This window comes from Ochotona princeps, chromosome X, assembly GCF_030435755.1.
Source record: "Ochotona princeps isolate mOchPri1 chromosome X, mOchPri1.hap1, whole genome shotgun sequence".
NCBI classification, from domain to species: domain Eukaryota; kingdom Metazoa; phylum Chordata; class Mammalia; order Lagomorpha; family Ochotonidae; genus Ochotona; species Ochotona princeps.
The window spans coordinates 68,171,585-68,243,448 of NC_080865.1; the positions used below are offsets into that span (position 1 = coordinate 68,171,585).

Here is a 71,864-nt window from a genome sequence, read left to right on the forward strand (position 1 = left end):
TTAAGTCCATCCCTTTCCCTGAATCTCCTGTTTATTCAACGCATACACCAATGAGAAATGTTTGGTAATCACTTGTTATAAATATGTAGAAGTATTTGACTATGAAAATATCTTGCAAATTCTTTAATTGCTTTAACTTGTCTTGATTGGTAGAAACATTCCAGGACATTTAGTGGTTAAGAGCAAAGAAAGAGTTAAGGGCCGGCACATTGGCTCAATTAGTTTATCCTCAATCTTCAAGTACTGGCATAAGGATGTGTCCTGGCTGTTTCATGACCAATCCAGCTTCCTGCCTGTAGCTTGAGAAAGTAGCAGAGGATAGCTCAAGTCCTTGGGACACTGTACCCATATGGGAGATTTGGAAGAAATTCCAGGATTGTGGCTTCAGACTGGCCCAGTTTTGGCCATTGTAGCATTTGGGGAGTAAACCAATGGGTGGAAGATATCTCTCTCTGTGTCTCTCCTTCTCTATAAATATGCCTTTCAAATAAAAAAAATAAATCAGTAAATCTTAAAAAAAGAAAAATTAAACATATTTCCATACAAGTACCTGTACATAAATGTTTCATAGAATTATTTCTGGGACTAGCGTGGTAGCCTAGTAACTAAAGTCCTTGCCTTGAATGTGCTGGGATCCCATATGGCTGCTGGTTCTAATCCCAACGGCCCTGCTTCCCATCCAGCTCCCTGCTTGTGGCCTGGGAAAGCAGTTGAGGACGGCCCAGGGCTTTGGGACCCTGCACTTTCGTGGGAGACCTGGAAGAGGGTCCTGGCTCCTGGCTTCGGATTGGAGCAGCTCTGACTGTTGCGGCCACTTGGAGAGTGAATCAACGGATGGAAGATATTTGTCTCTCCTCCTCTTTATATATCTGACTTTCCAATAAAATAAAATACATCTTTAAAAAATTATTCCTGATAGATCTAGAAAGATGAACACAACCCCCATGTTAATTAGCTGAAAGGTAAATGAAATTTGATCTATTCATATAAGAGAATAATTATCTAATTGTGAAATGGAAGGAAATACTGATTTATGTCATAATATGAGTGAAACTGGAAAACACAAGGTTAAGTGTGAGAAAATAATCACAAAGGATAATGTATGTTAGAATGTCATCAATATGCGATATCCAAGATCGGCCTATTCATACAGTCAGGAAACAGACTGTGGTTTTCATGAATTGGGGAGGGCAGCTGCGAGAAATGGCAGTGGCTGCTAGTGCATACAGGGATATTCTTTTTGGAGTGGTGAAATATTTTAATATTTGTTATGATAATCTTTGAACAACTGAAAAATACACTTTTCAGAGTGAATTGAATTTTGTGATTCTATGTGTGTTTGTGTGTATATATATGTGTGTATATATAAAATAGTTGCTTCAAAAAATATTTATTTTACTTGAAAGTCAGAGTTACACAGAGAGGGTGAGACACACAGAGAGAGCTTTCATCTACTGGTTCACTCCCCAAAGGCCACAACAGCCAGAGCTGAGCGGATCTGAAGTTAGGGTCCATGAGCTTCCTTTGAATCTGCCACATGGGTATAGGGACCCAAGCACTTGGGCTGTTCTCCACAGCCTTCCCAAGTCATTATCAGCGAGCGGGATCAGAAGTGGAACAGCCAGGACTCAAACCAGCACCCATATGGGATGCTGGTGCTGCAGGCAGAGGATTAGCTTTTTGTGCTGGTTTATTACTGTTTCTTAAAGCCTAATATGATGTTCTAATGGTCAAAACAGGTCCTGTGGCTGAGCCCAAAATTAGGGACTGGAAAATTAAACTTGCCCTTTACTGGGAGAAACTGTAAGTCACAAGGTAAAGGACACGGATGTGAGGTAACATGAAAAAAAATGGTATCAATAATTTAATCTGAAGCTAGTATATCTTTATTCTACCTATTCATATTCTAGGTCTCAAAGAACTTATCCCAACTGGCTGTGGTGGCCACTGTTTTATGGTGCTCGACAATTATACCTGAAAACAACCCTTAGATGACTTTGCTGTTTCTCCATCTTACATTTAGACAGTGAATCCCTAAAAGCTCCTTCAAAGTTTCATTTTGTGTGTTATTCCCCCTCACTTGAATTTCCTCAAAAAATGATTAAAATAAGTTAACATTTCACTTCTTTAACGGACCAGTTTCTTTTTTATGTAAGTGTTTACTTTTGATGTTGTTTACATAGTTGACAAGGATAAATGCCTATGAGGACCACTGAGTAGGATAGGGAGGGTTGAGGCATGGGTGAAGGTGGTTAGGACAAATGCCTCCAATTTTTTCTTCCCTTTCTCCTGTATCCAGTGGAGGGGAAGGTGAGGGTGTGGAGGGGAGGGGGCACTCATATCTGCCAAACTACATCAGTACCCAGGAATTGGGGATGTCTACTTGATGTCATCTTAGTAACCATCATGTGAAGAAGAATGTTCTAAGGGTATTGCTTGAGTAGTTTTGATAGTTTTGATACACTGTTGATTTTGCTGCTCCAAGGTTGAGAAAATCCTTCCAAGGTCTACTGGCTGATAGAGTCCACCCCAGTGCATCCACACACCCAGACACTTGCTTCTAAAGTTCAACTAGAAAGTTGTCTAATCCATTCTGTTCTCCATCTTCTGACATGGCACTAACTACCCTCTGCATGCCCAAATGAGCTGGCCATCTTGTCTCCCTTATGTACTCAAGCATGTTATCCATTGCACAGGTATCAGCAACTGATGATACATTGGCCTGGTCTGGATTGGACCTTCCCTAAACCCAACTCGCATGCAGACTGATGGTTGTTGTAGCACTGCCCAGCCCAGACCACCTCCAGTCTTAGTTCTCACACTCCATAGCGGGAGCAGTGGCCTAGCAGGTGTCAGGGGGTGAGGGGTGGGTGTGAAGGGAAACATTCAACCACCTCATCAGGCTCAATCCTGGCCTGAGGTCTTGCATGTACTGGTGTGGGTGCTGTGGGCCAGTCTGGCATGGCCCATCTCACATCGGCATTTGCTGATGGGTGCTACAGCTTGGCTCTGCCTGGCCCATCTCCAGTCTCAGCTCATGCTGGGGGGCGGGGGTGCTGCAGTCTAGCCCAATTCAAACAGCCCCCAGTCTCAACCCTAATGTGAACTGGCCAGTGTTCCGTCCTAACCACGCCTGGTCTGCACCCCATTCTGACTACTACATCTGTCAGCAGGTGTTCTGTCCTAACTCAGCCTGGCCCACCCCTAGACCTGACTTATAGGTATGCCAACGGGTACTGAAAGGGTACTGTAGTCTGGCCTGGCCTGGCCTGGCCTGCCCCCAGCCTCGATTCTTGTGCTCACCAGCAGGGGCCGCATCTTAACAGGGGATTTCCCCAAGTTGCTCTATCAGACCTGCTTCTAGTCCCAGATCTCACATACACTGGTGGGTGTTTGGTTCAGGCTGACTTGGGACACCTCCAGTCCCAACCTTTCCCTTCTGGCACTGTGGCCTTGCAAGACCAGCCCACACCTGTTCTCGCTCTCTCCAGTAGGTACTACAGCCTAACCTTGCCTGGCCCACTCCCACACCTGGCTCTCATGTGGATCAGTGGGTGCCACGACACATGTCCCACACCCACTCTGGTTTTCATGAGCACTAACAGCTATTGGAGCCTAGCCCTGTCTTGCACATCCCCAGATTCAGCCCACACACCTGCAGAGGGTTGTTGTAGCCATGTTCATCCAGGTCTGCCCCATTCTTACCTCTCATATGCACCAATGTGAACTGCAGCCCAGCAGGGATGTCCCCTTAGCTCCTATACCAGGTATGCCCACACCCACAAATCTTGCCACCAACCAGAGATCTTACACTTGCCAGTGGTTGCTTTGATCCAGCCTGGCATGCCCTAACCCCCATCTTAGCCCTTGACATTGGATGCTGCTTACCGGTCCAGCCTGGCCCTCCCCTAGTCCCAGCTCAGTCTGGTGAGTGCTGCAGCCTAGCCCTGCCCAGTCTGCACCCATCCTCATCTTCCATGAAAGCCAGTAGCTGTGACAGGCTACCCAGCATGCTCCACACCCCCAATCTTGGGTCCTGTGCATGCCAGTGTATTATGGTTTGGCCTGACCCTGTCTGGTCTGCCTTCCCAAGCCTAGAGCCCTCATGTACCCAGGACACAAGTGTATGGATGTGTGGATCCCACAAATGTATGCATGGATCCCTAGAGCTGGTACACTGGCACCTCATGCCAGCATGCCGACCTGTGATCCTATCCCCCCAACCTGTCTGCTTGGGACCCATGCACATGTGAGGCCCCAGGCCCACTCTGCTGGCACGGTGCTTGGCTGGCATGGCAGAAGCAAGAAACAGATTCTAAAGGTACATCTTCCAATACAACACACCAACTTTCAATGAATGAAGACAAGGGGAAGTTACCTGTTGTACACAATATTTAAGACAATTAAGTTAGCTCCAATATTATTCATATTTATAATACTACAGCTAGGATTTTCATGTGATACTTGAAATAAACAGTGTAAACAATGCTGCTGGAAGTGGGAGTGCATTCTAGGACAACCATAACTCTTTGTTTGCAGGGAGTTTGTTGAAATAAATATATGAAACTTAAGCTCTTGTGGGTATTTTTAGATTTATTTTTTAGATGAATTGCAGAGAGAGAGAGACAGACAGACAGAGAAAGAGATATCTGCACATGGCTGCAATGGCCAGAATTGAGTCCATCCAAAGCCAGGAGACTCTTCAGGGCCTCCCACATGGATGTAGGGTCTCAAGGACTTGAGCCATCCTCTGTTACTTTCCGAAGCTATTGACAGGGAGTGGAACTGGAAGTGGAGCAGATGGGACTCAAACTGGTGTTCTTCTTTAATGTGATTTCAGACACAGCAAGCAGAAGCTTAGCCTACAACGCCCCGGCAGTAGCCCTATGAAGTGCCCCCCCATATAAGACAGAAACAGATTGTTTTTGGAATAGTTAGTAATTATTCAACCATTAGATGAGTACTAGTGAGGAATGCCAGTGGTAAAAAGATACGTTCTAGAAATAAAAGTTGATAAAAATCAATTCTAGATCTGGAATATGGTTTAAGTTTTAGGATATGCATGCTTTTAAAAAAAAGGATTTGTGTATTTTTATTTGAAAGGCAGATTTTGCAGAGAGGCGAGAGAGAGAGAGGTCTTCCATCTACTGGTTTACACCCCCAAAAGCCTCAACAGCCAGAGCTGAGCTGATCCAAAGCCGGGAAGGAGGAGCTTCTTCCAGGGCTCCGATGTGGGTGCAGGGTCCCAGGAACTTGAATCATCCTCTGCTTCTTTCCCAGTCCGTAAGCAGGGAGCTGGATCAGAAGTAGAACAGCTGGAATATGAACCAGTGCCCGTGAGGGATGCTGGCACCACAGTGCAGAGGATTAGCTTGCCATGCCACCACATCAGCCGCAAGATGTGCATACTTTGCTATTCTGTATCTCCACTTTTTAAAATGTATGGTAAGCACATGCATTGTGTTGCATTGGGTTAAACCAATGCATGTGATGCTAGCATCCCATGTCAGTGTAGCTTTGAGTCCCATCTGTTTTGCACCTGCTCCTGCTTCCTGCTGATGTACCTGGAATGATGATCCAAATACTCGTTTCCCTGCCACCCAGGTGGAACACCAGGATGGAGTTCCCAGCTCCTAACCTTGCCCTGGAGCAGCACCAGCCATTGGTGGCTATTGAGGGAGAAAACTGGACAATGGGAGATTTCTTTCTGTCTGTGTTTCTCTCCTCCTGTTGTTCTGTGTGTCAAATACACACATACATACATACTCATACATACATACATACATACATATATGTGATGTTTATCTTAATTAAGTAATCAGAGTTTGGCATATATGTATATATGCTATATATGTGTGTGTATATACACACACACATATATATGGTTGAATAATGTGAAATTGCTGACATTTGACTATTTTTATTTACAACAGTGACAACTATATATGGCTCAACCTGATACAAATTTTTTTCTTTGTAATATTAATTTCTTGAAGATTTGTTTATTTGACAAATAAAGAGAAAGAGATCTTCCAGCCACTGCATCACTCCCCAACTGGCTACAATGGCAGGGGTTGGGTCAGGCCTAGCCAGGAGCCAGGAAATCCATCAGGATCTCTTCTGTGAGTGGCATGGGTTCAAGCACTTGGGCCATTTTCTGCTGCTTCTCCAGGCTCATTTCCAGGGAGGTGTTTTGGCAGTGAAGCCGTTGGGACACTAACCAGTGCTCATATAAGGAATGCTGAAGTTACAAGAGCTGACCTAATATGCTGTGCCACAGGCCTGGCGCAATAGCCTAGTAACTAAAGTCCTCGCCTTGAACATGCCAGGATCCCATATGAGTGCCAGTTCTAATCCCGGCAGCCCCACTTCCTATCCAGCTCCCTGCTTGTGGTCTGGGAAAGCAGTTGAGGATGGCCCAAAGCAGTGGGACCCTGCACCCGTGTGGGAGACCTGGAAGAGGCTCCTGGCTTTGGATTGGCTCAGCTCTAGCCGTTGTGGCCACTTGGAGAGTGAACCACTGGATGAACCACCTCTTTGTCTCTTCTCTGCTCTGTATATCTGCCTTTCCAATAAAAATAAATACAATCTTTTAAAAAAATATGCTGTGCCACAAAAGCAACCCCACAGTATTCACGTGGGTAACTGGAGATAATTGAAGTGATCAAGCGTAAGATGTGGATTAGGTAAATTATGGCAATCATAAGTTAGAATTCTTTGCCCATTTTTATTCCCTATTGGCAATGTAAAAATCATATTGATTTTAAATATGTTTTATTTTCACAGAATTAGCATGTACCTAATTTTTAGAAGATTTATTTATTTTTATTTGAAAGGCAGAGTTACTAAAAGGACACACACACACACACACACACGTAGATATTCTATCTGCTAGCTCACTCCCTAAATGGCCACTGCTTTCTCAGGCCATTGATAGAAAACTGGATCACAAGTGGAGCAGCTGGGACATGAATTGGTGCCCCTATGTGATGCTGGTGCTGCAGGTGGATGATTAACCAACTATATCATGGTGCCAGCCCCTGTACATGGTATTTTTAAAAAGATTTATTTATACTATTTGAAAAAGCAGAGTTAGAGCGAGAGCGAGAGCGAAAGAGAGAGAGAGATCTTCCTATCACCGGTTACTTCCCAAATGACCACAACAGCCTGGACAGGGGAAGTCACAGCCAGGATTATGGAAATCCATTTGCATCTCCCACATGGGTTAGGTAAGGGATCTACCAGTTGGGCCATCCTCATCTACCTTTCCAAGTGCATTAGCAGGGAATCTGGATTGGAAGTGGAACAGCTGGGAGTTGAACCAGTACTCACATGCAATGTCAACATTGCAGGCGGTGGTTTAACCCACTGTGTCACAATGCTGGCCTAGTCCCTGACACGCTATTAAGGGGAAATTATATTACACAACAGTATGTGCACTATGATCAAATTTTTATTTAAAAACATATGAATATTTTTTATAGGAAGAGAGAGGAATAACATGTATTAAAATGTAGTGTTGTCTGTATAATTTTTAATTGTATTCTGCAATTTCCAGCTTTTGCTAATAGAGTATAATTTTAAATTATATAAAAGTCAATTCTGTAAAAGCTAAATAAATCATGAACATGTGTGGTAGGGAAAGAAACAAATAATTTTGGAATCTGCTTGATTGAACCCAGTATCATTTTAACACACAATGTGCAATGCAAAACCTTGCATTTAGAAAACTTGTTTCTGCTCATGATAATTAGTACACATTGACATACATTTATATTGTTTGGTGCATTCCTGAACTACTTTGAAAAAAGGAGAAAATATATTTGTCATTTTTTGGCAACAGGTTTCTCAATTATGGCATAAAAGTAGGAAGCAATTCTTTCATAACAGACTCCATTTTGGGAAAGTACAATAAGTGACCTAACACTTTCAGGGCACATTTGATTCCCTTACATGTGCAGGTACTCATTCATACTGTTTTATTCTGCACAAGGGAACTTGAAGTCTTGAGGAATTTTGACTGCACCTTTGAACTCCACAGTAGCTTCGTCTATACTCACTTGTACACTTCAAGTTCAGACAATGGAATTGAATGATAAGATTGGGAGGGGGCAGTGTGAAACACTTTTAAAATTCATACTTTTTTTGTGCTATGCATTTCTCACAAACCTTCACCTTTCTAGTTTAAGAGAACATCGAACTTACTGGAACTTGACCATCATAAGCAGTGATGAAATGTGTTCTCTTTGGCTGAGATGTCATCAGGAAGAGTTCTTTTTTTTTTTTTTTGCCAGTTCTTACTCCCCATTGGCAGACATGTCCTGGTGCTACGGCTTCCCTTCCTATTCCTGCCACTGTTAAAGAGATTTTCCTAAAGTTCAGGCATTCTCTGCTCAAAAGCCTATAGGAACTCATCAGCATCAATGAAGAAGACCACATTTCTTAGCTAAGCATTTAAGGCCACTCCAAAGGGGCATTATATGCCAGCTTACTGACCTGAATACTGTGCTCAGCCCCAACATCACTCTCCTTTTCCCTCAAACACACCCTGAATTGCCTTCTCTACTCCTGAGCTCAGACTACTGCCACTCCCCCAAATCCTCTACCTAACTTTGCTGTCAGTTGAAATCCCATTCATCCTTCAAGGCCCCCAAAACTTGCTTTATTTTCTCTGAGCCTCCCCCATCTGTCACTCAAAAGTAAGTACTTTTTCCTCAGCTGTTCTCAACAGCACTTTTACCACCTGAAATAGTCCTTGTCTGATATCGCTACCTCCTACTGGCTGCTGGAGGGTAAGACTGAATATCATCTTCATCTTCCTGTTGTGTCTGCATGTTGTCATGTACAAATTGGGGTCTCCACTTTTGAGTCTCCCAAGGCTCCACATAGTTTGGCTCCTGGTTGCTCTTAGTTTAGTTTCTACCAGCCTCTTCCTTCTTGCATCTACATTGGCTTTCTGTCAATTCCCCCCACAGGACTAAGTGCTTCCCTACTGTTAAGTTTTTGCTCATGCTGTCCTTTCTGCCTGAAGTTCTTCTTCATCCATTGTCTGTCTCATAAACTCCTGATCATCGTTCTTCTCTAAGCTAAGAACAGCATCAATGTGTCCTTTTTCAGTGACATGGGCCCAAGTGTCTGGGCCATCATATGCTTTGTTTCCCCCAGGTACATTAGCAAGGAGCTAAACCGGAAGCACAGCAGTGAGGACTCAAATGTGTGCTGCTATGGGGTGTCAGCTTCAAAGGCAATGGTTGAATCTACTGCACCACATCACCAGCCTCTCTGCATGTTTTGAAATAAGCTCCATAGTTGGGAGTATTTAGGAAACCTTCAATTAAATTGTATTTGTTCTATCAATTTTATTACCCTGGCTGAATATTTTTAATTTACTGTTTATTTTGATAGAAGAGCTGAATATCTGATTTTTTCAAAATATCCATTCCAATGTATCATCCGCTAAAGAATTCATGATTAATTATTACTTCTTTCCCTTGTTTGTCTTTACAGCAAACTACACTCTTAGATCATCACCACCAAAAGACTCTCCCTGAATTGCTCACTGTACTGAACACACAGTTATCCAGCTTCACTTTATCTCAACCACACTTGTCCACTCTTATGGAACCAACCACCTGTGTCAATCCCACAATATCCTCCGAGTTCCAGCCAGAGCCCTGCTTTGGTGCTTTATGATTTCCTCAATCTCCTATTTGATCTCTGAAAGTACAATTAGATAAACACCTAAAGCAACAGAAGAAAAAAGATGAAGTGTTGAAGGACTTCATTTACTTCTCACAATAAAGTATGTAAAGGTCAATCTACATGGAGATAACTATGCAAAATTATTTCAAGCCATATTAAACACATTGGCATCTTGATTCAGCAACAACTCACATAACTTCATAGTGTTTTAATGAAACTTTCTCTTTGGTGTCACAGTTCATGTGAAAAGGTGCGTGTCTCTTGGCTTAATGTAATTGTATATTTTTGTATATTTTCTTTTATCAGAGAGCAAGCACAGAGAAAGAAGGAGATTTTCACATCCACAGATTAATTCTGCAAATGTACCAACAAGCCTGGGCTAGAATAGGAGAAACCCTGGAATGCAAAACTAAATCCAGGTCTCCTGCAAGACGGGTGGTTACTAACACACTGGAGCCATCGTCTGCTGCCTCATAGAATGAGCATTAGCAGGAATGTGGATCAGGAGCAGAGTAGTTGAGACTTGAAACCAGCACTTCAACATGAGATGTCTGCATCCGAAGCTGGTACTGATGCCACTGCCCAAAGGAAACTTAGCAAGACTCTGTGAGTGTTCAGAGATTCATTGCACATACACACAATGGTTTTGAGGTCACATTCTGCAAAATTTACCTGTTGCTGTTATAAGATAGGTTTTTCTTATTTTCTTGTTGGTTTTGCTGCAGCCAGCAAGGAGCCTGTCCAACTTCTCCTCAGGATTTATATTTTAAAATCACCACTAAAATAAGTTAGTGTGGAAACAAAAATAACTGCCAGACAATACGACTGCCATGGCCTACACTTTGCAGGCTCCAGATCAAGGTTGGTGGTGGCTCACCAGCCCATCCCCTGCAGATCCCACGTTTCTAGCTGCTGGCTGTCCCTCATGGTGTGTAGTTTCCTCCTAGGCTGTCTCAGTGCACTCTAGGTATTGGTCTATTCTGCTTGTACAATCACTTCTCCCAACACACATAATAGGCCCCAATGCAAGAGCTCAATTGGCTAATTCTCTTCTTCAACCGCCAGGATCCCATAGGAGTAATAATTTGTATCCTGCATGCTCCACTTCCCATTCAGCCCCCTGCTTTTGGCCAGGGAATACAGCAGAGGATAGCCAAAGTACTTGGGGTCCTGCACCCATACGAAACACCTTAAAGAAATTCCTGTCTCCTGGTTTTGTATTGGCTCAGCTCTGACGATCGCGGCCAGTGAGAGAGTGAACCAGTCAATGGAAAATTTTCTGTCTCTCCTCTCTGTTGATCTACATTTCCATTAAAAATCAGTAAACCTTAAAAATGAACCTACACTTATTGCAAGCAACAAAATGTTTTTTTTTTTTTTTAAAGCAAAAGACAGCTGTCTCTTTGGAGTAGACTGATCAATCTGCAGGACTTGCAGTAGTCATTACAGACTAAAAGGTACTGGGGACTAAATGTTTCCTTGAACCTGTTATTAAAGGAAGCTGTACCATTCTTGAACACTCATTCACATATTTAAGTGAATTCAGGGAAAGGATATGTTGGGGAAAGTGGAGGACATGCGTGTGATCTATGCAAGTTCTTAATTTTATGTATTAATATCTCATACACACTAAAGCTGCCCATCATCCCACCTATGTCCCTGTGGCTAAGGAGAGTATGAACCACATGGAAACCATGACTGGCTTTGGGACAAGGAGCTGTCTTATAAGAACACACTTGACAGAAATGAGCATTGAACAAGGCGTTTAATAAGTGCACAACGGATACAGGTTCTCCCCATTCTCCTTGGAGGAGATGTACCCATCACAGAGAATCTAGTAGAATCAATGAAGTGAGTAAGTCCGTGAAGACTGTCCATGAAGTGTGCCAGGCACTGTCTGTCCCAACCCCTGGGAGAGTCCCCCTGTGCAGTGCTGCAGGTCTTTCCCGCTGAGAGGGTGGCCATTGGGTGGGCAGGCACAGGGGGCCCGAGGCGGCTCACTTGCTGGAGATGAACTTAATGAGGGCCTTGTTGCCCTGGCTGTCGGCATACTTGTAGAGCTGAGTGGGCAGCACAAGGCGTATCCCACTTTGGATGTCTCTATAGGTCAGGGTGGAGCCCCTCTTGTTGCGGACCAGGCTGGCGGCTTCATCAGCGATGCGCTCAAAGAGATCTCTCACAAAGCAGTCCATGACGGCCTTGGCCTCCTTGGACAGGCTGAGGCCTGCGTGAATTTCCTTCAGAACCTTCGGGAAATAGGTGGCGAAGGTCGGCTGCCGGCTGGTGCCCAGGCGGAGGCGGCGGCGGGGCCTGGGTTTCCTCTGTTTCCCGGGGGGTGAGGACGCCTTCTCAGGGTCCTGGCAGACGAGGGGTCCCTCAGCAGGCGGCGAGGGAGAGCCCGGCTCAGCCATGGCGGAGGCAGTGGCTGGTGGCTGGGAAGCACAGACAAGCCCAGGGGCCCCAAGCCGGCGCTCTTTATATGGGCAGCTTTGCCTGACGTCACAAACTCCAAGTCTGTGACGTGAGCTGCGTGGGCTTGGTCAGCTCTCCCGCGTGGACTCACACCAGCCACTCAGAGGAAGGCTTGCAAGTCGTGACCTTGGATCCAAGGTAGAAAGCTTCTGATAGGGGCTGGCACTCTCACGTGCTCGCTTCAACCAGCGCGTGACCCCAGCATTCCTTAGGGCAGCAGTTGCTCAGGCTGGGTTCCGGCCAGGGCTAGTGCGCATGCGCTCTCTGTCTGTCTGTCATATTTCATAAAACACAGTAATAGGATATTGCCATCCAAAGAATTTGACTTGATATGAAACACACAAGGGCTCTTGAGGGTACATTTGGTAGAGCTGACCATTTTATGGATGGATGCTGTGTTGATGAGGAATTGTGCATTTTCCTGGAGAGCTGTGTCACAAAGCCTGTAGAAGACCATAGAATTCACAAGGTATACAAGTCAGGAAAGTCTCTGTTGATCATGCCAGAACGACCCCTGTCCCACCCCTAGGTGCATCCCCAGTGTAGTCAGTGTTCAGGACATTTCCCCTGAGATGGTGTTCTCAGCAAAGTCCCCAGTCAGGGAGGGAGAGGACACCCTTGGCTGCTAATGGCAGGTGATGAATTTCAGGAGGCCTTGGTGCCCTCCATGTCCACAGGCTTGTGCAGTTCATGGAGAAGTGAGAGGGAGCCATATTGGAATCTCTCTGGTGACCCTGGTGAGTGGAGCTGATGATGCTGCAGAGCTGGTGGGCAGGCTCCAGGGCATGTGCTCTAAGACAGTCATTCCCAGGGAGTCTGTGAGGCTGCTGGGTACCTGGGAAAGGTGAGGCTCAGGTTGTCCTGCTGCTGAATGCTGGGGAAGCAGGTGTCCATGCTGTGCTCCCAGTCTGGACATTTCCTGTCATGGTGGCTGAGGTGACTTCTGGGCCCTGTGCTGAGCAGGGTCTGCTCACCAGGCCAGGCAGAGGTGGACTAAGCCACTCTGGAGCCAGGTGCTGGTGAATGGGAACCACACATGGGGCATCAGCACTGCTGGGAGGCTGTGGTTTGGGATTTCCTTTCTCCTGCATTCATTTGGAATTTTCATCAGAACTGTTGACCGCAGCTATAGGGCCAGGTCCCTGGACCCCACAGACACCCTGCAAGCTATGGAGAGCAGTTATTGCTTCTGCCATCCTGTCTCCTCCTGTGCACTGGCAGACAAAGCACTCACCGTGCCCATTCTCATTTCTGAGGCTTCAAGATTTGTGGTCCAGGACATGAGAGACATGCAAAAAGATGTTGTACTTTCTTGTTAAAAAAAAAAAAACAAACTTTCTTTTTTGATTTTTCATTTCTTTTGTACAGTTTACCTCCTTTAATATAGGTATTGCCAAGATTGGGAGGAAGCTGTGTGGGACGCATGTTTTGATATTTTGTTCTGTGACCACGGAGTTTGGGAACAATGCTAGGTCTAGTCCTTCCTGTCACCTACATTAGCTCTTGGTGTTGTGGAACAGTCATTTTATCATCCCTTGGAGAGCCTGGATGTGGAGACGTGTGTTCAATGTGCCCTGAGTAGTTCTGATAGTTCTGAGATGTGGGCTTCATTCCATAAAAATTGAACAAATCTTTCCAAGGTATATTGGATTACCAAGTCAAAGTTAGTACATCCACAGACCCATACAATTGCTGCAATCTTGGCCAGAATTGTTCAACCTGTTCGGCTTTCCATCCTCTGGTGAGACAGCTGCCATTCCGTGCTAGCCTAGAAGAGCTGGCTGTCAAGTTCCCCATGAGCATCTTGGCATGCTGTCTATTGTATAGGCATCAGCAACTAAGGGAGCTCAGTACAGATAAATGAACTCCAAAGTCAGACCACATATCCTGTGATTTTTCTCGTGGCCAGAGTTTGAGTCCATTAGTCTAGTTGGGGAGTCCCCCTAAGGAACATCACCTGGGGTGACCTCAGACTTGACTCCTACTTGCAACAGTGAGTGCAGAGTCAGCTGTGTTCTGCCACCTGCACCAGCCAACACACATAATGGTGAATACAGCTTAGTCAGTTCCACCCAAGGCCCGTATCTCATGCAAACTGACGGGTGCTGCAGCCCAGCCCAGCCAGTCCCCCACAGACATGTTCCTAATGCATGCCAGCAAGTACCGTGGCCTAGTCAGGGTGACCCCAAAGAACTAACATTTGGACCCCCATATTGTTTTAGTGTGTGTGTGTGTGTCTGTCTGTGCATGCCAGCCTCTGCTGCAGCATAGCCCAGCTCAGCACAGCCAAATGCCATCCAACTGTTGTGCACACTGGGCCAACGGGCCTCCAAACCCAGTGCTCACTTATGCTAATAAGTGGCACAGCCTTGCTTAACCTGCTCCACCTCCCCACCCCCCCCCCAGCCCTGGTTCTGGTGCTTACCACCAACAGGCGTGGCTTAGCAGGGGAGTGCCCATCATTCTCCTGCCAGGCAAGTTCCCAGTCTAGGATCTTGTGCCTGCCAGGAGGCACTGTGGTCCACGCAACATGACTTGTACCCAGTCCTGACACTTTCTAGCTGGTACTGTGGCCTAGCACAGTTGGTCCACACCCAGTTTGGTTCTTGTGCATGCCAGTAGGTGGCTATGGCAACCTATCCCAGCCTGGCCCACCCCCAGCCCTCATGTGAACTGATGGGTGTTGCAGTCCAATCTGGCCTGACCTGCATCATGTACTGGCTCCCACTCGTGCCTCTATATGCTGTAGACTAATCCTGTGCATCCTTCCCTCAGACCCAGCTCACATATTCACTAATGGATGCTGCAGCCCAGCCTGTTTCAATCTGTTCCTAGCCCCAGATATCTTGCTCACCAGCAGGGACTATGCCTGGCAGGCAAGTTCCCCAAGTTCACCTACCAGGCCTTCTCCTAGCTCCGGATCCTGTGTGTGCTTGTGTCTACTGATGTCCAGACTGACATGGCCAGCCCCCAATTCTGGCAGTCACAGGTGGGTAGTGCGGCCTAGCTTGACTGCCCCATACCCAGTGGTCTGACTTTGGAGTTCATTTATCTGGCTCTCACCGTGGGTGTTACAGCTTAGCCCAGCCTGAAGCACCCCAGACATGGCTCTCTCGTTACCAGGCTGGTGTCACTTCCTAGCCTGGCCTGTCACACACCCATTCTGACTCTAAGGATCTGTAGAGGGAGTTGAACTTCTTCCAGCCCCAGTCCCCATCAGTGTCAGGTGTGTTCTTGTCAGGTGAGTTCTGTGGTCCAGCCTGGCTGTTTCCATCACCACCCCCAGCTCCCCATGTAATCCATCAGGTGTCACAGTCCTACAGAGGCGAGCCCACAATTCTGCTACAGAATCTGCTCCCAAGATCAGCTTCTCTTGTGTCCCATTGGGTGCGTGGCCTATCCTGATGTGGCCCACCCACTGCTCTGACACTCGCCGGTGGGTACTGAGGCGTTGCCCTGCCTGCATCATGTACTGGCTCTTACTCATGCCAGTGTATGCTGTAGACTAATCCTGTGCAGCCTTCCCTCAGACCCAGCTCACATATTCGCTAATGGGTGCTGCAGCTCAGCCCAGTCTGTTCCAACCTGTTCCCAGCCCCAGATCTCTTGCTCTCTCATAGTAGGAGCTATGCCTGGCAGGGAAGTCCCCCAAGTTCACCTACCAGGCTACTCCAAGCAACCCAGACTGCCATGGTCCCCTAGTCCCAGCATTCACCAGTGTGTAGTGCAGCTTAGCTCGACTGTCCCGTACCCATTCTGGTTGTCACTGATGGGTGTTAGAGTCGACCCCATCCAGGCATACCCTCAGTCCCAGCTCTCGTGTGATTTGGTGGGTGCCACAACCTATGCTTGCCTGTCCCACACCCATTCTGATTTTGTAGGTGCAAGTGCTGGAGCCTAGCCCAGTTTTGCCCACCCCCAGACCCATGAGTGCTGCAGTATTTCCAACCCTGGTAAGACCACAGCCCCAGGTGTTGTACTCACCAGTGGGAGCTGCAGGTCATTGGAGGAGTTCCCATAGTTTCCCTATCTGACCCGTTCCCAGACCAGGGTCCTTTGCATACCTGTTTATGCTTAGATTCAGCCTGGCCTTGCCCACCCACAGTCTCATTTATCATTGATGTGTTTCTCAGCCTTCCTAGCTTAGCATGGCCCACGTCCTGTCTTGGCTTTCTTGTGTCCAACAGGTCCTAAGGTCTGGTTCAGCCTGGCTTGTTGCCAGACCCTGCCCATACAAATGCTGAGGAGTGGTACAGATTTGCTTGGCCAAGCCTACCCCCTGCCCTGGTTCCAATGCTACACAGATAGAGCTGCAAGCTAGTACGAGAGTTCCCCTTGTTCCCATATCAGGTCTGCTCCTAACTCTGATCTCACATGTGCCAGCAGGGGTAGAGGTGGGGCAGAGGCCCTGCTTGGCATGGTTTGACTTCAGTCCTTCCCATTGAATATGCTGGCAGCTTGACAGCATCCGAACTTATCCCGCTTCTATGTGTGTCAGGTTGATTCCTGTCAGGTGAGTTTTGTGGTTCAACCTGGCTTGACCCATCACCACCCCTTTTCCTCTGCATAAACTGCTGGGTGTTGAGTCCCACGGAATCAAGCCCACAATGCACATACAGAATCCACCCTGCCAGATCCAGTTGTCTTGATTTTTGCTGGGTTCTGTGGTGCAACGTGATGTGGCCCACCCCAATGTGCTCCATCCCCTGCTCCAATACTCTTGGGCAAGTACTATGGTCTAGTCCAGTAGACACCCTACCCTCTTCAGCTCCTCCCCTGCTCTCGCTCCAGCTTTTGTGATCAGCAAGGCAAAGCAGAGGATGCTACTTAGCCCAGCCCAGGGTTCTCATGTGGGCAGGTGCCTTGGTCTGGCCAAGACATTGTCTCCAGTTTTCCCCCTCTGAACCACTCCTTCTCAGCTCTCTTGTCTACTGAGTGCAGTGGACCAGTACATGGAAAAACCCATATGGGTGTGTGTGAGACCTGGATTGGATATGAGCTTGACCTGGTTAGGACAAAGCAGAGACTGGCAAGTGCAAAAACAGAATGGGGCGGGTCTCGTAGGGGTTATTAGTGTCGACTGACTAGGCCGCAGCACCCACTGATATACTTGAGGACCAGGTCTTGTAGGGAGGTACGCAGCTCCCCTGCCAGATTGTGTGAGATATGGGGCTGGGGCGTAACTGACCAGACAGTTGCTGCATTTACCAGTATGTGCATTGCTGGTGCAGGTGATAGATCAAATTCGACCCTGCACTGGCTGATGCACACAAGTCAAATCTGAGGTTAACTCAAGCAAGGTTTCTTGGTGGGGGGAAATCCCCAACTGGACCACTGGACTCAATCCCTGGCCACAGGGAAAATCACAGAATGTAGTCCAACTTGCAGTATGTGTATCAGCACTGGGCTTCTTCTGTTTGCTGATGCCTATGCAGTGGACAGCATGTCCAGATGCATAGGGGTACATGATACCCAGCTCATCTAGGCAAGCAAAGGACACTAAGTACTTTGTCAGAATATGGAAAGCAGAACAGGTTGGACAATTTTCCTGGCTGATTTTTTGATAGCAAGTATCTGGGTGAGTGTATGAATTAAAGTGGATTTTGTCAACCAGTAGACGTTAAAAAGATTTTCTCATTCCTGGAACACTGATGCCAACTTCTTAAAGCTGTCAAACTACGCATGCAACACTTTGGGACACTCTTCTCTACACTGGGGTTTCTAGGCCATCATTGGGTAACCATCTCCCATTCCTAGGTTTGGTGTAATTTGACAGCAAGAAGTGACTCCTCCTCCACCTGCCCGGTGGACACAGGAAATAAGACAAAAAAATTGAAACATATGTCCCAGCCACCTTCCTCTATATCTGGACCTCCCTACCTAATGGGAATGTATCCCCTATGTGAACGACATTAAAAAGTATTAAAAAGTACTATATTTTAAAGTTTACTGGAATCTGGAAGAATACTAATAATTTCCTAAAGGTAAATGTTTGAAAAGAGAGAAGACTGATGATTCGCATAACAAAAAATATATGTAATAAACAAGTATTTGAAAAATGTATAAATCTTGTTCTACAACAAGAAAGCATAAATATAAAAAGTACCATTTTTTTAGATTTATTTATTTGTATTGGAAAGTCAGATATACAGAGATGAGGAGAGACAGAGAGGAAGATCTTCCGCCTGATGATTCACTCCCCAAGTGACCTCAATGGTCAGAGATCAGCCAATCCGAAGCCAGACCAGGAGCTTCTTCTGTGTTTCCCACATGGGTGCAGGGTCCCAAAGCTTTGGGCTGTCCTCAACTGCATTCCCAGGCAACAAACAGGGAGCTGAATGGGAAGCGGGGCCACTGGGATTAGAACCAGTGCCGATATGGGATCCTGGTGTGTTCAAGGTGAGGACTTGAACCATTAGGCCACCGCGCTGGGCCTGCAAAATACCAATTTTTTACCTATTCAATCAACATAACCAGGTTTTGAATGGTCAAACCTAACACTTATGGGGCATTGGGGAAATATGTATGTTGGAATTGCTGATTGAAATAACAAGTAGTCTCAATTCATGGTCCGCACTATCCTGGAAGCATTTCTATTTCAAGGGCACTGTCACAGCACCCATTTCATAAATGATTCCACGGTGACTCTGAGAAGTGCGGTAACCAGTCTGCTACCTCAGTTTGTGTAGGCAGAAGCAGTCTAGTAAGTGTTGCTGAAGTTCAAACTCTGCATTCATAATCAGTCCTATGCAGATTTCTATGACAGTGCTTAAGAAAAGCAGATGAGGATGGTCATACTTTTGAACAAATATATTCCAGTCCAGAAATTTTGTCCAAGAAATAATTTCAAAGGAAAGATCACTCACTTTGTTTCTCCATGTATATATTTGTTTACATACATAACGAAGATTCAATAAATTTTCTATTGATTACTTACTACTTACTAGGATATAACTAGAAGCAAACTGTAGTATATGAATGCAGACATTAAAGTGATCAATGAGGGGTTGGTGCCATGATATTGCAGGATAATCCTTCATCTATGGTACCAGTATCGCATATGGTCACTGGTTCCAGTCCTGGATGTTCCACTTCCAATCCAGCTCCATGCTTGTGTACCTGGAAAAGCAGCAGAGGATGACCCAAGTCCTTGTGCCCCTGAACTCACATGGGATACCTGAAGAAGCTCTATGCTCTTGGATTCAGGCTTGTCCAGCTATTTGTGGCCAATATCCTCATCCACTGTGCAGTGAACTTGTGGATGGAAGATTCTCTCTGCTTCTCATTCCCTTTGTGTAAATAGGCCTTTTAAATAAAAATAAATATTTTAAAAATAAAGTGATTGGGCCCGGTGGCGTGGCCTAGCGGCTAAAAGTCCTCACCTTGAATGCCCCGGGATCCCATATGGGCGCCGGTTCTAATCCCGGCAGCTCCACTTCCCATCCAGCTCCCTGCTTGTGGCCTGGGAAAGCAGTCGAGGACGGCCCAGAGCTTTGGGACCCACACCAGCATGGGAGACCCGGAAGAGGTGCCAGGTTCCCGGTTTCGGATCGGCGCCCACTGGCCTTTTGCGGCTCACTTGGGGAGTGAATCATCGGACGGAAGATCTTCCTCTCTGTCTCTCCTTCTCTCTGTATATCTGACTTTGTAATAAACTGAATAAATCTTTTTAAAAAAATAAAGTGATCAATGTGAAGGATATGTACAAAACGTTTATAAAATCACATTAAGTAAAAAAATAGATCACACTATTAAATATCTTCTATGTAAAAAAATGGTCATAGAGTGAGATCCAAGAGCTTAATTTAGTCATTTAGGATGCACTGGGGAAATTGTTAAAAACATTTTCCATGGAGGACCATGCAGTCTGAAATCGGTGATTACTTTCATACCCATTACCTAGAAAATCCAACATTGCCATCATGGTTTTTCCATGCACCCCATGGTAGGGGGGTAAGCACTGTATTTCCTGAGAGAGCACCCCCTTCTTGCAGCCCTTCTTAGGAACTGCTTGAGATGCCTCTTGTGTGGTTTCCTGGGAGCAGCCTATGCCTCTGAAATGCGGGAGGCAGGCAGGCACAGTAGTGCCATGGAGCTGGAATTGCCAAGGACAGCTCCTGTGGATGTTCAGTCCAGCCCAGATAAAGAAATTCGGCGCTCCACGGATTCCTTCTTCACTGGAAGTAAATAGTTTATGTGTTAGACACCACAGCGGCATTTGGCTCCCATTCACTAGCGTTCTTAACAATTGAAGACTCTCCAGAGGGCAGGTGCATGGTTGTCACCCGGGACACTGAGGCCAAGTTCTGGGAATAGAATAGAGGGGGGTGGAAACCCTTTGATAGCCTGTGTCCACTTGAATTTGTAGGCCCTTTTCCAATTGTGCCACAACTTGTTTAAGAGATTGATTGTAAGAGTAAAAAAAAAGTTTAAAATCACTAATTTGTTACTGAAAGGACTTTTAAAACTTCATTTTCTTCCTGAATACTTTTTAGTCAATACAGACTTGTGAGCCCTGACACCCTCCCAGGGGCACTGAATTCATGGATACTTGTGACGCGTGGTTTAGCAGGCATTCTTCTAAGGTGCTGAATGGGTCTTACTTTTTGCAGGAAGGAGTTTAGTGATGTTAGACCATTAGGTTTACAAAATATTTCCCAGCTTGGCAAATTGGAATTTTGAACTGGAAAAAAAATGTATGCCCTAAACAGATGATTGTTTCTTATTTAACCTCAGAAGGAGCAGCTTGAAAGCTACCTCAACAGATGCATAGCTGGAGTTGCCTTTGGCCTTTTGAAGACCCAAAAAAGGACCTGATAAATGGACTGATGTGACCATTTCAGGGCACTTTCAAGATAAATGCCACACATGTACGTATGTGTGGGTGTATTTGTGAAAAAGATGGAGAGAGCATAGTCAGAATGGCCGAGACCTGGGACAGAGCACTTGCATATTCTGCTGTACACAAGTCCCAAGAGAAAGAGGCTGCAGGGTGACTGTCCTTGAGGCCAGTGCTGATTGTTGAGGTGATCTGAAAGGAAAGTAGCCCCCAAGTTCAGCTGACAAGCCAGATCCTAAAGCAGGACAGATAGGTTGTGGTGGCACAGATTTCAAATGCAACTGAGAAATCATAAGTTCACATCTGTTGTGTGGAAGAGGAGAAAAGAGCGAGAAGAGTGGATACAGGCATAAGTGAGCTAAAGCCTGGGACTCCCACATTCATTTAATTTCAGCTTGTGTGTTCTACTAGCAGTGATTAAGGCACAACAGTTTTTTTTTTAATCGTGAAGACGTTCAAGAATAATAGTGCTACTCATTGACTTAAAAAGGATTTATTTAACAACTGCCTAGATCCAGTACGCCCTGCCAGGCTCAGCCGGAGACCCCAAGCCAGAGCCGGCTCAGCGGAATCGACCAGACAGGCTCTCCCAGTGGGAGCCCGCTCAGAAAAGCCTGCCTGCCTGGTTGCGGGAGGTGGTGTTGCGCCTCTCAGCGGAGCAGCACTTCTGAGTGGGAATCCCGAAGAGCAGAGTTCGGCGCTAAGGCCCGCAGAAATTTCCAACCCAGCCTGGGGTTGGGGATTTCAAGCTTCCAGCAGCAGAGGCCCTTGTGGTGCTAACCTCAAGCCCTGAAAGAGTGTATTGGCTCGGCACTGAGGCGGAAGTCCCCGCTGTGCCAGGCTTCTGACCCAGAGCCCAGGCGCGGCTCGGCAGAGTGAATCTCAGTGGGGCAACGCCTTTGAGAGGGAGCCGCAGGGGAAGGGGCCTGGCACTAGGGCTGGCCCACAAAGCCTCCTGACCCAGCTCAGGGCTGTAGATTACAAACTCTGAGCAGCAAGCAGCTGGTGACTCAGGCAGCACCCCCTGCTCTACTCAGCTGGAGCCTCAGAGGTGCTGGCGCCACCCTACAGATCTGCTGAACCAAGAAGCACAGGCAAGCAGGGCCACCGCAGTGTGCTTCCCAACAAGGCTAAACATTTGTGAGGGTTAGGCTGGGTGTAGAACCGCAAGCTATACAACTACCCAGAGCAAAGACAAGAAGCCCAAGGTTACAAATTCTATCATCTACACTCCACCCCTATTGGCCCACATAGGACAACTCCTAACCAACTAGCTGCAACGGAGCCAGGTGGCAGAAATATAAACCCAGGCACAAACGAAGCAACCCAACAACAACCCCACCATCACCTGCTGTCCCCAGTAGAGTAAGAAATATAACGCTTATGCCAGCACCCCATACAGCAGCAGCTAGATCACACCTCCTACAGATTACAACACTGAGGGCAACGGCTGTGGACAAGCAAGTCAGACGCTAAAATCCCAAAACAACAAGAAGCAAAAACACAATGAGGAGAAGTATCAGAAAAAGCAATGACCCAGAAGAAAGATCAAGCACTCCCTCCCAATACAACCAAAAACTAATCTCAATATCTGAGATGCAAGATGAAGACATAGAGGAAATACCAGATAAGGAATTTAAGAAACTAGTGATGAAATTCATCAGAGACAGTGAGAAGCGCTGGAAAGATTCCAAGGTATTTGAAAACCATGTCACTGCAGAAATAAATCAAGTCAAAAAGGGAATCCTCGATATAGAGCACAAAATTGAAAGCCTAACCAACAGAATGAACACAGCAGAGGACAGAATATCAGAATTGGAAGATAATCAGAATGAAAGGCAGCAGCTCATCAAGCAATTGGAGGCAAATCTAGAGAAAGCCAATAGGTCCATACAGGAAATGAAAGACAACCTCAAAAAATCAAATATTAGAATAATAGGCCTTCCCGAAGGAGTGGAAAAGGAGACAGGCTTGCAACGGGTGCTCAATGAGATAATACAGGAGAACTTCCAGAACACTGGAAATATAAATCCAGCACAAATCCAGGAAGGACAAAGAACCCCCAGCAGATTCGATCCAAACAGATCGTCACCCAGACATGTGGTCCTCAAGCTACCTTCAAGTGAATATAAGGAAACCATTCTAAGACAAGTAAGAAAAAAGGATAAGATTACTTTCAGAGGAAGGGAAATCAGAATCACAGCCGACCTATCAGAAGAAACGCTCCAAGCAAGGAGAGATTGGGGTAAAACCTATCAAATCCTGAAACAAAACAACTGCCAACCAAGAATAATGTACCGAGCAAAGCTCTCATTTGTATTTGAGAATGAAATCAAATACTTCAACAGTAAAGAGAAACTCGAAGAATACATCAACATGAAACCAGCTCTGGAAAATCTCCTCAGAAAGGTGCTAAACCCAGAAAGAAAAAATGAAACCAAAATCAAAGATGGCAAATGGGAAGACCTCCCCACTAAAATCCATACAAGGAAAGTCAACCAATCAGAAACTCTAATAGTTGCAAATACACACTTGCACACTTACACACACTCATGGAAGCCCAAAATCACACCCTCTCAATATTATCTCTAAACACAAATGGCCTAAACTCACCAATCAAAAGGCATAGATTAATGGAATGGATCATCAAACAGCACCCAGCTATATGGTGCCTACAAGAGACACATCTAACCAGAAAAGCCTCTAAGAAATTTAAAGTGAAGGGATGAAAAAAGACATTTCATGCCAATGGACGAGAAAAAAAGGCTGGCGTAGCTGTCCTAATCTCAGATGACCTAGACTTCAAGCTGACAGACATCAAAAAGGACAGAGAAGGACATTATATATTGGTGAAGGGATTGATCCATCAGGAAGTAATTACAATCATGAACATATATGCACCTAATTCCAATGCACCTAGCTACATGAAGCAATTACTTACAGACTTAAGGGGAGACATAGATATACACACAATAATAGTGGGAGATCTTAACACTCCGCTAACAACTATAGACAGATCAACAAAACAAAAACTCAACAAAGAAACAACAGAGCTAATACAAACTTTAGAACAACTAGACTTGGTAGACGTTTATAGAACTTTTTATCCTAAGACCACAGGTTATACATTTTTTTCAGCAGTGCATGGCACCTTCTGCAGGATCGACCACATGATAGGACACAAAGCAAATCTAAATAACTTCAAAAAGATAGGAATCATACCATGTACCCTCTCAGACCACCACGGAATGAAACTGGAAATCAGCAATTCAAAATGCCCAAGGAAATACAGAAACTCTTGGAGGTTGAACAACATGCTATTAAACAAACAATGGGTCAGGGAAGAAATTAAAGATGAGATAAAAAAATTTATGGAAACCAATGAAAACTCTGACACAACATTCCAAAACTTGTGGGACACGGCCAAAGCAGTGCTACGGGGTAAACTCATCGCAATTGGAGCTCATGTCAAGGCCCAAGAGAGGCGCCAAATACAGGAACTAAACACACACCTCCAGGATTTGGAAAAACAACAGCAGAAGAGCCACACACACAATAGGAAACAAGAAATCATCAAAACAAGGGAGGAAATCAACCAGATAGAAATAAAAAAAAACCATACACAAAATCAATGAATCAAAAAGCTGGTTTTTTGAAAAGATAAACAAAATAGACACCCCACTGGCCCAACTGACAAAGAAAAAAGAGAAATCAAGAATTAACAGCATCAAAGATGAAAAAGGCAACATAACAACAGACATTACAACCATTAAGAACATAATTAGAAATTACTACAAAGCACTGTACTCCAACAAATCAGAAGACCACCAAGAAATGGAAAAGTTCTTAGACTCACACAACCTGCCAAAATTTAGCCCAGAGGCAACAAACGAACTGAACAAACCCATAATTGAAGCAGAGATTGAATCAGTGATTAAAGATCTCCCAACAAAGAATAGCCCAGGCCCAGACGGCTTCACTACAGAATTCTACAAAACATTCCGAACAGAACTAACCCCAATCCTCTACAAACTCTTCAAAACAATAGAAAAGGAAGCAACCCTTCCAAACTCATTCTATGAAGCCAACATTACCTTAATCCCAAAACTGGACAGAGATCCTACAGAGAAAGAAAACTACAGACCTATCTCTCTGATGAACATTGATGCTAAGCTACTCAACAAAATCCTAGCCAATAGAATTCAAAAAATCATCCGACAGATCAATCATCTGGATCAAGTAGGATTCATCCCTGGAATGCAGGGGTGGTTCAACATAAGGAAATCTATAAATGTGATACACCACATCCAAAAACTGAAAAACAAGAATCACATGATAGTATCAATAGACGCAGAAAAAGCTTTCGACAAAATCCAGCACAACTTCCTGCTAAAGACCCTAACCAAGGTAGGCATAGATGGAAAAATCCACAACATGATCAAAGCAATATATGAAAAACCCAACACCAGCATCATACTGAATGGAGAAAAACTGGAACCCTTCTCACTGAGATCTGGAACAAGACAGGGATGTCCGCTATCTCCACTGCTATTCAACATAGTTCTAGAGGTACTCGCTGAGGCCATAAGACAAGAAAAAGAAATCAAAGGAATCCAAATGGGAAATGAAGAAGTCAAGCTTTCACTATATGCAGATGACATGATTCTTTATATGGAAGAGCCAAGAGGCTCAACACAGAGACTGCAAGAACTTATATGAGAGTTTGGTAGAGTGGCAGGGTACAAACTTAATGAACAAAAGTCAACAGCCATAGTGTATGCTAACAGCCTCAAGTTGGAAAAAGATCTAACCAGCAAGATACCATTCAAAATAATGAGAAAAGCATGAAGTATCTGGGAATAAACCTAACCAAAAATGTAGGAGACCTATTTGAGGAAAACTACAAACTACTGAAAAAAGAAATTGAACAAGACCTAGAAAGATGGAGTAACATCCCATGTTCCTGGATAGGTAAAATCAATATCATTAAAATTTCTGTATTGCCAAAAGCAATATATACATTCAACGCAATCCCAATCAAATTGCCAAAAACATTCTTCACGGAACTGGAAACAATGATCCAAAGGTTCATCTGGAAACACAAAAACCACGAATAGCTAGAGCCATCCTGAAGAACAGGAAGTTAGCAGGGGGAATCACAGTCCCGGACCTCTGGACATACTATAGGGCAGTGGTTATCAAAACAGCGTGGTACTGGCACAAAGATAGAGAGGAAGATCAATGGAGCAGAATAGAAACACCAGAAGGGAACCCACACAGATACAGTCAAATAATCTTTGACAAAAGGACAAACGATAATCCAGACAAATGGGAAGTTCTGTTCAATAAATGCTGTTGGGACAACTGGTTGATAGCCTGCAGAAACAAAAAGATAGACCCACATCTCTCACCATATACTAAGATCAAATCTAAATGGATAAAAGATCTAAACCTGCATCCAGAAACCTTCAAACTTTTGGAAGAAAATGTTGGAAATACTCTGCGAGATCTAGGGGTAGGTCCCTACTTCTTAAGAAGGACACCAAAAGCAATAGGAATCAAGACCAAAATAAACAAATGGGACCTCATCAAACTAAGAAGCTTCTGCACAGCAAAGGGAACAATCAACAAAGTAAAAAAGCAACCCACAGAATGGGAGAAGATCTTCGTGCACTACGCAGGTGATAGAGGGCTAATCTCCAGAGTATACAAAGAATTACAAAACAGCCAAAACACCAAAATAAACAAGCCACTCAAGAAATGGGCATGGGAAATGGGCAGACATTTCACAAAGGAACAATCCCAAATGGCAAATAAACATATGAAAAAATGCTCAAGCTCCCTGGCAATAAGGGAAATCCAAATTAAAACATCAATGAGATACCACCTAACTCCAGTAAGAGTGGCCCACATGAAAAACACCAACAACACTTGCTGGCGAGGTTGCGGGGAAAAGGGAACCCTACTCCACTGCTGGTGGGGCTGCAGATTGGTACAGCCTCTATGGAAATCAGTATGGAGAATATTCAAACAACTCAAAATCAACATACCGTATGATCCAGCAATAGCACTCCTAGGAATATATCCAAAAAACTTGTTTTACGAGAAACCAACATGCACTCCTATGTTCATAGCAGCACAATCAGTAATTGCAAAAACATGGAAACAACCAAAATGCCCATCAAAAGAGGATTGGATAAGAAAGCTATGGTTCATCTACTCCATGGAATACTACTCAGCTATTAAAAAAAAAAAAAAACAAAATGCAGTTCTTTGTGGCCAAATGGGCCAAACTGGAAACCATAATGCTAAGGGAAATGAACCAATCCCAAAAGGTTAGATACCACATGTTTGCCTTAATTTAAGATGATATGATGTTGAGCATAACATGTTTTGTTATGGATATTATGTCATATGTTGTATATAAACTAAAATTGAACTCTGAATGGGGGGTCACAGAAAGTGGTTAAGAAATCGCATTTATTTTTAACATGTTGACTGCTCAATACCATGTCAATTAATTCTATAACGATGTTAATTGTTGCAGATGGTATATTAGTGCTTTTATTTGACAAGGATGATACTCTGCTGTCTCTGCCCTCAGACCAGAGAGGGTCTACCCAATAAGTAGTTGGACTTGACTGGACTATAAGATGTTGGACTCTATGCTTGGCATATACTTGCAAAGAGGGAATTTCAACTGAACTTGAACTATGGTTATGCAACAAGGTGGAGGAACCCACCATGGGGGGAGGGTGGGGGGGAATCCCAGATTCTATGTAATTACAACACAATGTAATTAATGAATAAATTTAATAAAAAAAAAACTGCCTAGATTGCCTAGCCAAGTGTTACACTACTGGGAGAAAAGCAACCAATAGCTGGTGGAAATTCTGGGCCTTATTAACGCCAAATTTGTGTTCAATATACCAGTGTCCCAGCATAGTTACTTATTCTTTTTTTCTGTTTCTTCATTTCTGTTTTCTTTTTTTTTAAGAATTAAGTAGGGAAGGCAAAGCCATGCAGTGGAGTTGTAGATTGCCTGGGGAAGGTGGTCTGGGGATGTATTGGAGTAGGAGCAGCTGAGGGCATGTTTGACAGGGAAGGAATGACTTCTGAGTCTTCCACAGATAGGGTCACTGCACTTGCAGGTAAGCAAGGGAGCTGAGAAGGAGTGGTTTAGAGAGGGGAAGCCAGAGTACATGTCCTGGTCAGGTTAAGATACTCACCCAAGCAGGAGACCTGGCTCGACTAAATAGCATCAATGCCTCCTCAGCACATGCAAAAGCTGTGGCTGAGGGACATGCCTGGCTAGGCTAGGCCCCAGTACTTGCCTGTGAGAGATGGAGCAGTCGGTGGGCCACATCAGCTTGGGTCACAGCACCCAACAAAATAGAGACAACTGGATCTGGGGGTATATTCTGTAGAGGAATTGTGGACTTATTTCGGTGGGACTGCAATACCGGACAGTTTAGGCAGAGAACTAAGGGTGATGGTGGGCTTAGCCAGGCTGGACCACAGAACTCACCTGACACAAAGGCTGGGGCTTAGAGAACGCTGAGTTGGGGCAGGTTGCAGCACCCAGCAGCACATGCAAAGTCTGGAGTTGAGGGAAGAACACGCCAAACAAGGCTGTGGCACCAGCTGGCACACCTGAGATTGTGGGCCTGGTAAAGGAACTCCCCTGCTAGGCAGCAGCTCTTTTTGCACAACAGCTCGAGCTGGGTGAAAGCCAGAAAAGGCAAGTTTGCAACCCTCATCATATATATTGGTTGAGTCTGGGGACAGGTCAGGCTAGGCCAGGCTACAGCACCTGCTGGCATGCATGAGAGACAGAATGGAGTATGGGTAGGCTGCAACACCTGCCAGCTAGGTTAGAATACCTGCCAGGACATTGCACAAGCCGGGCCAAGTTGGAAGACAATACTCATAGTTCACATGAGAGCTAGGGTTGGGCAGGCTGGGGTAGGCTGCAGCACCTGCTAGCAAATGCTGAGACTGGGTGCAAGTTGTGTTAGGATGGACTGTAGCACCACCTGGCAAGTGCAAGATCTAGGGCTGTGAGTAGACCTGCTAGGGAAACTGTGGGAAGTACTCTGATACGCAACAGCTTATGCTGGTGAGCAAAAGAGCCAGAGCTAGTGGCAGACTGGGCTGGGCAAGGCATTAGCACCTGTCAGCATGCATGTGGCCTAAGCTGCAGCATCCATTAGCTCTCATGAGAGATGGGACTGGGGGTGGAACTGACCAGGCTGTCTGTATATTGGCTGGTGCAGATGACAGACCAGTTCTGACCCTGCATTACTGATGCACATAAGAGTCAACTGTGAGACTTCCCAGATGAAATTTCTTGGGGGACTCCCCAGCTAGACCACTAGGCTCAAATCCCGTCTTCAGGGATATGTACAAGCTATGCCTATCTTAGAGTGTGTGAATCAGGACTGGGCCTTCTCAGTTGCTGATGCCTGTGCAGTGGACTCATGCCCAGTTTCACTCTGGGACAAGACAGCTAGCTCAGCTATGCCAGCAGAAGGCGCTGAGAGAGAGAGAGAGAGAGGGAGAGAGAGAGAGAGAAAGACAAAGAGAGAGAGAGAGAATATCTTTCATCCTTTGGTTCACTTCCCAAATGACCATAATTGCCATTTGGCTTAGCTGATTGAAGCCAGGAGCTTCTTCCATGTCTCTCATGTGGGTGCAGGGTTCCAAGGCTTTTTTAATTTACTTATTTGAAAGGCAAAGTTAGAAAGAGAAGGAGAAACAAAGATCTATTGGACCTGGTGAGATAGTGTAACAGTTAAAGTCCTCGCCTTGAACGTGCTGGCATCCTGTATGGACACCGGTTCTAATCCCAGCGACCCGCCTACTCACCAGGAAGGGAGAAGCCTCTTGAGCCCAGACAGGCCTGGGCCCAACTCACCACATGGTCATGCTGGCGGAAGCCAGGGCCCCAAGCATGGAGTCCAACCCAGCCCGGGACCTCCCAACAGGTTGCTGGAAGTTTTCTTACAAAGACCCATAAGATCGCACTCCAGGGCTTTTTCTTGAAACAGAAATGCTGGTTGTCCTGTCTTGTGCATCCTAGTATATTGTCTTTCCTTACTTCGAGTCGTCAATGAGGGTACCCTATTCCCACAAAATGTGCTCCATGGTGAAATCAGATGTCCAAGTGGTGTTCCCTGAGGTTGGGGATTAGGTGGAGTGAACCCACAAGGCCAACTCTTAAGAGCCCCCACTGAACTGACCTTAGATCTTGCTCTTATGTGTGTCACTAGGTGCTGCAACCCTGCCCAGCCCGCCCCCAGATTCAGCTTCACGTATACTAGTGGGTGCTGCAAACTGCTTGGGTTGACCCCCAAGAGTTCCAACCAGGCCTATATCTGGACTCAGACCCCAAATGATTTAGTAAGACAAGAAGGGAGAACAGAACAGCACAAAAAGATGTGGGTCAGCAGTGAGCAGGGAATGTTCTGGGAATTTACTGTGAAGATATAGGGTCTAAGAGTCATCATCTAAGAGACCAAATAGTCTTGCTACAACTGCAGCTTGAAAAGGTGTAGGTGATCACATTGAATGCACCTTGATGCCTGTTACTCTCTCTAAACAGTTACGTCAAACACAATGCAATGTAAACAGCAACACACAATTAAAGCTAGAAACGAAAAAACAAACGAGGTTAAAAAACAGACTTTCCTGTTAATCTGCCTTTCTCTGCAAGAAATAAATAATCCTGAGGATTCAACATAGATTCAATGTTCTCTGCAAAAATGATTCTGTTTAACCAAGGCCTTGATGTTTAATGCTATGATCATGTACCACATGATGATGTTTTGATCAATGATGTGTAGGGTAAGATTATATTGTCCAGAGAAATGACGGCATCTTTGTTTATGTAAGTACAATCTGTGGTATCTGCACAGTGACAAAATTGCCTGATGACACATCTTGTAGTATGTGTCCCCGCTGTGGAGCGATGAATGATTGTACAGGCTTATCAGTTACATGGGAAAAGAACTACACTTGTACAAAGACCCCTGAAATGTCAAGGAAGGGGCTATTAATAGAGTTATTCAAAATATCATTTGAACTTTTCCTGTGGATTCAGGATGGCTTATGGGCCCCAGTGGAGGATGTGATTAGGAGTGTAAGTGAATGGCCTTGACTTCGCTTGTTACCCTTGCAACAGCGGCCTGATACACATGTGGGTAATAGCTTCCATTTGTCTTTATGTCCCACATATCGGCATCGGCTTGGGTTACAGCTAGTCAGCAGGCTTCTTACTTTCTCTCTGGGAGTAATGAGTTGAACACTAAGTACAGTATTAAGTGGAGTACAGAGGTGAAAAAGAAAAAAAATAAATAGAATAGACCTGGCCACAGAGAGGCCCCAAGTATAAGCTCTGTGTTAAATAAACAGCAGAAGAATCAAGTTAGCACTTGGAATATTCTGATTCCCTTTTGGAATTGGGGAGTTTTATGGGGTAGTTGAGCCCAAGAATTCACTGGACATGCATAGAAATTTCTTCTGTCAAACATGAAGAGCTGGAAGTATTCTGGGATTTTTTTTTTTCTTTTTCTTTTTTTTAAAGATCTTCCATCCGACCGATGTTTCACTCCCCAAGTGACCACAACGGCCGGTGCAGCGCTGAACCGAAGCCAGGAGCCAGGAACTTCCTCTTCCGGTTCTCCCACACAGGTGCAGGGTCCTAAGGCTTTGGGCCATCCTCAACTGCTTTCCCAGGCCACAAGCAGGGAGCTGGATGGGAAGTGTAGCTGCTGGGATTAGAACCGGCGCCCATATGGGATCCTGGCGTGTTCAAGATGAGGACTTAAACCGCTAAGCCATTTTACCCAGCCCTCTGGGAATTTCTTAAGGGGCTGCGGCTGGGGATTTGTGTGAATCACAATGGCATTGCATGACCCATTCTCTGCTTGGGTTTTCCTTCCTTTTTCATGAATAAACAAACGAACAAACAGATAAATCAAGTTTAAGGAAGGTGGGGTGAAAGCAAAAGAGGGCAGTGCCCTGGGGCTTTTACTTTGTGATGCACCCAGGGAAGAAGCTGTTTGGGACTGGTTTCTATAGGAACCTGAGTTCTATTTTTCTTTTTTGCTCTTTTTTTTTGTAAAGCCCTGCCAGTCACAGTCACCTCCTTGAGCTGCCTCTACCCCACCCCAGCTACCTCCCAGAAACACTACCAAGTTGCCCATGCTCACTCAACTGCTCCACTACTTACACCTTACTTACAACAGCTTGCTACCAGGCCACAAACATGGATTGCTTTCTGGGCTGGATTGCTGCAGCCTGCTTTTCCACTTCCAACTTCACCACATCTTCTGTTTCACTGTTTGTCTCCCTCATTCAAGGATAACTCCTCAGAGCCTCTTCCTTGCTCTCTATCGTGCCTCTTGTTCATTCCCCAAACCGAGAATTCTGGGGCCAGCAATGGCAAGCTGTGTTCCAAGTCTTCAGTGCTCAGAGGGGCCCTACTTTTTGTCTAGGGGATGTGCTTCAGAAGGGTCCAGGTGTATCAATTATGCTGCCCAGGCCTGTATGCTGCCTCTTCAGTCACTTGTGTCCCCAAGTTTGTGAAGCACAACAGAGTGTGCTTTCAGAAGGAGTCTTTTGTATTCCCAGAGTCTAAAAATATTTGCATGTAAATGTTGAGAATCCAGACAGTCTCCTTAAGGTCTACACTTCTCATAGGGAAGCATACAGCCCCCTGGAGCTACATTTGAAAATAAAATTTCCACCACTTGTACCTGAGGTCCCTGTCCCATAGCATTCCGCTAACATCTAAGAAAGAGAGAGTGCAATAGGGATCAAGGCAAAGCATAAATAACCACATTTTAAAATGAATACAAATTGCATAATGATAGTTTCCAAACTATTAGCCTACTTTACAAAAAAAGTTAATTCAACACAAGCCCAGAGCTGGCTGTTGCTTATGTGTTGTGCTGCCAATTGGCAGGCAGGGCTTTGCAAGGGGATTGGGGGAAACAAGAGCTATTGTAGTGAAAGCACACTTGGCCTTTTGTGAGAAGGGTACAACGTGCATCACTCTTTCAAGCTCCTGCTGCTGAGTGGTAGGGATTGGACACTAAGAGACTGCATGCCTTTAGTGGGACCTTGCTTACTTTTCCTAGAAGTGAAACTGGTTCAATGCCGAGGCTTGCGGGGAGGAGCCACTTCTAAGAGATCTGAACTGACGGAAAGGAGGAGCCCCAAGAGGCTGTAGTGGGCCTGTGTGTGTACTGTGCCTCACTGAGTGATCTGGGTCCCCATGGGCAGCATGGCCACACAGGTCTTTGCTCTGTGTGGTGTCTCAGGCATGCCATCCCACCTCTCTGAGATTGTGTTCCCTCATCTATAACACTGAGTGATTGTGAAAGCCCGTTCCAATCCAGAAAATATACTGTGGGGTCTCCTCCCTTCCAGTGAGTGTTTTGCACACGTTTTCCAAAAGGGCCCCATGGAATACTGGGGCTGCTCTCCATTGTTTCCATCCTTTTAGCGCAGAGCTGATGAGCATTTGTTTCACTTTCTAAATTAATGTAATCTGATATGAAGATACCTTAAGATTAAATCAGAAAATGCCTGCAAGCAAAGAGGAGCCCAGGGGGAAACCTAAATGTCTGCACTAATTGGGAAGGAGCACCAGCAAAGCCTCTAGTGAATCCCCTCCCACAGTAACTTCCTACAGCACTCCAAGGAAGTAGGGCACATGATGAAGGTTAGATCAATTACTTGCAGAGAGTACTCATTCCGAATTTGACAACGCAGTGCAATCTTTATAAGACACTTTACACCAATTCCCCCATTTGTGTTAATAGCAGGTCCTGAGCTATGAGAATTCAAACCAGGCCAAGTCCAGTAAAAGATTCTAACTAAGCGCCATATTCTACCTTCCGGTTTTCAACAGTTCATGGAGTAGGCATGTGAGAGCCCTGCATGGTCGAGTGGGAAAACTACATTCAGGTTTGTCCAAAGCATGTGCAATTGCCTGTGCTTTTGAGAACAACTCAGTCTCTGTTCCCCTAGTTGGCATATTTTTTTAGTAACTCCCCTCTTTATTTAAAAAGTCACTTTTCACACTCATTTCAAGGTTGATCCTGTATTCTTAGCTAAGGAATTATTTCTAGTCCTTTCCTTTCCTATTCTTTGCTGTTTGAAATCATTTTTTTTAAATTTGAAAGACAGAGAGGGAGGGGGGAGAGGGAGAGAGAGGGAGGGAGGGAGGGAGGGAGAGAGAGATAGAGAGAGAGAGAGGGAGGCAGGGAGGGAGGGAGGGAGAGATAGAGAGAGAGAGAGAGAGAGTTCTACTTGCTGATTCTCTCAGCAACAGTCAGGTGGGGGCCAGGCTTAAGCCAGAAGCCAGGAACCCATCCAGATCTCCCATGAAGGTGGCAGGGGCCCAAGTATTTGTGCCATCAGCCACTGCCTTTCCAGACACATTATCAGGGAGCTGGATTGGAAGCAGAGCAGCTAGGATGTGAACCTGTGCTCCCATGTGAGATGCCAGTATTTCAAATAGCAACTTACTGCAGCATAGCACTGCCCCTTTACCCCTTTTTTCCCTGAGTACTTATAGTTCAAACACTGACTTAGAATTTTGAGTCTCAGTGACTTCCAAATTGGGTCTCCAAACATGATCTGCAATATGTAATTCTAATTCAAATCACAATAGCTTTTTCCTCCCCAAATAATTCATACTTTTCTCCCTATTTCATTTGGTCACGAAAGCCATGGTAGTGAAAGTTGAGACATGTGTTCCTCAGTGTGAAACAACCTGAGAAAACAGAGAACAACTAGAATTATTAAATTACCATGAGTGGCTAAAGTTATGCCATGCCTTCTGAGGTTGAATTTGTAGCATTTCAGTCAAAATGAACAAAGACAGAGGAGCTTCAAAAAGTTCGTGGAAAATGTAAGTTCCTTCTTATTTTTTACACACACACACACACACACACACACAAAGATTTATTTACTTAAAAAGTGGAGTAGCACAGATAAGGAGAGGGAGACAGACAGACAGACACACACACACACACACACACACACACACACACACACATTTTTCATTTGCTTTACTGCTGCAAGTCATCACAACAGGGTTTGGCCAGGCTGAAGGCAGAGACCTTGAACTGCATCCAGGTCTTCCACAAAGGTGGCAGGGGTCCAAGGACATGGGCTGTCTTCCGCTACTTTGTCAGGCCATAAGCAGGGAACTGGATGGGAAACGGAGCAGCCAGGACATGAACCCATGGGATGCTGGTACTTGCAGGTGGAAAACTAATAAACTGAGCGCTCATACTGATCCCTCACCTTCTCTTTCAAATGAACAAAATTACATTACAAAATGAGTTTTAAGAAAAAATTGTTCACTTATTTTACTCCTGAATCAATTTCTTCTAATTCCAACCTTATAAAAATTTTAAGTACTCTCATATTTGCTGAATGCCAGTTTGTAAACAAATTTTATTATTTTTTTATTTAAAAATTTTTTTGACAGTCACCACAAAGTTTTATTATAAATGAGAGGCAAGGCAATCGACTGACTGACCAACCAGCCGACCGGCCAGCTGTGATCTAAAGAAATTTTAACAAATTAATTTACTTATAATAGAATAAATAATTTCTGATCTGCACCTTTGGTATATTTAAAATGAACTTAATGGGAAATGTCCTTTGTGGGATTACTTTAGACCTCTTCATTTTATTATTTTTAATATATGTTTTTTAAAAGGTAAAAATTACAGAACAGTGAGACACAAAGAGAGATTTTCCATTTGCTGGGTCATTCCCCAAATGACCAGAGTTGGACTGTCTAAAGTTGGAAGCCAGGTGCTTCCTCCAGATCTCCCAACTGGGTGCAGGGGCCCAAGGACTTGGGCCACCCTTCACTGTCTTCCCAGGCCATAAACTGGGAGTTGGATCAGTGCAGCAGTCAGAACTGGTGCCCATATGAAATGTTGGCACCACAGGCGAGGTTTAATATACTGTGCCACCATACTGCTCCATCTCTCTCCATTCTAAAACCTAGACGTTAGGGAATTTTTGTTTAAGTGCACTTTATTTTTTGACAACCCCACATGACAACGCTTCTTTCCTTAAAAACAATGCCTCCTCTGAACCTGACAAGGCAGCCTAGTGGCTAAAGTCCTTGCCTTGCACGTGCCAGGATCTCATATGAGTGCTGGTTCTTGCCCTATTGGCCCCACTTCCCATCCAGCTCCCTGCTTGTGGCCTGGGAAAGCAGTCGAGGACGGCCCAAAGCCTTGGGACCCTGCACCTGCATGGGAGACCCTGAAGACGCTCCTGGCTTCGGATTGGCTCGGCTCTACTGTTGCAGACACCTGGGGAGTGAACCAGCAGGTGGAAGATCTCTCTCTCCTTCTCTCCATAAACCTGATCTGCCTTTCCAAGAAAAGTAAATAAAGCTATAAAAAACAAACAATGCCTCTACTCAAAGTAAACATCAGTCCAAATAAAGAGCTCAAGATAACTTCAGTTCCATTTCTTCCAAGTCCTGGTATTGCAGATAATAAACAGCAGCCAGGTATGATAAGAAGTGATAGACCCAGAGTAATTGCTGATTTTGTTAACGTTTTTTCCATTTCGAAATCATCCTTAAAAATATTATGTATGTTGGGCCCGGCGGCTGAACTCCTCACCTTGAACGCCCCAGGATCCCATATGGGCGCCGGTTCTAATCCCGGCAGCTCCACTTCCCATCCAGCTCCCTGCTTGTGGCCTGGGGAAGCAGTTGAGGACGGCCCAAAGCTTTGGGACCCTGCACCCGCGTGGGAGACCTGGAAGAGGTTCCTGGTTCCCGGCATCGGTTCGGTGCACACCGGCCATTGTGCTCACTTGGGGAGTGAACCATCGGATGGAAGATCTTCCTCTCTGTCTCTCCTCCTCTCTGTATATCCGGCTTTCCAATAATAATATATCTTTAAAAAAATATTATATATGCAGTTACACCACCCTCACAGTAGTCTAGCAGAGCAGCCATGCCATCTGGGTTCATGTTCTCACCAATATAGAACTGGTAATTTTTGAAATTAGCAAGGATTTGCTTCATTTGTTCTGAGGGCCTTGTGAGAAAAGGTTTGACATTTTCTGGTTTCCGTTCTTCGAGTTTGCCTTTGGTTGATTTCATGGAATCTTTTTTTTTTTTAAGATTTATTTTATGGCGGGAGCGAGCTCTGGGGCCCCGAGGCCGCCGCGGCCTCGTAGCACGAAAGGCGCATGAAGAAGTAAACAAATGCAGAATAAAAAGTGCCGCCTTAAAGGGACAGTGTAGCTGCGTTTGGCCACCTCCAGCTAGGCCTCGGAAGGGGGCGGGTTCGAGTCCCGGGTGACGTCGACCTCCGGGACCCTTTGGAGGAAGGTGGCCGAGGCCGAGCCACGAAAGACCTTTCCGTCCCGGGTGGTGGGGGGGGCTTCTGCACTCGGGCGACCCGCAGCTTGAGCCTGTGTCGGCCCAGCTCCCTATGGCTGCCATCGGCAGGCGCAGGCCAGCGCTGGAGGACTCGCCCCCAGGGCCTCAAGCTTCTGTCGAAGAAAATGGGGTCGACTAGTTCCCTTCACTTCCGACCTGGAACGTTTCCGGAGCCGGAACAGCGGAGGCCAAGCCGGCGAATGGGCCTCTTTTTGGGGGAGCGGCTCGAAAAATAATAGTAATAGCCAAAATATTATAAGTCATCCTTGGCTATCAAAAGTAAAAGAGGCCTGGGGTTTTTCCTCGGGACGCTTGGAACCCCCTCCTGCTGCTACGACAGGAGCGCTCTTCACTTTTTTGCCTTAAATAAATCCTGCTTTTCTAACTGGGGGGGTCGGGGGGGCAGTGAAGGAGGCACCATCCCCCGGGGGAAGGTGTGTGCGCCGCTGTCCAGCCGGAGGCGGTCCAGCCGGAGGCACCCCCGGGGGAGGGTGAGGGGCTGAACCCGACCTGGTATTATTAACGGGGAGAGGGGGCCATATGCGATTGTGGGGAGAATCCTGCAGACTCCAACCCCTCCCCCACTAACGGGCTCCTCCAGCCCTGCCACTCCCCCTCCACCCGTGGCTACCCATTCTTGTTCTGGAGGGCAGGCAAAGCCTTTAGGCTTTGATGCAAGATGGAACATCATAGCCAGCCCACCGCCCTGAAAAGGAGGGAGGCCCGCTGGGAATCCTCCCCTCCATTTTAAGAGGAAACCTTCCTAAAACATAGAGAAGTTGACTTACCCAAGGTCACACGACAAACTCACCACAGTTCTCTGGGACTCCTGTGCTACTACATGTTCTGTCCCAAATACAAAATCCCCCTCCCGTTTTTTCCCTAATTAATAAAAAAAAAAGATTTATTTTATGCTTCCGGCGCCAAGGCCTAGCGGTTAAAGTCCTCGCCTTGAACGCGCCAGGATCCCATATGGGCAACAATTCTAGTCCCGGCAGCCCCACTTCCCACCCACCTCCCTGCTTGTGGCCTGGGAAAGCAGTCGAGGATGGCCCAAAGCTTTAGGACCCTGTACCCGTGTGGGAGACCCGGAAGAGGCTCCTGCATCCTAGTTTCGAATCAGCGCAGCACCAGCCGTTGCGGAATCATCGGATGTCCAATAACTAAATTAAGTCCTTATTTTTTAAAGATGTATTTATTTTTATTACAAAGTCAGATGTACAGAGAAGAGGAGAGACAGAGAGGAAGATCTTCGGTCCGCTGATTCACTCCCCAAGTGACCACAACGGTCGGTGCAGCGCTGATTCGAAGCCGGGAACCAGGAACTTCATCCAGGTCTCCCACACGGGTGCAGGGTCCTAAAGCTTTGGGCCATCCTCAACTGCTTTCCCAGGCCACAAGCAGGGAGCTGGATGGGCAACGGGGTTGCTGGGATTAGAACCGGCGTCTGTCTGGGTTCCAGGCGCCTTCAAGGTGAGGAGTTCAGCCGCTATGTCACGGCGCCGGGCCGGATTTCATGTAATCTTTGATATCTTTCTTCTTGTAGGTTTCCTTTGTGAAGCTGGTTTCCTACAGGTGATGGTTCATGACAATATCCACACGAGTGATTACTGTGCTTTCTGGCCCTTCCCCCTCAGGGCTTTTGGCAGAGGCATTTCCACCCATGAATGAATCATCTGTCCTACTGACCTTCTTCCCCTCCATCTCCAGGCACTGCCAGTCTGCGATCTCCCAGACCTTCTAAGAACATCTGGTTGTGGCTGATGAAGTCCCGGTAGATAACCAAGATGGCTGCTGGAAGGAAATGCCAGCTGGCAGCGGTGACAGTGGGGCTGGCTTGGCGGAGCCTGCAGTGAGCTCAGGGCAGCCCAAGTTGTCCTTGGAGGAAGCGGCCATCGGAGTATGCAGCGGGAAGAAGAGCGAGGGATTTTTTTTTTCAATCTGTATTAGTCCTTCACCTACTTCCTCTGCACCCCTCCCACCACCCTTCCCTGACCCATCTGGCACTTAGAAGTAGATCTGAGGGCCCAGCGAGGTAGCCTAGTGACTAAAGTTCTTGCCTTGCAAGCGCAGGGATCCCATATGGGCGCCGGTTCTAACCCGGAAGAAGCTCGGGGCTCCTGGCCTCCTACTGGCACAGCTCCAGCCGTGGCAGCTGCCTGGGGAGTGAATCAATGGCAGGAAGATATTCCAGTCTGTCTCTTTTCTTTGAATTTCTGACTTTACAATAAAAATAAATAAAACTTTTAAAAAAGTATATATGATTTTTTTTAAATACCAAAATGCCTTTTGAAGATCCTGTACACTGATGAGAAAGGATATTCACAACGTTATTTTATCTGGAAACCTTGAAATCACAAAAGACCTGCTATGATTGTGTGTGTCATACTGCATGTTAGAACCAACTGGGGGTTTTGTGTTTCGAATACCATTTGGGTTTGAGTCTTGCAATGGCAACTGAAAGGGGGTTCTGGAACGTTGATTTGTGCAGATCTTATACTTCAAAGATGATATGAAGCATGGAGGAAGGAGGGGATCAACCATGGAAAGTCAGAATAGCGTTCAAGGTCACCAGACCAGGATGGTGCCGGGGATGTGTGGTAAACCCTTGGATGTTGCTGCTCCTCCCCATAGCAGCTGGGGCCTGTAACATGATGCTGACTTCCTCGCAAGAGTGGGCCCATTTTTCTGATGTTAGACATCCACACATTTGAAAGGAGGGAACGATGGAGACATATCAGACAACGCTGCAGAAAAGTATTATTTGCCGTGAAAACACACTGGCTTTCAAGCTTGGAGTAGGCTTGACACCCCCCGTCCAAAGCCCGTATTCTCTGAAACTTTTTGCATAATCAGAGCACTATCTGAAGCCATGGCAATCATCTCACAATGTCACTGTACATTGTTGTGTTTTAGCCTTGGAATTAAATTACAGCAGGGTAAACTGCTTCTTGTGGAACCGGAACCGGCACCATGGCATAGTAGGCCAAGCCTCTGCCTGGAGAGCCAGCATCCCATATTGACGCTGATTTGAGTTACAGCGGCTCTACTTGTGATCCAGCGCCATGCTAGCGGCTTGCAAAAGCAGGAGAGCATGGCTCAAGGGTTTGAGACCCTGCACCTACATGGGAGACCCAAAGGAAACTCTAGGTTCTTGGCTTCAAATCAGCTCAGCTTAGCTCAGCTCAGTTCAGGCTGTAGTAGCCATTTGGGGAGTGAACCAACAGATGAAATAAATCTCTTTCTCTCTCTCCTGTCTGTAAAATCTTTCAAAAAGTAAAATATATTATTTTTTCAAAGATATATTAGTATTGCACTATTACTATTTCAAATATATATCTAGGTGTGTGTGTGTGCTTGTGTGTATTAACTTGCACTTTGTGATGTCAGCCTCCATAATGGAGTGCCCAGTACAAGTTCAGTAGCTCCACATCTGATCCAGTTCCCTGCTAATGTGCCTGAGAAGCCAGAAGTATATGGCCCAAGTGCTTGGACCTCTGCCACCCACGTGAGAGACCCAGATAGAGTTCCATGCTCCTGGCTTCAACCTTCCAAATGGTGGATGTTGTGGACAACTGAGGAGTGAACCAGTAGATAGAAGGGCTTTCTTTTCTTTTTTGTAACTCAGCATTTCATGTTTTGTTTTGTTTTGTTTTGTTTTAGATTTATTTTTTATTGGAAAGATCAGATTTAAGCAGAGACCAACAGCTCAAGGCTAGCTCCTCACCTTGCAATTGCTGGGAACCTATATGGGTGTTGATTTGTGTGCTGACTGTACTCCTTCCCATCTAGCTCCCTGCTCCTGACCTCGGAAAGAACAGAATATGCCCCACCCACCCCCACCTCAAAAAAAGCAGTACCATCTATTCCTAATCATTACTCGTCAGCAAAAGTTTTGTTAAAGATAAGTTAAATGTTTTACAATGTAGAACTAATAGTTTTACCCACTTTCCTGTAGCCCTTGAAACTTTGTGCCATAATTAACTATGTAAAGATTGTCAAAAACAAATTTAAAAAAAAGGAAAAAAATAAGTTAAATGTTTTAAAAATAATTAGTCTGCAAGCCCGGTGCCATAGCCTAGTAGCTAAAATCATGTCGTGAATGTGCCTGGATCCCATGTGGGCGCCGGTTCTAATCCCAGCAGCTCTGCTTCCCATCCAACTCCTTGCACGTGGCCTGGGAAAGCAGTCAAGGACGGCCCAAAACCTTGGGATCCTGCATGGGACGTCCAGAAGAAGCTCCTGGCTCCTAGCTTCTGTTCGGTGCAGCTCCAGCCGTTGTGGCCACTTGGGGAATGAATCATCAGACAGAGATCTTCCTCTCTGTCTCCTCGTCTCTGTATATCTGACTTTCCAATAAAAATAAATAAATAAATCTTTAAAAACAAAATGAAACGAAGCAAAAACAATGGGTCTGGCCTCTTTCCCTCAGCCTCCCTGCCACGTGCCAGTCTTTTCTTGATGTTATCTATCCTGGAAGTTTGGCATGAACAGTGTTCTGGGGACCATCTCTAGCTTCAAGGGGATCATGCTACACCTTAGTATGACTACTAAGCAATAAAGTTCTCTTTGAATATTTGACCGTCAGGAACAGTGAGTTCCTCAAGGATATTAAAGGTGACAAATACCCTGGAAGATGTCATTGTCTGCTTTTTAGCCAGGAAAGCTATAGTAATCTGTTCTCCTAGGCTGGGTGTGGAGGTGACAAACGAAATAGCCTCTTGCTGATCCCCAAGCACCCCCACCCCCGCCTTACCTCCTTTGAGTAGGGCCTGTGGATAAGAACGATTCCTATACCTCTACCTCCTTCACAAAATGGAGGGCAGTGAACAGAATTTGCAGGTCATGGATAGGTGTATGTGTGACTGCTACCTTCCCTTAAAGCCCTATGAGTATCCTCTTGGCAAGTTTTTTCTGGAAATACAGGTTTTGGTCCTTGCTCCTTAGGACAGATTTAACATAGCCTACCTGGAAATATACCACACTCTCATTAGACACTTGACCCCTCCCAACCCATTAGTGATGCCAATGTAAGAGGCTAGGTACCGGGCCCGGCGGCGTGGCCTAGCGGCTAAAGTCCTCGCCTTGGGAGCCCCGGGATCCCATATGGGCGCCGGTTCTGATCCCGGCAGCTCCACTTCCCATCCAGCTCCCTGCTTGTGGCCTGGGAAAGGCAGGAGAGGACGGCCCAAAGCTTTGGGACCCTGCACCCGCGTGGGAGACCCGGAGGAGGTTCCTGGTCCCGGCATCGGATCGGCGCAGTACCGGCCCGTTGCAGCTTACTTGGGGAGTGAAACATCGGATGGAGGATCTTCCTCTCTGTCTCTCCTCCTCTCTGTATGTCCGGCTTTCCAATAACAATAAAATATTAAAAAAAAAAAAAAGAGGCTATGTACCAGGATGGGTGAAGGGGAGATGTGGGAAAGAAGGATGTGCAGGACAGTACAAACTTGTCATGGGTCCTTGGGAAACATTTTGAGGTATATGGCCTACTGGTGGTTACTCAGGGACATTACCTTATGGGAGGAAGTCTCTTCTGTTCAAATCATATCCCCATTCCCATCCCCACCATACCAATTCCACTTGACACTTGAAACCAATAGAGTGTTAATTGTCATCTTTATTGAAAATACAGTCTGGAACTACAAAAAACAACAGTGCATCTAGTTTGCTTACATAATTCACCTCTTAGGAATTTGATGACTCACTCTGAATAACTTGATTATACAAAACTGGTATCTAACAAAAAAACTTAAGAAAAACTCTCATGAATATTACACTCTAGAAAGTGTGACCTGGCAAATGACCATTGAAATAAGGGGCCCATGGCATAGGAGGCAGGCCATAGGGTGGTACATGCATTACAGGTGGCCTGGGTAGCATAGGCATCATGGGTGGGACCCCAGGAGGCATAGGCATAGGCATAGGCATAGGCATTGGCATTGGCATAGGCATTGGCATTGGCATAGGCATAGGCATAGGCACAGGCATAGGTGGCCGAGGGTATGGTGGTGGTGCAGGTGCTGGCCCAATAGGGCGTGGAACCATAGGAAAAAATCTCCATGGATGCTGCATGACAGGGACAACATTGTAAGGCCCATTGAAGTATAGCCCCATATGGGGTGCCAGAGCAACAGGAGCCATATTTCTCAGCATTTGTGCCCTCTGATGGCGTCGCCACTTGGCTCTTCTATTCTGGAACCAGACCTTCAGAGAAGGGGAAGAGAAACAAAGATTATTTAGTATACTGAATGATATTTAAATGATTATTAAAAAAAAAACACACAGCATGCACTCAATATTCCACTGAGATGTGTAAACTGCAGCTGATTATTTCCTTATTGCTGAAATACCTTGGGAGAGTAACCATTTCATCTTTCCCTTGAACTAATCCTTAGTAAGTTAAGCCTAGTCCACAGCTGAGCACATCGCTTTATCTCTCCGTTCCAACTTTTTAAATATTACTTCATATTTTTGTTTAGATCTCAGATGCAGGTTTGCTAAATTGTATTGTGAGCACCCAAGCCTGGTAACAGGATAAAGAAAAACTGAACCATAATATGCATTTCCATGGATATTTTGAAGACTCTGTATATACATGGATTTCCAAATTTTATTGCCTCAAAACAAATTTATCTTTTAATTCAATTTTCAGAAAACTCTGTGTGTGTGTGTGTGTGTGCTCACACATGTAGACAGAGGGCATGAGAGAGAAGGCAATGAAAGAAGAGAAAATTCTACTTTTTCCCCTTTAGAACATCCTGTTTCTTTTGGCATAGGCAATTTTTTTTAAAGATTTATTTATTTTTATTACAAAGTCGGATATACAGAGAGAAGGAGAGACAGAGAGGAAGATCTTCCGTCCGATGATTCACTCCCCAAGTGAGCCGCAATGGTCGGCCCGCCGATCCGATGCCGGGAACCTGGAACCTCTTCCGGGTCTCCCACACGGGTTCAGGGTCCCAAAGCATTGGGCAGTCCTCGACTGCTTTCCCAGGCCACAAGCAGGGAGCTGGATGGGAAGTGGAGCTGCTGGGATTAGAACCGGCGCCCATATGGGATCCTGGGGCGTTCAAGGCGAGGACTTTAGCCGCTAGGCCACGCCGCCGGGCCCTCATAGGCAATTTCTACGAGCTGGGCTTACTTATCACATTTTCCACCCCAAAAGGTCCCCAATGTTCAAAACTTACTAGCCAAACCTTGGAAAAGAAGCAAAAACACAGCAACCTGAGAATGTGCAGGACAAAATCCAAACCTTTTTGAGATTTACTAACCTGCACTTTGGCTTCAGCCAAATTCAGGCGTTCTGCAAGCTGGGCACTAAGGGAGAAAAATAGCAAATGTTCAGTGTTGTAGTAGGGGCTACAGTGAAAAGTGGGGGCATATATATCGGGGCTTTTTTCGATAACACATCTGTTGCATGGGAAACAAAAGGGAACATATGCACAAGTGCCAGGTTATAAACTAGCTGCCTATGAGTCAATCAAATTTTTCTTCCTGTGGCATAGCAAAGAACAACTTTAGAAACCTTTTCTTGGGCGGCCCTCTGTGAAAAGGGAATTAAATGGCGAAACTATGTGGAAGCGCGGTTTTGAATTTGAGTACTGCGAACTCCAAACCACACTAGCCGAGACTAGGGCTGAAGCTAGAAAGGCGATTCTGCAAACCCGCATCCATGTGTCTGGGTTTGGCATTTCAGCCGAGCTAGAACAGCTCAGCCTTTAATATGCTACATGTATAGGGGCCACAGGGGCTCCCACGGAAAGAGCCCCAAAAAGTCTGTTCCCCGGTTAGAAAAGTGCGCTCCACGCGGCGTTGCTGAGACCAGAGTAAGGTGAGACAGGGTAAGTTTTTGTGCACAATTTTTAAAAAACAAAAAATAAAACCAAAAGCAACCCACAAGCTTCATGATGAACAACGATTAAACTGTTAGATATCGATGCAGCGTTGTGCTGCTTGACAGAGCAGCTGCCTCCCCAGCCAAATCAGTTTGAATTCAGGCTGCTCAGATTCCCAACCCCCTTCCTGCACACGTGCTTCGGAAAGCCCGTGGCACAAGATGGCGGATGGCTTGGGTTGCTCCACCCACATGGCAGACCCGGATGGAGCTCGTGCCTCCCTCCCGCCTCGTGGGGCCTGGAACCGCCAATTCCAACCGTTGGGGGAGGGAACCAGCCGGTGGAAAACTATACGCCACCCCCACCCAGCTTTTCAAATAATGCGTATTTTTTGAATAATAAAAACTTTAAAATAAAACCAATATCTGACTCTGCTGCATTTGCTTCACCCTTCTATTCTCCCTCTCCACCAACGTGTCTCAAAGTCCAGCACATTGCTTAGGGCGCCACACCAAGCAACAGGGAGCAAGACGCCAGGAACAAGAAGTAATGCCTTTGAACCCCAACTTTTGGTGGAGCAAGGAAACAGTGTCGGTAAATGGGGAAAGGAATAGGTTAGGAGGGAAAAGCAAGAAAGGTTATGGGAAAGGAAAAGGGGAGTTCTTGGACGGGGGGGGAGCGGGGAAAGGTTTAGGGGTGAAAACTGGGGGACGGCCAGAGGAGGGAAAGGGGAAGGGCTAGGGGAGTTGGCTGGAAGAGAAGGGCATGGCTTAACAGAGAGGGGTGAAAGGGAAGGGGACGGCTTAGGGGAGGAGAGGGGAAGGATTAGGGGAGGGGTCCCCAGAAGGAACTAAAGGGCTTCCTGGAAGAAGTCCGGGCTCCCCTACAAACCCGCCACTTACCGCGCAATCACGTCGGGGTACTGAACCCGCAGGAAAAAGCGTTCCAGCTCCTGCACCTGCACTTCGGTGTAGACATTGCGGCGGCGCTTTCTTTGCACAAGCGCCTGCACCGCCACGACGGGTCCCGCGGCGTCGGCATCCGCTGGGAACCCCAAACCGGCGGGTTCTCCTGGCTGCTCGCCGCCGCCGCCGCCGCCAAGTGGCTCCAGACCCTGGCCGTCCAAGGGCCCGTGTCCTTCCCAGCCAAGCCTGTCGACCGCTGCAGCTTCCAGCCCAAGTGTGGACCCTGCATTCTCCTGGTCGTCACCTGCCTCCGGAGTCCCCACGGTCACGGTAATGGGCAGCTCATCTGGGCAAGGGAGGAAAGCAAAGGAGAGAGTCCGCGGCGTTGGAGAGACGGGGCGTTGGAACTCTCGGTGTGTGCGCTGGAGGAGGTAGGGGACCGCTAGGGTAAAGAGCGGCAGCAGCGGAGTCCCGTGCCCTCGCCTCTCCCAGGAAAAAGTTCCATTCGGGGAGTTTTTCCAAACCTCGCATTCCCGTCCAGGTACTTACCACTTAGGTCTTCAGTCTTGATAGTTACCAATTCACTGGGCCCAAGATCCAAGTGGAAGCTTTCCAGGCTAGGTTCCCTGCCGTCCATGCTGTCGAGGAAGCCGCGAGCTTAAGCGGACTCCGGCTGGAGCCAGCTATCCGATCGCTTGCCCTGCTGGGACCTCGACTGGCGCTATCTGGAACTTGCCCTCCTTATATAGTGCCGGTACACTGCGTTCCTCAGGTTTCAAGGGTACATACGGGTGTCTGATAGCATTACTGTATCAATTTGTCCGTACCACCCCCTTGGAATAAAATAGGGCGTGTACGTGCTTTCGTGGTATGGCCAACAGTGGCTCGAACTAGCGACTTAAAAGTCCCGGCTCGGCCAGATTGCCAAAGAGGAGCAAGGGACTTGTGCTGCTGGATTGAAAAAGGCAGCTGAGGGGGCGGGGGGAGACGGAGTGTGCGGAAAGACCACGTCGGTGCTCTGGTGGGTCGTTGCGATCAGGTATAGCAGGAGGAGGGGATGTTCCTCCGCCCTGCTGCAGGTGTTCCGTAGTAGTCGGACCGAAGCAGGCAACAACCCAACAGACGGGACTGGAAAAGCATTAACTTTTCAGCGACCCGAACTTGCAGAACGAAGTGTTTTGTTCTGCATTGTGCATTGCTCGAAAGATTGCACAGGATTTGCTTATGATTTTATAGAACTGTCCCACTCCGTAACACTCAAGAAATCCGCGTGGGGGCAGAGTGATAAGCTGCAGTGATTGGGTAGCAGAAGGCTGTGTACATTTAAAATTGGCGCCCAAAGGGTGTCGCGGGTCTACAGGTTTGCAAAGCACTCTGTGTACTCAGTCGCATAGTGAGGCATAACCGACAGGCCTTGAGAAATGTTGCAAGGTGGTGCACCGGCCCCAGAATACAACCATGAGATATGTGCCTAGTGCTTTGCGCGTCCTAGAACGCGTCCTCTACCAAATCGTTTCGACTGTGCTTAATTTTGCAACCTGTTTTGTAAAGGTTGGCTCCATGGGTGCTTCAAGTGCCCCTGTTCCCATTCATTCTTTAAAATCTAAATGTTCCCACCTTCCTCACAATGGTTTTGCCCTGTACCCACCCCCCTCCTTTTACTATCCGAGTACTCACTTCGCACTGATTTGTCAAAATTAAAAGGACCTGGCCCGGCACGATAGCGATAACGTAGTGGCTAAAGTTCTTGCTGTGCAAGCTCCAGGGTCCCATGTGGGTGCCGGTTTTAATCCTAGCGGCCCCACTTCTCGTACAGCTCTCTGTGGCCTGGGAAAGCAGTCAATGACAGCCCAAAGTCTTGGGACCCTGCACCCTCATGGGAAACCTGGAAAAAGCCCCTGGATCCTGGCTTCGAGTCGACACAGCTTCAGCCGCTGGTGCTACTTGGGGAGTGAATCAACGGATGGAAGATCTTCCTCTGTGTCTCCTCCTCTCTGTATATCTGACTTTCCAATAAAAATAAATAAATCTTTAAAAAAATTTAAGATGACCAGACCCCCAAAATCGTTTTCAGCTACTCTGCAACGTGTTACTATCCTTAATATTCCTGGAATAGCTTGTAACAGTACAGACTTGACCATGTACGTAAATGCTCATATTTTTGCGTAACCACCATTATTATCATCACTCCTTTTAAAAAAAAATATGGAACGCTTCACGAATTTGTGTATCATCCTTGCACAAGGCCATGCTAATATTCCCCGTATCATTCCAATTTTACTGTATGTGCTGCCAAAGCAAGCACCACTCCTGGTTTTTACACTGAAGACCCAGGCCCACAGATAGCAGGCAGCTTGCAAGAGCAACTTGGGCTTCAGGTTCCGTACACTGTTCCACGTATTACTGATGTCTTAATTTAAAGGAGCAAAGTGGAGAAGGAGGAAAGCATATGAAAGGAAAAGAACACTTCGCGGCCACTTTTTTTTTTTTTCTAAAAAGAAATTGTGACTTTACAAATTGTGATTCCTCCACTTGAACTAATTCAGACCTCTTTCTTTGCACCTGCCCTCAGCTGGGTGTTTCTAAACCAGGTATTTGAAATTCCATACCGCTGGGTTTTCCAGCTTGCCTACCCCATGTTTGTCTCCATACTCAGGAGATATTAGAGGGAACTATATACACCAATAGCAGAATTGGTTTCTGGAACACCTTCCTTCTGGTCAGGAGGGACAGCTCCTATGGTCCTGACAGAAGCCATTTCTTGGAATGCATTCCTGAATACAAAAGTAAAGAAGTTGGATCATAAGTGGAAAACCCAGACTCAAACCTGTGCTCCAATATGGGATGCTGGTGTCGCGGGGAACAGCCATGAAGTTCCACTACAGTGCTAGCCAGATCATTTTTTTCTTCTTTTCTTTTTTCCTTTTTAATTTTCTTCCTTTCATTTCATTTCTTTTTCATTCTTTTCTTTTTTTTCTTCAAAATTTTTTTATACATTTATTTATTTTTATTGCAAAGTTATACAGAGAGGAGGACAGAGAGGAAGATCTTCCATCCTATGATTCACTCCCCAAGTGACTGCAATGGCCTATGTGGCACCCGATCCAAACCCAGGAGCCAGGAACTTGCTCCAGGTCTCCCACGTGGGTGCAGGGTCCTAAGGCTTTGGGCCGTCCTCAACTGCTTTCCCAGGCCACAAGCTGGATGGAAAGTGGAGTGGCTGGCACACAAACCAGTACCCTTATGGGGTCCCAGTGGATGCCAGGCGAAGATTTAGCTACTGAGTCATCTCACAGAGCCCTTTTTCTTTTTAAATTTCTTTTCTTTTCTTTTTCAGTTCTTTCTTTCCTTTTCCTTTGTTTCTTTCCTTTTTTCATTTTATTTCCTTTTTCCTTTTATCTTTTTTGTTTTTAAATTATTTTGCAAAAAATTTATTTTTGTTGGAAAGGCAGATATACAAATAGGAGGAGAGACAGAAAAAAAGAACTTCATCCTCTGGTTCACTCCGCAAGTAGCCACCATAGTAGGAGCTGACGGGTGCAGGGTCGCAAGGCTTTGGGCCATCTTCTCCTACTTTTCCGGGAAAGAAGCAGGGAGCCGGATAGGAAGTGGAGCAGGTAGGACACAAACCAGTGCCCATATGAGATCTGGGCAGATGGTAGGTGACGATTTAGTTACTGAGCCATTTAATCAGACTCTCTCTTTTTTTAATTTTCTTTATTTTTTTCTTATTTGGTTGCTTTCTTTTCCTTTTTTTCATTCTTTTTCAAACCTTTAAAAAAGATTGGTTTTTATTGGAAAGGCATATTTACTGCATCCTCCTTCAGGAGCCAAGAGCTTCCTCCAAGTCTCTTATACGGGTGCAGGGTCCCAAACTTTGGGCCGTCCTTAACTGCTTTCCCAAGCCACAATCAGGGAGCTAGATGGATGTGAAGTGGAGCAGCCAGGACAAAAAACAGTGCCCATATGGGATCCTGGCAGATGCCAGGTGAGGATTTAGCTACTGAGCCATCACACCGGGCCCTCTCTCTCTCTTTCTTTTAAACTTTCTTTTCTTTTCAGTTATTTTTTCTTTCTTTTCTTTTTGAAAATTTTTAAAGACTTGTTTTATTTTTATTGGAAAGACTGATTTGAAGAGAGAGAGACAGAGAGGAAGATCTTCTCTCCTCTGGTTCACTGCCCAAGTAGCAGCCACAGCAGTTGCTGAGCTGATCCAAAACCAGGAGCCAGAAGCCTTCTCTGGGTCTCCCATGCAGGTGCCGATGCCAGGTCCCAAGGCTTGGGCCGACTTTCACTGCTTCCCCAGGCCAGAAGCTGACAGCTGGATGGGATGTGGAACAAGCAGGACTTAGAGTAGTACACATATGGGATCCTGGTGGATATCAGGTGAGGATTTAGCTACTGAACCCTCTCTTTCTTTCTTTTTAAATTTCTTTCTTTTTTCTTTCTCCTCCCTCTTCCCTCCTCTTCCCCCTCCTCCTCCTCCTAGGCCACAAGGCTTGTCCCGCTCTCAGCCTTTTAAAGGAATTATTTCACATTACTTAATGTGTCAATGACAACATTGAACATCATAGGGACAAACAGATACTGCTGGCATTTGGAGATTGCACAGGTTGATAGGATCTCTCAGGTCTTAATTTTATGTGCCATAAGCTTTGAAAATAAATATAATTATGTTTTTAAAAAATATACCAGCACATGTTTATTTTTATTAGAATACAATATTCATTTGAAAGGCAGAATTAAATATAGGAGACAGGGGACACACACACACACACACACACACACACACAAATGAGCACATGCGAGGGAGGCGAGAAAGAAAGAGAATGAGATTTTCCAACCACTGATTAACTTCCCAGGTGGCTGCAACTGCCAGAGCTGGGCTGATCTGAAGCCAGGATCCTGGAGCTTCTTCTAAGTCTTCCATGTGTGTTCAGCGGCCCAAGGACTTGAGCTGTCTACCACTGCTTTTCCAGGCCACAAACAAGGGGCTGGAACTGAAGTGGAGCAGTGGAGACTTAAACTGACATCCATACGGGATGCTAATGCCACAGGCAGAGAATTAGCTTGCTAGGTCACCAGCCCCTTGTTGCTGTTTTAATTTAGGGCACCCAGAGCTTAAGCTTCAAAAAGCTCACTCCTGGGTCTGAACATTGTGGCATAGTGAGTTAAGCCTCCACCTGCACGGATGACATCTTGTATGGGTGTCAGTTCATGTCCTTGTATCTCTACTTTGATCCAGCTCCCTGTTAATGGCCTTGAAAAGCAGTGGAGGATGACCCAAGTCCTTGGGACCCTGCACCCATGTAGGAGACTCAGATGAGGCTCCTGGCTTGAGATTGGCTCAGCTCTGGCCATTATGGTGAACCAGTGGGTGGAAGATCTTTCTCTGCCTTTCTTTGTCTCTTTGTCTATAACTCTGTTTTTCGAATACAGATTTTTTTTTTAAGAAAGGCTTGCTCCCTCAAAGCTGCATTTGTAATACTGATTATGAATAAGGAGAGTCTTTAATGACCTTCTTGGTGCTTGCTATGAGTTGGGATATTAATTGGCTTTCAGTCTGTATCATGGTGAAAAAAATGCAACTTGTTCATTGTCATTGATGTTCAGATGCTTCAAGTTTCAGCTGAATTCCTACTTCTTGTAAGACATCTTCCTAGTCTACTTTAGCCCCAAACTGTTCTTGCTGTCTTCTACGTTCATAGAGCATTTACAGTTTGAACTATACTTATTTGTTTCTTAATAAAATGAAGCTGTGCTACATATACATGATGGAATACTACTCAGCCACAATAAGTGGATTGCACAACCAAATGGGTGGAACTGAAGATCATTATGCTAAATGAAATAAGTCAGACATGGGAAGACAAACATCACATTTTCTTTTGTAGGTGAAACTTAATACAACTACACAGAATTTTAAAAAATGTGTGGATATCATATTATTTTTGTATAGATATTTATAAATGTCTTCTCTGACTTGTATGCCTTCCTTGTTCAATTTATTATCCTCGTCACAAATTCTATATTATGTGATATTAGCATCCCTAATTTTAAGAAAATATGTATGTACATGTAGACAATATTTACATATGGTGTGAATATGGCAAATTACTAAAAAGCGTTAAAACTAAACAAATTTTTAAAAGCCTGTCAGTAATGAAATGACTTAGTTTTAAGTGCATGCAGACAAAAGCTGCATTGGTATGCATGCCAATTCGTTCCATAATTAGATTGCAAACTTTTTATACTTCATAGAGTGCTTAGTATTTCCCAAAGCAGTGAGGAGTACATGGCATTCAGTATGGACGTGTTGATTCATTGGCAAATAAGGGGGATACGGATCAGAAAGGTTAAGCTTAGCATTAGCATAATTTTATATACATATATAAAATATATACATAGATACATATATTTTAAGATTTATTTATTTTTTGGAAGGCAGCTATGCTCACCACTTTATCACCAATGGTAAAAATTTATTTATTTATTTATTTATTTGCTTATTTATTTGATATAGTTACAGTGAAAGAGAAAGTGAGATTCTATCTGCTGGTTCGCTGCCTAGGTGATCTTGGTCCCGTCTGAAGCCAGGAGCCTGGAACTTCCAGGTCTCCTACAAGGGCACAGGAGCCTAAGCACATTGGCCATCCTGTGCTGCTTTCCTATCCATAAACAGGGAGGTGACTCAGAAGTGGAGCACCTGGGGCTCGAACCGGTGTCCAGATGGGATGCTGGTGTCGCAAACAGTGGCTTTACTTACTACACCATAGCACTGGCCCCACAAAATTTTCTTAACTGAGTTTGTCCACTGCCACCTATGTCCTCTCATTTTCTTGTCAGCTTTTGTGGTAGTCCTAGGAGACAGACGCTGAACTTGCAGACTTCTTCACAGGAAGATCTTGCTCTTCATTTGCTGCTCTTAGATGCGGTTTGAGAAACACAGAGTATCTCATTGTGCTGTCTAGAAAGGCCTCTGAAACTCCTGTCTGCACTTTGTCCTTCTTCATAGTCATCTGCCTCTCCCTGCTTGCTGTGCATGGACTTGTGTGCTCAGGTGTATTTTAATTCAGTGTCTAGGTTCTGTGTAGAAGGGATGCAGACATAAGGAAGATGTGTAGAGAACAAAAATATTTCCAAGAATTTGGTATGCAGTATGGTGATACAAGGCTAATGTCATAGAAGACCACAACAGTCTTATGGGAATTCAAAGGAGAAAGAGGGGAATTTAAAGGAGAAAGAGGGCATATTCAGTACAAATCAGGAACCATGGAAGAGGTGTATTTGATATGGATTTTAAAGTATGGCTGGAAAGCATAAAGAAGCAAAAGTAACATAAAACAAGTCACCCATAGCCTTCTTTGCTGTCTAGAGGCAATAATGACACATTTGATTTTTCTACAATTAGTGTGTTTCTGGAGAGAGAGAGAGAGAGAGAGAGAGAGAAATCTTCCATGTACTGGTTCATGTGTCCAAGTGCCCAAACTCCCTAGGGCTGGACCAGGAGACTAGAACTCCATCAACACCTCCTGTCGGGGGTAGCAGAGACCCAATCACTGAGCCATCAAGTGCTGCCTTCTGGGGTCTGTGTTAGCCAGGAGTGGAACTGGGATTTGAACCTAGACACTCTGGAAATGCTGAAGTAGTGTTTTTAAGTAGTGTTTTAAGCAGTACATCAAACACATATCGCAATCTAAATTTTTAGTATTTACATGTATCAGATATTCTGTATTTCTTGCATTATGTCAATAGCATTTCTTACACTTTAGAAATTCACTAAGCTTGTGGCAGGCACTATGGCATTGCAGGTTAAGTCTCCATCTGAGGTGCCAGCATCCCATATGGGCATCAGTTATAGTCCTGGCTAATAAACATCCCATTCAGCAGCCTGCTAATGGCCTGGGAAAGCAGCAGAGAATGACCTAAGGATTTGAGTGCTTGCACCATATGGAAGACCCAGAAGAAGCTCCAGGTTCCTAGCTTTGGACTGGCCCAGCTCCAGTCATTCTGTACTGAACAAGCAGATAGAAAATCTCTCCCTAGGGCCCAGCGTGATAGCCTAGTGGCTAAATCCTTGGCTTGCATGAGTTGGGATTTCATATGGGCACCGGCTTGTAATCTGGCTGCTCTACTTTCCTTCCGGTTCCCTGCTTGTGGCCTGGGAAAGCAGCTCTGTGTGGCCCAAAGCCTTGGGACCCTGCACCCACATGGGAGACCCGGAGGAAGCTCCTGGCTCCTGGCTTCGGATCAGCTCAGCTGTGGTTATTCCAGCTAACTTGGGGAGTGAACCAGCAAATGAAAGATCTTTCTCTGTGTATTTCCTTCTCTCTGCAAATCTGCCTTTCCAATAAAATAAAATAAAATAAAATAAAATAAAATAAAATAAAATAAATCTCTAAAATATGAAAGAAAATCTCTCTTTGTCTCTCCTCTGTAAATCTGCCTTTCAAAAAAATCTTTTGTAAAAAGAAAATTCAGTAAGTTTTATACAAATGAGCAGAAGCAATTTGTTACTCAGTCATCTGTTCTGTCATTCAATCATTCAAACAGTATTGATGGCCAGCTATGCCCGTTATCATAGCTTAGTGTGTAGCACAGTGTTACTTGCTGAGTGCTCAATAAATATTGTGGAATCAGTAAATGAACGAAGAGGTACTAGACACTGTGCTAAATGTGTAACATGATTTTTTTGAACCATTTTCTCCAATATTGAAAATTTAGGGTGTTCCCTTTCCCTCTTTTTTTGTGCATGAATAATTATGGGAAGAATTTGAACAGGTACAGTTCCAGGACTGGGGTAAGAGTCTAGCCAGGTACTTCTGCATGGTCAGCAAATGTGTATAGGCCAACAAAAACTTCAGCTTGATTGGAGATGACTTACTGGAGACACTAAGGCTGAAAGTGGCAATATCCTACCCTGGTATAGCAGCTCCTAATTTAAAAAGCACCTCAGGAACATTACTTTTCATGATTTTACAGCATCGTTATTGACACTTTATGCACAACAAAACAGAATCAGAAAGTTGGAGTCGCCCAGGGTTAATATGGAGTAGAGAAAATTGAGTTTTGAAATGTGTGTTGAGGAGTTTGAGTTTTATCGCAAGTGAGGCCGTGGAATCAGAGTCTGGCATTGTGGTGTGGTGGACTGAGGCGTCTCTTACAATGCTGGCATCCTCTAGGAGCCCCGTTTAAGTCCTTGCTGCTCAGCTTTCTGTCTAACTCCCTGCTGGTGTGCTTGAGAGGACAGTGGAGGATGGCTCAGGTGCTTGAACCCTTCACACATGGGAGACCCTGATGGAGTTCTCGGTTTCTGGATTTGGCCTGTCCAACCCTGGCCATTGTGGCTGTTTGATGAGTGAACCAGCAGATGGAAGATCTCTCTCTCTGTCTCACTCTCTTTTTTAAATAAATGTTTTTTTTTTTTTTTTTTGTAAAAAAAAAAAAAAGGAGGGCGTAATGCTTGGGGGAAATCTCCTATTGCTGGGGGGGAAATCTCAGAAAACTGATGTTGATGCAATGTTATTAACTCAGGGTTTCTCAACTTTGGCACTACTGTAATTTTGAAACAGATAATTCTCAGTGGGGAGTGCAGTGGGTGTCCTGTGCATTGCTTGCCTACTGTTTGGTAGCATCCTTGACCTCTACTTGCTAGATGCCAGTAGTGCGCCACCGGTTGTGACAAACAGGGGGCGCAAACTGTGGGGTGGTTGAGAAGCACTTCATTATCTCAACTCTAGAATGTAACTTTTACCCTGAGTGTGTATGTGCATGTGTGGGCAGTTCACTTTTTCTTTTAATTATTTATTTACTTGAAAGGCAGTTACAGAGGAAAAAAAAAGAGCTGGAGAGAAAGATAACAAAAGGTGAAGATATATTAGTGTTTAAAGATACAATTAGTGTGATTCTGTGAAGAGAGAGAGATGACCAGAGCTGGGGTGTTCTGAAGACAGGAACCAGAAGCTTCTTCTAGATCTCCCACATGGGTACAAGGATCAAAGCACTTGGGCCATCTTTTTTCTGCTGTCTCAGGAGCATTAGCGGATAGTTAGATTGGAAGTGGAGTGGCCAGGGTGCAAACCGACACCTTTATGAATTGTCGGCATCACACACGGCAGATTTACTCGCTATGCTACAGCATCAGCTCCTGAACAGTGCTATGAAGTTTTAGTCCATGCATGTTTCAACAGTTCAGCTGCTAGAGCGCAGACCAGGCCATAGGTTGGACAGATTTTTATTTTCTTTCGTTTTTTAATGATTACAGGTCTGTACTACCATCCTGATGACCAGAATCCAGAATGTTCTATCATCGTAACTGCTCTAAATACAATCACGCAGATAGCATTTGAGGATGGCTACTCCCTGCCCCTCTTCACCCCCAACTCAGCACAATTCCCTTGAGATCCTTTGAAAGTTGTTGCTGGTGTCAGAAATTCATTCCTGTTTATTTCTGAGTAGTATTACTTAACTACTCACCTGTTATGGATGCTTGAGTTTTTTGTAGTTTGGGGCTTATTATTCAGAAAGTTATATGAATATTCACGTGTAGGCTTTTGTGTGCACATCAGTTTTGTTTTTGGTATAGACTCCTGAGTAAGCAGTAGCTGATTCAACTTGTATTTGGATTATTTATTGCTATTTGTTAAACAAAACACCACACAGTTTTCCAGGTTGGGTGTACCATTTTATATTCATGTCATTACAAATGAGAGAATTTCTTTCCATTCTTGTTGACATTTGATTCTATCACTTTTTTTTTCTTTTAAGCCATTCTGATTGGTGTGTAGAAATACCTTGCCATAGATGTGTGTATTTTCATAATGGCTGCATACTTGGAATGTCTTTTTGTGTATATCCTCTTCAGTACATTTCTATTCGTATGCTCTGTCATTTCAGGGCTTTTGAGAGTTATTTGGATTCCGTGAAAGTTGCACGGTTTGTAAATACCTTCTCCCAGTCTGGGGTGTGTCTTTTCCTGATTTTTGCAGGTTCTCTTGAAATGCAAATGCTTTTAATTTTAATTTTGTTGAGGCCCATTTATTAATATTTTCTTTAATTGATTATGCCTTATCTAAGATGTCTTTGGCAAACCTGAGATTCTGAAAGCTTTCCTTTTTTTTTTCTGAAAGTTTTCATTTTATGCTATATGTTGAAGTTTATGAGCCACTCTGTTTATTTTTATGTAAAGAGCTGAAGTTTAAGTTCATCGTTTTGCTATTTTGTCCAATTGTTCCAGCACCATTTGAATTCTCATATACCATCTTCAGGAATCAGTTGGGCGTATTCATGGGGAGTCTGTTTCTGGATCCCCTCTTCTGCCCTTCTTATCTGTATGCATGTTTCTCCATTAAAAACACACACTCGTGGTTACTCTAGTTATGTCCTACATTTTGGAACTGAATACATTGGTATCTCCCTCTTTTATTCTTTTGAAAAGTTATTTGCCTATTCTAGTTCTGTTTCTATACATTCTACAATAATCTTGCCATATATTTACAAAAAATAATCTTGTGTAGAACTTTACGGAAATGGAGGAAAAATTTTACATCAATTTGGGGAGAACTGGCATTTTTACTATGCTGTTTTTTTTCCCCAATCTATGGACATGTTTTGTTTCTCCTTAGAAAGTATGAAACAGGATGGTAGCCTTACCTGATTTGGATTTTTGTGAAAATTATGTTGGCTGATGGATGTAGAATTTTTTGACTCACAATCTGTGGAGACAAGATTATCAATTGCTATCAGCTGGGTGTGAGAGGCTAGTGGTTCTGGATAAGCTGATGTAGGTGGAGAAGAAAGTAGCCTTGGTGTTTATTTTATTTCTTTTGAAATGAAAGCACAGAGATAGACAGATGGGTAAATAGTGAGATATCTCCTTTTGGGTGAGTGACTTCCTAGATACCCTCAATAGCTTGGGCTGGACCAGGTCGACACCATGGACCTTGCATTCAATCCAGATCTCCTACATGGGGGGCAGAGATCTAAGCACACCTGCTGTCTCGCTGGGCGCACATTGGCAGGAAGTGGGAATTGGGAGTGGAGCCAGGCTCTCTGATATGGAATGCATGCATCCTAACTGCTGTCTTAACTGCTGTGCCAAACACTTTCCTCTGTGTTTACTAATTTAATTTTAAAAGGATTTATTTTTGGTTATTTGAATGAAGAGAGAGAGAGAGAGATTGTTCATCCTTTGCTACACTCCCTAAATACCTGCAACAGTCAGAGCCTGGACCAGGCTGAAACCAGGAGCCAAAAACTCCATCTGAGTCTCCTATATGTGGATCAAGTTCCTAAGAATTTGGGCCATCCTCTGCTGCTTTTCCTGGTGCATTAGCAGGGAGCTGGATCTAAAGCAGAGCAACTAGAACTCTAACTAGAAATATGATGTGGGATGTTTTTGTGGGAATTACATGTAGCAGCTCCACCCGCTGCACCACAACACCAACCACCCAGGGTTTAGTTTTCTCAAGGATTTATTATTATTTGAAAAGAACACACACACACACACACGCGCGTGCGCGCGCGCACACACACACACACACACACACACAGCTCTTTTATGTGCTGGTTTACTCCTCAGGTGGCTGCAATGACCCCTCTGGGCCAGGTTGAAGCCAGGAGCCTAGAACTTCACCTGAGTCTCCCATGTGGATGGCAGTAGTCCAGGCTTACACTACTTTTCCAGGCATATTATCTGGGAGCTAGATCTGGAGCATTGTAGTTGGGATTCGACAAGGCACTTATATAAGATGTCCATGTCCTGCTTATCCAGCTGTGTCACAATACCAGACCTTGTGGGTTACTTCTAATGGGGAAATAACAGGGCTGGTTGGTGCACTAAATATGATCTAATGGGAATAACTAGAAATGCCCTGAGGCCCTATGTTGTGGCTTATCAGATTAAGCTGCTGCTGTGACATTAATATCCCATATGGATGCCATTTAGAGTCCAGACTGCCCCATTTCCAATCCACATCCCTGCTAATGGCAGAAGAAAGCATTGCAGAGGATAGCCCAAGTGCTTGGAACCCTGCTTGCACAGTGACAGACCTGGAAGAAGCTCCTGGCTTTGGAGTGGCTCAACTCTAGATGTTGCAGTCATTTGGGGAGTGAGCCAGTGGATGGAAGACTTCTCGCTTCTTCTCCCCATCCCTCTGTAAATCTGCCTTTCAAATAAGTAAAACAAACGTTTATAAGAAGAGAGAAAAAAATGAAGGAATTAGATATATGTTTCTTCTATAGGCAATGGTGGTGCTTCAGGTGGATGCAGGGACAAAATAAGAAATTTTCAGTCAGTTTGGTCAGTTTATGGCAATCACATTATATACCAAAATATCAAGTTAGTTTCTTTGTGTGCTAAAAAGGTGTAACCAAGTATAACCACACTTAGACCTGCCTGGGGATTCTTTTTATTGCAGGAAATTGGGGTCAGGTTCATCTTTAGGAGGGGCCACAGATACCAAGCTGAGCCTTATAAAGGTTTGTAAAAGGGGATGAGTGAATTGCAGGCTTGAAGGTGCACATGTTCTCTGGCGTGTTCAGAGCCTGGACTTGTTCATCTGCTAGCATTTTGCATGCTGCTAACCCTGGGGACTTTGGTTGTAGTGTGAGAGGATCTGTCCTAGCTAGAGGCTCATGGAGAGCAGCTGGAAGATGTCCCACAGTGTCCTGGGTGTCATGGTGGTCACACATGTGAGCACTATTGCGAGAAGTTAGTATCCACCTCGGAGCTGCATTTCCACTATTTAAGTGTTTCTTTTGACTACACCCAGTTCATTCATTTGGAGAAATACTATGGAAAACTAAACCAAAAGCACCCACTATTCACAGCCACGAATGTATTAGCTTCCTCTAAAGGAAGAGTTCTTAAAGATTTATTGATTTTATTTGAAAGTCAATTACAGAAACAGGGAGAGAGGGAGAGATAGAAAAGGTCTTTCATCCGCTGATTCACTTTCGAAATGGCTCTACTGGCTGGAGCTGAGCATATCAAAGTTGGGACCAGGAGATTGTTCTGGGTCTCCAATGTGAGTGCAGGGTCCCAAGGCTTTGGGCCACACAGAGCTCCTTTCCTAGCCCATGAGCAGGACAATGCAAAGGAAGTAGAGCAGCCAATAATCACATTGTTTGGAAAAAGCAATTTCACTGTCACAGAGAAGTGGGTTGTGAGGCGGTGGTGATTTTTTAATACTGCAGAGTAAATACTACAGTTGTGAAAAGTTAACTTGCACTGAGGCAGAGATAAGTGAATGAGTTTCTGTACCTACATTAAATACTTTTCGGTTAACATTTAATCAGTTTTACCAGAAAGACAGATATACAGAAAGAAACAGAGAATATGCTCTTCATTTTTATTGTTCAATTTCAAAATATCAACCATGGACAAGCTAAGCTTACTTGAAGCCAGGAGCTTCCTGCGGGTCTCCCACAAGGGTACAGGGGCCCAAGGACTTGGGCCGTCCTCGACTGCTTTCCCAGCCCACAAGCAGGGAGCTGGATGGGAAGTGGAGCAGCCAGGACATGAACCAGTGCCTGTGTGGGATGACGTCACCCCTGGAGGAGGCTTTAGGCACTATGCCAGGGGGCCGCCTCCAAGGAGAATCACTTCTTAACTTGCAGCCAGCAGTAGCCAAGAGCGCCCCCACACAGGTCACAGGATTCCCGTGCTGCTTTTGTTCCTGCCAAGTATTCCAGGTCTCTCTAGAACATGGCCTTGTGGACTGGCCTCCCTAGCCGTGGCAGGGGGCTTGGCGTGCGGTCTGTGTGAGGGCCCAAGATCAAGCTGCCTCCCTGTGTACCACGCACGGTAGGCGCAGGCCTCTGTGCAACGCCGTGTTTGCGGGCCAGCCTCCCTGCGTGCATGGAGCAGCGGCTTGTGTCCCTGGAGCCCTTGGGCAGGACCCTGGAGACACAGGGTTCTAGCCTCTGAGCCAGTGCGTGTGTGTGCTGGCCACTTTGCCCTGTGCAGAGCTGCCACTTGTGTGACTGAGTGGGTGTGGGAGGCAGCACAGCGGCTTGCACCGGGGTGGGGGTGGGCGTGGGCGTGGGCGAGTGTGTGGGCAGGGAATGGTTGGGCAGAGGCGCGGTGGGGCCTTCGTGCTCTTGGCTGTTTCCTTGCAGCAGGAGTTGAGTGCAGATGGGACTCCGAGGTGTTTGCCTTGAGCCAGGGAGCCTTGCAGCAGCCCTGGGAGCCGAGGCTGAGGAGCCGAGGCTGTGGGGGGACTAGGGAAGGCCCAGCGTGCTGCGTGTACTGGGCGGAGCTCTGGGGCGGCTCCCGCCTTCCCGCCCGCGCCCTTGTGCGCCTCCCTCCAAGGTCTGTGCGAGCGCGCACCAGGGCTCAGGGGCTGCATCCTGGCCTTGCCCACGCGGGGATCCCAGATGGCACGGGTTCGCGTCCTGGCTGCTCCCACTTCCCACCCTGCTCGTTGCTTGTGTCCTGGGGAAGCAGTGGAGGATGGCCCAAAGCCCTGGGACCCCGCACCCATGTGGGAGACCCCGAAGAAGCTCCTGGCTGTTGGCTTTGGGTCAGCTCAGCTTTGGCCATCGCAGCGCTGTGAGGAGTAAACCAGAGGATGGAGACCTTACTCTCTGTAAATCTGCCTTCAGGTTCCTGGCTTCAGCCAGCTGCAGCCGCATCCATTTTGGCCATGTGGGGAGTGAAACACTCAGTGGATGGAAGATCCACATCTCTGTCTCTGCGTCTCTCTCTCTCTGTGTCTCTCTCTCTTGTTCTCTTTTTCTCTGTCTCTTCTCTCTCCCCTCTCTGTTTTTTTTTTTTTTCAATCACGCTCTCCTGGTGAAATAAAATTTTTCCTTTTAGCGAGCTTTTTTTTTTCTTTCCGACGTTTTTATTTTTATTTCAAATACAGATTTTACAGGATTCTTAGGAGAGATAGAGAAATTTAATCTGTTTTTCAAGGGTAATGTGTGTAATGCCTGATGCTGAGGTGAGCTGAAGGCATGTTGCAGGAGAATTTTTCCAGATTTCCTACATGACCTTCTGGTCCCCAGGTCTTGTACCCCCTTCTGCTGCTTTCCCAGCCCATATAATTGTAGGGAGATTGATAGTGGATAAGTTTTGACACGAACCAGTGTCCATTTGTGATGCTGGTACTTCAGGCGCAATCTTTTAATACGGTGCCACTTTTTCATCCCCCAATATGCATATCTTTTAAACATTAAAAAAATAGAAGTGCTTATTTCATTTGGAGGGAAAATCACAGATTCTTAGAGGGCTCAGATATTCTTACTTGCAGTTCTCACACCTACAATTGCTGCAATGGTCAAGGTTGGGACATGACTAACTCAGGAGCTGGAAACTCCATTTGGGTCTCTCACATGTGTGGCCGGGGCCCACTTAGTTGAGACATTGTTCTCTTCCTTGACAGGTGCATCACAGGTAATGCTGGATTTAAGCAAAGCAGGCAGAACGCAAAGCAGCTCTGCAGTATGGGAAGCTGACGTGGAAAATAAATGCTTAATATTGCTCACTTTGCTGTTTCCTGGAGACATTTAGAAGTACACACACACACGCGTGCACGCCTCAAGTCACTTTCTCCAAAAGTGGTAACATAGATAATTTGTAGTGATGCATTGAGTGATCAGAACAAAAAGGAAGAAAGAAAAAAAAAAACTAAGCCATGTTCATCCTCTCAGGCTGTTCGTTTCCTTTTGCAATTTCATTTCTGGTGTCCTTTCCCCCTCTGAATTATGGCTTTGGTATCTTTTTGTAGAAAGCATTGACATACTCTACATGCATGTGTGGGCTCTGCATACAACCTGGAGGTGCAAGGCTAGCTTTCTGACCACTTACCTGCACTCTAGTGGGCAAGTTCCCTCAGTCTCCCTGGAGCTTTGGTTTTTTATTTATGAATGGGTATTTAGAATGACGTCTGCCTTAGGCAAATGTTTGGAAGATTAAAATTTGGGCAGTGCAGTTTCGGTGACACCATGCTCTGTGCGTGGTCCTCTCTTTCTAGTGCCTCATCCAGTGCTTAGTGCTGATGCTGTTATGCACCTCTTATTGCAGCTTTGGACAATATAGAGTGAACAGCAGAGTCCTCAGTGGAAGAAAGTCTGTGCTTGCAGTTTCCATCTACGTCCAGACATGCAGCTCTGTTGACCTTGACAAAAGGCAGGCTTTCCTGAACAGGCGCAAAGGGAATGTGGCTCAGGTCTGAAGCAGAGGATGTGGCTCAAAGAGGTAGCCCACCCACCATGCTGTGAGGCACTGGCTAAGGCTTTGGGCTCCCTCTGCTGGACAGTCAGACCTTTGCGTCTAAGCCTGCCCTCAAGCTGTAGGGGAAGGGAGGGTGGGCAGGAGGAAGGGGATATCACTACATTAGCATTGTAGCTATGCGCTACAGTGAATCTGTGAGAAACTATGAAATGAATACATAAATAAACAAATAGATAAATTCATTAAATAATAAAGAAAGTAACAGACAGGTCAACAAATATGTAATTAAGAAAAGAAACACAGCTGGCTGTCTACATCCACGGGTTGTGCATTGCAGATTCAACCGACCTCAGAAGATATTGGGGAAAAATTCCAAAATGTTTCAAAAAGCAGGCTTAAAATGGCCATGCTCCTAGTTCTAGGCTGGCTCCGTGTGTGGGTATTCCCAGCTGTAGACTCCTGGCATTCCACAGATTATTCCGTTTCTCTCCCCAGTGCTCGCTGTTTGGACCTTGCTCGCCTCCTGTTTCGTTTGTGATCCGTGTAGCTAGAATCTCCGATGGTTGTGTCTGTACTAAACCTCTGCAGACTTCGATATGGAAGTACATGCAAGATGGACAGGTTACACACGAATGGCTTAAAGAGGAACTAGAAAACTCATGGATTTTGTTGTGTGTGTGTGGGGGGGGGTTGGGCATCCAGCCAGTGGGTAGGCAGGGATGAATGGGTACAGACAGGTGTTGAGGGCCTCCAGGATGTTGAGTGCTGAGCTAGGAAGAAGAGCTACAAAGGCATATTCAGCCTGCTCTTTAGTAGAGGAGGCGGGTGGGAGAGCTGACCTCAGTGAAGGATGGTTTGGAGGCCTGGCCTGAGGTCTGTAGTAGCCCAGCAAGGGGGCAGAGGTAGGCAGAGAGAAATACTGGTGCCAAGGCACCCTTGGCCTTGGAAGAGCTGTAAGGAGAGAAAGGGCTTTGGATTCCCAGATGTTGTGGATCCTGGAATTGAGGCCTCACGGCAGAAAGGAGGGACAGGAGTAGGGAAAGCAAGACACTCCCAGCCTGGCTCAACCCTAAACACGCTGTGGCTGTGGTGTTAAGCAGCAACATCTGGGTGATTTTGCATGTTACATCACACTGCCTTTGGGACTGAAAGAATATTCATGCAGTGCAACTTGAAGGCCTGCTTATTCCAAAGCAGTTACAGGTAACTACGTGATTTATGATTAATAATGTGAGTGATTTTAGTTCAAAAACGGAAGTGCATCCTGAAAGGTTGGCATTGGGTGAAGTTTCTGCTTTCTGTGCTTTTTAAATTTTTGTTGTATACTTGTCAGGACCTGTAAGCCACATCCAACCTCCCCTACGTTATCAATCATTTTGTATTTTAAGAGAAAGTGATTTTTAATGGCCGGTGCAATTGCTCACTTGCTTAATGCTCCCCTTCAGGCACTAGGAGCCCATACTGATGCCAGTTCCTGTCCCAGCTGGTCCACTTTCCATCCAGTTCCCTGGTTGGGGCCTGGGGAAGCAGTAAAGGACAGCCTCAAACCTTTGGACCCTGCATCGATGTGGGAGAGCTGGAAGAAGCTCCTGGCTTTTGGCTTTGGATCTGCTCAGCTCTGGCCTTCGTGGCCATTTGGGGAGTGAACCAGCGGAAGGAAGGTTTTTCTTTCTCTCTTCTCCATAAATCTGTCTTTCCAATAAAATAAATATTTTTAAAGAGGAAAGCAATTTTTTTAAAAAATATTGTTTTTAAATAGATTTATTTTCTTTTGAACGGCAAATTTACAGAGGGAAGGAGAGGGAGAGAGAGAGAGAGAATCTTCCATCCACGGGCTCACTCACGAAATACCCACAACCGCAGGAGTTGGTGAGGAGACTCTTCCAGGTCTGCCACGGGTTTGCATGGACCCAAGGCCTTCGGCCATCTTGTACTGCTTTCTGGTCCCATAAGCAAGGAGCAGAATCAGAAGTGGAGCAGCCAGGACTTGTATCGGCAACCATATGGGATTCGACACCACAGGCGGAGGATTAGCCTGTTATGCCGCCACTTTAACAGTCCCTATCAGCCTAAATTTACAGTGATAATCTTCTATGGTTTGTAAATAATGTTGTGAATATCTAAATGGTGCTTTACAAAAACAAAAAGAAAGAAATGGTTCCCCATCCTTGACATCTTTGGAAAATGAAGGAAAGGAGAAAGAATGGAGGAAATTGGGCACATTGCCAGAATCTCCTGATTTTTTTTTCTGTCTTCACATGAAGTTTCAAAATTTTTCTAGCTGATTCTGAGAATATCATAAATTAGTATCTTGAATGTGAGAAACAAAAAAGACAAGCAGAAAGTCATTTTCTTGTTGAGTGATGCTTTAGATTGTTGACTACTTTGTAAAGTCAGTTCAGCTTAAGAGTTGATATTTCAAGACAATAATATCTTTTTTATAAAATACTTTCTAAATAGAATAGTTGGAGGAGCTGTTTCTGCACTTATTTGCAAGTAGTTATGTCTCCTAAAAGGAATCTTTAAAAATCAGTCATGTAGGGCTTGGCAGTGTGGCCTAGTGGCTAAGGTCCTCGCCTTGATCCCATATGGCCGCTGGTTCTAATCCCGGCAGCTCCACTTCCTCTCTGTCTCTCCTCCTCTCAGTATTTTTGTAATAAAAATAAAATAAATCTTTAAAAAAAAATCAGTCATGTAAGTTGGTTAACTGCATAAAATAAAAACAGCCCTTGTGACTGCAGGAAACTGGGCTAACTGTCATTGAAATATTTTTCAAGTAATATCAATGAAAAAATTGCTCATATAAATGTAAACATTGAAATTTAAAAACTTTAGTTTATTGCATGATTTTTTTTGCTTTCATAAATTATCATTGGCATGTAGATAATTTTTAATGAAGATTATCACTGGACTAACGTGTTTTGAACTTTTATTTATTTTTATTGGAAAGGCAAATTTTGCAGAGAGGAAGAGAGGCAAACATCTTCCATTTGTTGGTTCACACTCAAAACGGTGGCAGCACCAGAGCTGAGCTGATTTGAAGGCAGGAGCCAGGAGCTTCTCCGGGTCTCCCACGTGGGTGCAGGGTCCCAAGGCTTTGGGCCATCCCAGACTGCCTTCCCAGGCCACAAGCAGGGAGCTGACTCAGAAGTCGAGCAACTTGGGGTCACACAGGAGTCAATATCTGATGCTGTTGCCTCATGTGGAAGATTAAGGTGGTATGCCACCACGCCTTTTTTTTTTTAAAGATTTATTTATTTTTATTACAAAGTCAGATATACAGAGAGGAGAGACAGCGAGGAAGATCTTCCGTCCGATGATTCACTCCCCAAGTGAGCGCAACAGCCGGTGCTGCGCTGATCCGAAGCCAGGAACCTGGAACCTCTTCGAGGTCTCCCATGCGGGTGCAGGGTCCCAAGGCATTGGGCCATCCTCGACTGCTTTCCCAGGCCACAAACAGGGAGCTGGATGGGAAGTGGAGCTGCCGGGATTAGAACCGGCGTCCATATGGGATCCTGGCGTGTTCAAGGCCAGGACTTTTAGCCGCCGGGCCATGCCGCCGGGCCCGCCACCACGCCTTTTGCACACTGTTGCTCCCCACGCTCCAGGAGCCTTTACCCATGACATCACTCCACTCTGTCCTACACTCTTCTGTGCCTTAAAATTAAGCAAGTCCTGCTTTGAGCAGTTGGAGGGAGAACAGATACAGAAGGCGCAGCAATCTTTGCTTAACTGTTTGAGAACTCCCCAAATTCCTCTAGCGGCAACACTTCTTACCTTCAGCTGTGTTTCTCCCTTTGAACAAGCCTCCCTGCACAGTTCAGCTTTCAGTCTTGGAAAGTCACCTATCTGCCCTTGCCTGAGCTATCCCCATCACCAACCCAGGCACTGGTTGTCTGGCCCAAACAGAGGATATGTTGGCTTGAGTTAGGAGGCATGTGATTGCATGAGAGTGGCAGAGAATCCTGCGGGCTCCCACTTTCCCTTTCACCAGCCCTGGGCCTTAGACATGGGTTCCTGTTAGCATCTAAATATGCTTCGAAAGTGGCGACATTCCGCCATCACGATCGTCATCATTTTCGGTTTGTCACACCACCAAATCTTGCTGCGCTGATAAGCAACCTTACAAGGGAATGCAAAGGAGTGCTTTGGAGGAAGGGGAGAAAGACAAGAAGGGGATGTAGTATGGAAACTCAAAGGGATTCTGGCAATGAAGACACAAAGGACCAGCCATTAAAACGGGAGAGTTTTCTTCAGGTTGCCCTTCCTCTTTTTCTACTCCCACAGGTAATCCTCACAGGCACTTAAGGATCCTTGGGAAGTAAGCCTCCCTTCACAGCAACTGCAAAAATCCCCGTGATGGAAAAAGTAATTTTAGCGCGCCCTCGGGTGGCCAGACAATATATTGCAGCTATGGCTTTCAAATAGAGACAGGTACTCTTGGACTAATCACTTGGTGTTTTGCAAGCTGCTGGGAGCCCAGCAGGGCAATTTGTGTGAAAACAGCCCTCTTCCTTTTAGTACACCGGTACACAGGCTGGCGCAGCAACCCTGGAAAAATCTTGCTAGATTTATTGCGAAGTTCCTGTACCCCCCTAACATTATAGTGTGCTTTTGAAATTAAACTGATTTCATTGACATAAACACTGTTGCACACTATGTAAATTAATTGGAGCTACCTCCTCAGACACTCAGGAAGATCCATATAGATTTTCCATCTCAAACGTTTTCGAGGGACAAGAATGGATGACATTTTAAACGTCTGTATTTTGATATCATTTCAGGTTTCTTGAAAAATGGCAATGATGGTACAAAAATTGCCATTATGCTCTTCACTCAGCCTCTTCTAAATTCGAGGCAAGGAAATCTTGTACAGTTGCCAAGCTTCATTCAAATCTGTAAATTTTCCCACTGCATTCTTTAATAGAAAACGTAACGGATCCAATCCAGTGTCACTCATCATGTCACGTTTTGTTGTTCTGTCTCTTTCATCATCTTTGATCTGAAATATTTCCTTTACCTTTTTACATTTTCTTCTGATATTGGCATATTTAAGTTTTTAAAAACACTTTTAATTTCTAGTTTTACATTTCACTGGGTTTGTGCACATTGCTGATGAACATGCAGTCATCATGCATATTTATGGGATATAGTCTGATATTTTGAGACATTATACAGGTATGGAGTGAACAAATCACTGCAGTTAGCATTTCCATCCCCTTACCAGTTACATGTGTCTGGAGCCTTTGAGATGCTCTCTTCAGCAACTATATCACAGGTTACTCGGGACCACAGCCACTTTGCTGTGCTGCCTACATCCCTTTTAGTGAACTGGGTTTATCTATTTTTTAATCTCAACCCACCTCCATCTTCCCTCTTCTTTATCCTTCTAAACTTCTAATAATTGTTATTCTACGGTCAGATTAACTTTTTTTGCTTTGTTTTGTTTTGTTTCTGAATCTTCCATGAGAGCGGGAACATGCAGTCTTTGTCTTTCTGTGCCTGGATTATTGTGTTTGACTTAGTGTCTTCCAGTGCCAGACATGTTTTTGCTTTGTTTTTGTTTTGTTGCAAATGCTAGGATTTAGTTCTTTTTTTTAAAGATTTATTTATTTTTATTGGAAAGGCAGATACAACAGAGAGGAAAATCTTCCGTCTGATGATTCACTCCCTAAGCAGCTGCAACGGCTGGAGCTGAGCCCATCTGAACCCAGGAGCCAGGAGCCAGGAGCCTCTTCTGGGTCTCCCACACGGGTGCAGGGTCCCAAGGCCTTGGGCCGTCCTAGACTGCTTTTCCAGGCTACAAGCAGGGAGTTGGATGGGAAGCTGGATTAGAACCAGCGCCCATATGAGATTCCGGCACGTTCAAGGCAAGGACTTTAGCTGTTACACTATCACGCCGGGCCTTTAATTCTTTTTTAATAGCCAGATCGTTCTCCATTGTGTGTGCGTACCACATGATCTTTATCCATTCACGAGCTCCTAGGTGGACTTCGTGGCTTGTCTGTTGTAAAAATCGCTTCAGTGAACATGGGCATGTGGGCATCTTTTGCATATGCTAGTTTCCTTTCCCTTGCACATAAACCCAGAAGTGGGATGGCAGCGTTGGGTGGTAGAACTGCTTTTGATGTTTGGAGGAAGTTCCTCCTCCTACTCTCTGTATTGACTGCAGCAAACAGACATTCCCACTGACAATGGACAAGCGTTCCCTTTTTCCACATCCTCACTGGTGTTTTATATGTTGTATCTTTCTGCTAGCAGCCTTTCCAAACCGAGGCAGAGTTTTGATTTGCATTTTCCTGATGGTTAAAAATATTGAGCATTTTTTCATGTATTTGTAGGTTATTTTAATTTCTTCAGAAAAATGTCTGTTGAGATGATTTCCCTTTCAAAATTAGAGTATGCGTAGCTTTTGTTGTTGTTAAGATTTCTGAGTTCTTGGTATATTCTGCATATTAATTCTTTGTCACATACATAACTTGCAAATAGTTGCTTCTGTTCTGTTGATTGTAGTGTTGCTCTGCGGAAACCAGTGATGTTGACAGCACCCTATTTATTATATTTTTGCTTTGATTGTACTTTTGGAGTCTACCTTGGCATCCTTTTCCTTTAAGATTTACATATTTATTTCAAAGACAGAGAGAGAAGAGAGAATGCAAAAAGAGAGAGAAAAATCTTTCATTTGCTGGTTCACACCCCAATGACTTTAATGGCAGGAGCTGGGCTTTTTTCTGGTCTCCCACATGGGTGCATGCAGCCCAAGCACTTGGGCTTTCTTCCATTGCTTTCCTAGGCCATTGGCAGGGAGCTGGATAGGAAGCAAAACAGTGGAAATTAGAACATGTTACTATACTTTTTTTAAAAAGGGAAGAATTATTTTATTAAATGTCTCTGAATTTGCATTTGTCTGATGTTTCCTCATGATTAGGCTCAGGTACTGCGTTTAGAATGAGAATGGCACAGAAGTGATGCTATATTCTTAATGCATTCCATATCCCTCTGTTTTGACTGTATGCTTTGATGTGCAGACATTAGAGTAACTACAATGTAGACATCGGAGTAACTAATGCTGAAAGCCACACATTCAAATAGATCAGGAATGCCTTACAGAGAGAGTGGGAGTGTCAGTGTCAGAACTGTGCACTGAGACAAACTGCAATTATTTGGAGGAATATTTTGGTATGTAAAGATCTTGCTGATGGCATTCCCAGTGATTTTTTTCCCCCACACAATCCTCTCTTGGTATTCGGAAGTCTGGCTGCTAGATATTAGTTTAATAGGTGTGTGACACTAGAAACAGCTCCAAGTTTTCCTTTCCTGGTTGCCTAACCTGAAAAATGAAGGGTCACTCGGGAGGGCCTGGGGAGAACAAGAGTGTTCACAATGCAGATTCACTCCGGCACCTAACTGAAGTTGAACTTTGTCTATTGCAATCAAACCTCCCAGGTTTCCATACAGTTAACTTTCCATGGGGGGGCCTCACAAGTCTTTGGGAATTTGGCATTACTTACTTACATTTTTTTGATCGTAGATTTAAAAGCAGCTACAGATAGTCAAGATTTAAGCTCCTGATGGGTAACTCAAAAATACAGCACTGAACATTTCCATTGGAAAGGTGGAGTCTTAAACTCCACCTGTAGCCTCTCTTGCTGGCACCCCATATGGGTGCCAATTGGAGTCCCTGCTGCTCCACTTCTGAGCCAGCCCACTGATGATGACCTGGGAAAGCAGAAAAAAAAAAAAGGCCCAAGTGCTTGGGGCCCTGTATCCACGTAGGAGATCTGGAAAAAGTTCCTGACTCCTGGCTTTGGACAGGCCTACCTCTGGTCCTTGGGACAATTTGAAGAGTGAAGCAGTGGATGGAAGACCTCTCTCTGTAGCTCTGCCTTTCAAATACAAATATATCTTAAAAAGGAAGAAAAGGGCCTGGTGCGGTGGCCTAGCAGCTGAAGTCCTTGCCTTGAATGTGCCAGGATCTCATATGGATGCCGGTTCTAATCCCGGCAGCTCCACTTCCCATCCAGTTCTCTACTTGTGGCCTGGGAAAGCAGTTGAGGACGGCCCAATGCTTTGGGATCCTGCACCCGCATGGGAGACCCGAAAGAAGCTCCTGGCTCCTGGCTTCAAATAGGCTCAGCTCCGGCCATTGCAGCCTCTTTTTTTATTTTATTTTTTTTTAATTAATTACATTGCATTATGTGACACAATTTTATAGGTACTGGGATTCCCCCCACCCCTCCTCAAACCCCCCCCATGGTGGATTCCTCCACCTTGCTCTGCTGCCTCTTGGGGAGGGAATCATTGGACGGAAGATCTTCCTCTCTGTCTCTCCTCCTCCTCTCTGTATATCTGACTTTCCAATAAAAATAAATAAATCTTAAAAAAAAAGGAAGAAAAAAGAAAGGTGAGAGGCAGTTTTCAGTATGACAGCCATTGATTCCTGACTTTCCAGGTTCTACCCAGCTGCATGTGACAGTTTTCTTGCCTC

General features: G+C 45.3%; 2 protein-coding genes, 1 non-coding gene and 1 pseudogene across 3 annotated transcripts; all 4 read right to left on the reverse strand.

The window, feature by feature from the left end:
* Positions 1 to 11,699: 11,699 nt before the first annotated feature.
* On the reverse strand, positions 11,700 to 12,113 carry LOC131478639 (uncharacterized). Its single transcript, XM_058659146.1, has one exon. The coding sequence runs from the start codon at positions 12,111 to 12,113 to the stop codon at positions 11,700 to 11,702; it is 414 nt and encodes a 137-aa protein (XP_058515129.1).
* A 22,618-nt stretch (positions 12,114 to 34,731) lies between these two features.
* LOC131478640 (translationally-controlled tumor protein-like) lies at positions 34,732 to 40,521 on the reverse strand (annotated as a pseudogene).
* A 2,536-nt stretch (positions 40,522 to 43,057) lies between these two features.
* On the reverse strand, positions 43,058 to 46,325 carry LOC131478602 (nematocyst expressed protein 4-like). Its single transcript, XM_058658996.1, has 3 exons — positions 46,195 to 46,325; positions 44,729 to 44,774; positions 43,058 to 43,661 (listed from the first exon to the last, which is right to left on the reverse strand). The coding sequence occupies exon 3, from the start codon at positions 43,608 to 43,610 to the stop codon at positions 43,236 to 43,238; it is 375 nt and encodes a 124-aa protein (XP_058514979.1). The 5' UTR covers positions 43,611 to 43,661; positions 44,729 to 44,774; positions 46,195 to 46,325; the 3' UTR covers positions 43,058 to 43,235.
* Positions 46,326 to 48,396: 2,071 nt separating this feature from the next.
* Positions 48,397 to 48,502, reverse strand: LOC118760522 (U6 spliceosomal RNA). Its single transcript, XR_004996830.1, has one exon. It is a non-coding gene; the product is annotated as a U6 spliceosomal RNA (small nuclear RNA).
* Positions 48,503 to 71,864: the final 23,362 nt, after the last annotated feature.

Coding starts and splice junctions, on each gene's coding strand:
- LOC131478639 (XM_058659146.1), bottom strand. CDS start 12,113: ATGGCTGAGCCGGGCTCTCCCTCGCCGCCTGCTGAGGGACCCCTCGTC.
- LOC131478602 (XM_058658996.1), bottom strand. CDS start 43,610: ATGCTGAGAAATATGGCTCCTGTTGCTCTGGCACCCCATATGGGGCTA.